Below are 71,767 nucleotides of genomic sequence, written 5' to 3'. Positions count from 1 at the left end.
AGCCGCAGGGGGGAGGGTTAGGTTTAGGGCTCCCGGGGGGGACTTAGGGTTAGGCACCCCCCCGGGGAGGGTTAGAGTTAGGCTAGGGGGAGGGAGGGTTAGGGTTAGGCACCCCCGGGGGGGACTTAGGGTTAGGTAGCAGGGAAGGGGGTGGTTAGGGTTAGGCACTTGGGGGGGAAATTAGGGTTAGGCACCCCTAAGGAGGGTTAGGGTTAGGGGGGTTAGGTTAGGTTAGTGGATACTTACCTATCCACGATCGGGATTTCCTGCGCTGTCGGGCTTCCGCTGTGTTGCACTCTGCTCCTCTCGGGCTGCCGCTGATGGGAATCGAACCGCCGGCCATGCGGCTGGCGGTATTTCATACCCATTCCTTCCTTGCCACTGCCCCCTCTCTATGCGGGCCCAGGACTGGAGTCCAGGCAGTCCACCCCTGATGGCGGCCCTGCACACAACTATAAAATACTGGGATTAGACCAGTAGATATAAATGAGCACCATACAATACTGAAGTGACTGTTAAGGCATGTAACTTGGATTATCATACAACAGTACAGACAAACATGATGGGAACGTTACTGTATATTCACCAGTGTTTAATATTTCAGAAATTATCATCTCAGCAGACAGAGCAAAAACAGCATTTCCCTCAGACCAGAACCAGTATCTCTGATACAGTCCTCCATTCTACCAGCAGAGATAGGGAAGGGTTAGTGCCTTAGCTGCTAGGAATTTGGAGTTTATAGAGAGTAGATGTTGCCCATAGTAACAAATCAGATTCTAGATTTTATCTAGAAGGTACTAGATAAATGTTAAGTAGAATCTGATTGGTTGCTATGGGCAACATCTCCACTTCTATAAACTCCACACTTTAGTAAATATACCCCTTACAATACTTACCTACTAACCCAGAAGGTCTAAGAGACTTCCAATTTTTCAAGCAGTTCTCCGGAAGAGTGTGCGGATCTCCCACATCCTGCCCACTTCCTAAATGAGATAATAAAGCAGGCTTGTTGGGATGGAGCAGGGCCAGTGGCAGAACTCCTGGAGGCAGAGGAGTCACTGGTCTTTGGGCACCAGCTGTCAGTGGGGCACCAGGCAGCACATAGATAAATCCATCTATAACTGCTGCCAGCAGTCATAGATGCCTCTATTTGTGTGGTCCATAGACCTGTTGTGTCCTGTTCAGGACCGTGCAATAAAGTTTTTTTTTGTTTATTGCAAGTTGCAATAAACAAAAAAAACTTTATTAAACCAATTGCCAGTGGTGTCTTCAGATATGCATCATGGATTCCCAGCAGTAAGAGTGGAGCCACGGCTTGTAGAGGAGAATGAAGACACAGGCAGCCGAAGACCCAGGAGAAGGTAAGTGGAGAGAGCTGGAGGGATGTTGGGGCTGGCTGAAGAGACAGTGGAGTCTGGCTAGAGACACAGAGAAAGGAGGGCTGGTAGGTGACACAACAGGGGCTTGCAGATGACACAATGGAAGCTGGAGAGACAATGGTGACTGGAGAAACAGAGAGAGGGGGTTGTCAGTGGGGGCTGGCTGGAGAAACAAGGGGGCTGGCAATGGGGGCTGGCAGGAGAGACAGTGGGGCTGGCATTGAGCTAGAGACAAACAGGGTGGGGCTGGAGCAACCTGAAACCTATGATAGGGGGCACCACCATCTATTTTGCCTCCAGGCTCCTGGCATGAATTTATGCCACTGAGCAAGCCCAGTAGGATGTTATTCTATAATAATTGCATCACTTTAGCCCTGTGCTCTCCCCACTGACCTGGAATTCACAAACAATATCAATCTGGGGATGGCGACTAATGACTTGAAGAGCTGGACCCTGCCCCGGAGTGGTCACTTGCATCTCCTCTCTGTGCTTCTCTCAGAAATGCAAAACTTGGACTTACTTTCATCTAACCACTTATCTGATTATTATTTTTTATAAAAGTGAAACCAAAAATAATCTGTCAAATGTAATTAAATATTTTAGTGAAAACCAAATATGCCCGAAGATGTAATATTACCACCCAATCCCTCGTGGCAATAGATCCATGCAGTGGATTTACTCCCCCTTCCCCAACCCCAGTGGTAACAGATCCTTCAGTGGCATTACATCCCCCACCTCACAGGTCTTAATTGAAGAATAGCCCCAGCGGCAGTAAAATACCCATGTCTATAGATCTCCGGACTGCCTCAAATAACAATAAACCCTTTAGTCACATAATTCTTTCCCCCCATGGCCACAGATCTCCAATGATTATCATTAACCCCGTCCCCCACATGCAGAGTGAAGTCTAATTATCAGTGCCCACCCTGATCTCTGCACTAGGGGCACACTCAGCATTCTGGGGCACAATTACACAGTGATGTCTGTGGTCAGAGATTGCTACATCACTGCCAGGGGGTGGGGGAGGAAATCCAGTCTGCACATGACTAATGACTAGGGGATAGTGGAGGAAGGCATGGTGGGATGTGTTAGCTAAAGCTCACCTGACACACCTGCGTTTCTCCAACCACCCCCCCGTCACCACCCCCAAACGCTCACTTCCTGTCAATCACTCTGAGATTGCTCTGTGTGGTCTCCATGATCACTGTGTGATTGCAGTGAGGTATTCACGCAGTACGCAATAATCGGACGTCTGCGTAACCAATTGCAATAGTGATCATTGCAGAATCAGAACCTCAGTACCCTGGATGTTGCAGCCTGAATGACGGGTTGCGGCCGCTTGGGGGTAGTGCTGGAACAGCTACAGGTAGTGTTGGAGAATATGGGGTCACGTCACCCTGTTTTTTGGGGCGTGCTAAAGCCAGTGGCTGTGAGATTAGTGTACAGAGAGGCAGCAGCTGTGAGATTAGTGTACAGAGAGGCAGCGGCTGTGAGATTAGTGTACATAGAGGCAGCGGCTGTGAGATTAGTGTACAGAGAGGCAGCAGCTGTGAGATTAGTGTACAGAGAGGCAGCATCTGTGAGATTAGTGTACATAGAGGCAGCGGCTGTGAGATTAGTGTACAGAGAGGCAGCGGCTGTGAGATTAGTGTACAGAGAGGCAGCATCTGTGAGATTAGTGTACAGAGAGGCAGCGGCTGTGAGATTAGTGTACATAGAGGCAGCGGCTGTGAGATTAGTGTACAGAGAGGCAGCAGCTGTGAGATTATCGTACATAGAGGCAGCGGCTGTGAGATTATCATACATAGAGGCAGCGGCTGTGAGATTACTATACAAAGAGGCAGCGGCTGTGAGATTACCATACAGAGAGGCAGCGGCAGTGAGATTACCATATAGAGAGGCAGTGGCTGTGAGATTAGTGTACAGAGAGGCAGCGGCTGTGAGATTAGTGTACAGAGAGGCAGCGGCTGTGAGATTAGTACAGAGAGGCAGCGGCTGTGAGATTAGTACAGAGAGGCAGCGGCTGTGAGATTAGTGTACAGAGAGGCAGCGGCTGTGAGATTAGTGTACAGAGAGGCAGCGGCTGTTTGAGTAGAGTACAGAGAGGCAGCGGCTGTTTGAGTAGAGTACAGAGAGGCAGCGGCTGTTTGAGTAGAGTACAGAGAGGCAGCGGCTGTGAGATTAGCGTACAGAGAGGCAGCGGCTGCGAGATTAGTGTACAGAGAGGCAGCGGCTGTGAGATTAGTGTACAGAGAGGCAGCGGCTGTGTGAGTAGAGTACAGAGGGGCAGCGGCTGTGAGATTAGTATACATAGAGGCAGCCGCTGTGAGATTAGTGTACAGAGAGGCAGCGGCTGTGAGATTAGTGTACAGAGAGGCAGCGGCTGTGAGATTATCATACATAGAGGCAGCGGCTGTGAGATTAGCACAGAGAGGCAGCGGCTGTGAGATTAGTACAGAGATGCAGCGGCTGTTAGGATTAGTGTACAGAGAGGCAGGTGTAGCTATTATTCAATAGAAGATGCCATGTGAGGTGAGGCTGGCAGTGTTATCTATAATCATAGAAAAATGGTAGTTGCTCAGATTAGCTTAATTGCATAACACAGGTGCTTGTAAAGGGCGGGGTTTACTCTGAACACAGAAAAAAAAGAGAGATTTGCACCCCAGCACACTGCAGCAAAAACAATACTTAAATCCTACATAATAATAGAGATTTAGAGGTATTGGTTACACATATTTGCAAATATATGAATAAGCGCCAGGCCAATCATCAAGGCTCCTCTATACTGGTGTCCCTAATATTAAGGGGCTCACGTCCGAGAAGCAAGCCACCCCAAAAAAATTCCAACCAAGGGCCATCCCCAGGGCATCACACGATAAAGGGAAAAAGGTGATAGTGAAGTATGTAGAAAAGATGTGTAAGTATAAATCAATAAGTGTTAATGAAATGATAAAGAATTAAAATGACATATATAATGTACAAACAAATAGAGAAGTGATAAAAGTATTCTATGTGAATTAAGTGGTGATGCCATGAGAAAGGCCCAGTCAGAACCCCCCCAGGGGCCCCACTCCCAAACGCACACCCCAAAATAATTATTGCTACATAATGGTAGCACCCACTCTGGGTCATATAATTACAATTGATGTACTGCATGATAACAGTACATATGTAAGCTGAGAGCTAACTTACCTTGGAGGTACCCCAAAAAACCTCCACATGGCACTATAAGCATCAGCACCTCCTCCTAATGCTGACTGCCTTCATGCCTCTCCAAACTGCAAGCAAAAAATATGGTAGTTGCTCAGATCAGCTTAATTGCATAACACAGGTGCTTGTAAAGGGCGAGGTTTACTCTGAACACAGAAAAAAAAGAGAGATTTGCCCCCCAGCACACTGCAGCAAAAACAATACTTAAATCCTACATAATAATAGAGATTTAGAGGTATTGGTTACACATATTTGCAAATATATGAATAAGTGCCAGGCCAATCGTCAAGGCTCCTCTATACTGGCGTCCCTAATATTAAGGGGCTCACGTCCGAGAAGCAAGCCACCCCAAAAAAATTCCAACCAAGGGCCATCTCCAGGGCATCACACGAAAAAGGTGATAGTGAAGTATGTAGAAAAGATGTTTCTCGGACGTGAGCCCCTTAATATTAGAGACGCCAGTATAGAGGAGCCTTGACGATTGGCCTGGCGCTTATTCATATATTTGCAAATATGTGTAACCAATACCTCTAAATCTCTATTATTATGTAGGATTTAAGTATTGTTTTTGCTGCAGTGTGCTGGAGGGCAAATCTCTCTTTTTTTTCTGTTATCTATAATCAATCCTGATTTCCAGCTGGAAATCTCATAGGTCATAGTGTTTTGGGTGGCAGTTGGTGTTTCTAACCTATTTGTATTTTGGACTGTGCTGCAGCCACAAACCTAGAGCGGCCACTTATCATATCACTCTGAGGGGGTCATTCAGACTCGCTTGTGAACGGTAGTACGCTCTCAAGCGGGTCGATGTCCCCCACTGCGCATGCGCACGACGGAGGGAGCTCCGTTGTGCGCATGCGCGAGACCCGGAGAGCGACGGGCTCTCCATCGCTCCGGGTCTTGCACCAAGGGGGGCGTGCTGTCGATGTTGATTGGCAGCACTCCCCCTTTGGTGGGTGTGCCGGGGACGTGCCTGCCAGATGGAGGTGTTCCCATGGGAACGCCTACCGTCTCAAGCCGGCCCCACTGAAATCACTAGTGATGTCAGTGGGAGTGATTTTGGCTCTGATAGAGCCAAAATCACTTCAAGGCTTGCGGCAGCGAGACCCTACCGCAGGGTCTCCGTCGCAAGCCCGATGGTCGCGATGGTCTTGACCATCGTGACCATCATCATGGACGCTCGCTATAGCTGTGGGTGGTAACCCACAGCTATGCGAGCGTCCATGAGGACGCTCCAAAAAAAGGTAGGAGGGCCCTGATTGAGAGCGAGTGCTCTGGTCAGAGCGTTCAGCTCTGAATCAGGCCCTGAGTCTTTGGGTGTCTGTATATTGTCACACCACCTCTACATATGGTTAGAGACCACTCACACCCCCCCCTCATGTATGGCTCATTTCCATGCACACTGACTAGCCCAGCTGATGAGTCACAAGGATGGGGACAATCTTACAGTCCAAACCAGGAATGAGATGTCCTGTCACTTGGGATTCCTGTCTCAAAATTAGTTACAAATTCCAGGATTTTAGGCTATTGATTATATAAGTAATATGGTAAAACAGCCCAAATGACTACTTTTGAAACCCGAAGTTAGTTAGATAGACTTGTGTAATGCAAAATGCAATATTATAAATAGTTTTGATTTTTTTTTCATTTGCTTAAAGTATAACATATGGAAAACAGGGTATCCAGGGTTTCACCTCTAAATCAGCTTTGCATTGTGGCCCTCATTCAGAGCCGTACGCTCTGAGCAGAGTGCACGCTCTGAATGAGGGCCGGGCTCCATTTTCATGGAGCGTCCTCCTGGACGCTCGTATAGCTGTGGGTTACCACCCACAGGCTATACGAGCGTGCATTGTGATGGCCGCGATGGTCGAGACCATCGCGACCATCGAAATTGCGAGCCGGAGCCTGCGGTTGAGGTTTTCAACCGCAAGCTCCGGAGTGATTTTGGCTCTATCAGAGCCAAAATCACTCCCACTGACATCACTAGTGATGTCAGTGGGCCGGCTTCTGACGGGAGGTGTTCCCGTGGGAACGCCCCGTCAGGGAGGCACGCCCCCGGCTCGCCCACCAAAGGGGGCGTGCTGTCAATCAACATTGACAGCACGCCCCCTTTGATCGGACACAACGAGCGAAGGAAAGTCGTGCGCATGCTCAGTCCATAACATCGACCCACTTGCGAGGGGACAGCCGCTCGCGAGTGGGTCTGAATCAGGCCCTGTATTCCTTATATACCCAGCCACAGAGAAAACACATTCAGGCTCTACGCTAGTGGGTGGAATAGACAGAAGGTTTCAAATGGTGTCCTCATTGACCTCCACCCTCAAAAACTGTCATTTCTTTATTGTTGCTAGTATAATGAGTTTTTGGCTGTGCTGTTTCATTACATTTTTGATTTCAAGATCCAACATTCTCTTTAACGTACAGCAACTCTAAGTCTGAGGGCCTGACCCTGGTTAGGGTCAGCGTGTGGGGAGGGGACGGTTAGGTTCAGGCACTAAGAGGGGAGGTTAGGGTCAGGGTGTGGAGAGGGGAAGGTTAGGTTCAGGCACTAAGAGGGGAGGTTAGGGTCAGGGTGTGGGGAGGGGAAGGTTATGTTCAGGCACTAGGAGGAGAGGTTAGGGTCAGGGTGTGGGGAGGGGAAGGTTATGTTCAGGCACTGGGAGAGGAGGTTAGGGTGTGGGATGGGGAAGGTTAGGTTCAGGCACTAGGGGGGAGCTTAGGTTTAGGGTGCGGGAAGGGGAAAGTTAGGTTCAGGCACTAGAAGGGGAGGTTAGTGTTAGGGTGTGGGGAGGAGAAGGTTAGGTTTAGGCACTAGGGTGGAGGTTAGTGTTATGGTGTGGGGAGGGGAAGGTTACCTTCAGGCACTAGGAGGAGAGGGTAGGGTTAGGGTGTGGGGAGGGGAAGGTTAGATTCAGGCACTAGTGGGGAGCTTAGGGCCAGGGTGTGGGGAGGGGAAGGTTAGGTTCAGGCACTAGGGGGGAGGTTAGTGTTAGGGTGTGCAGAGGGGAAAGATAGGTTCAGGCACTGGGGGGGGGTTAGTGTTAGGGTGTAGGGAGGGGAAAGTTAGGTTCAGGCACTAGGGGGGAGGTTAGTGTTAGGATGTTCGGAGGGGAAAGTTAGGTTCAGGCACTAAGGGGGAGGTAAGGGTCAGGGTGTGGGGAGGGGAAGGTTAGGTTCAGGCACTAGGGGGGAGGTTAGGGTGTGGGGAAGGGAAGGTTAGGTTCAGGCACTAGGGGGGAGCTTAGATTTAGGGTGTGGGGAGGGGAAAGTTATGTTCAGGCACTATTAGGAGAGGTTAGGGTCAGGGTGTGGGGAGGAGAAAGTTAGGTTCAGGCACTAGGAGGAGAGGTTAGGGTTAGGGTGTGAGGAGGGGAAGGTTAGGTTCAGGTACTAGGGGGAGGTTTGTTTTAGGGTGTGGGGAGGGGAAGGTTATGTTCAGGCACTAGGAGGAGAGGTTAGGTTTAGGGTGTGGGGAGGGGAAGGTTAGGTTCAGGCAATAGGGAGGAGGTTAGGGTCAGGGTGTGGGGAGGGGAAGGTTAGGTTCAGGCACTAGGGGGAGGTTAGGTTCAGGCACTAGGGGGGAGGTTAGTGTTAGGGTGTAGGGAGTGGAAATTTAGGTTCAGGCACTAAGGGGGAGGTTAGGGTGTGGGGACGGCAAGGTTAGGTTCAGGCACTAGGTGGGAGGTTAGTGTCAGGGTTTGGGGAGGGAAAGATTAGTTTCAGGCACTAGGGGGAGGAGGTTAGAGTTAGGGTGTAGGGAGTGGAAAGTTAGGTTCAGGCACTAGGAGGAGAGGTTAGGGTCAGGGTGTGGGGAGGAGAAGGTTAGGTTCAGGCACTAGGGGGAGGTTAGGGTGTGGGGAGGGGAAAGTTAGGTTCAGGCACTGGGGGGAGGTTAGGATCAGGGTGTGGGGAGGGGAAGGTTAGGTTCAGGCACTAGAGGGAGGAGGTTAGTGTTAGGGTGTAGGGAATGGAAAGTTAGGTTCAGGCACTAGGGGGGAGGTTAGGGTTAGTGTGTGGGGACAGGAAGGTTAGGTTCAGGCTTTAGGGTGGGAGGTTAGTGTTAGGGTGTAGGAAGTGGAAAGTTTAGTTCAGGAACTAGGGGGAGGTTAGGGTTAGGGTGTGGGGATGGGAAAGTTATGTTGAGGAAATAGGAGGAGAGGTTAGGGTCAGGGTATGGGGAGGAGAAGGTTAGTTTCAGGCACTAGGGGGGAGGTTAGGGTCAGGGTGTGGGGAGGGGAAGGTTAGGTTGAGGCACTAGGAGGGGTAGGTTAGGTTCAGGCACAAGGAGGAGGTTAGGGTCTGGGTGTGGGGAGGGGAAGGTAAGGTTCAGGCACTAGGGGGGAGGTTAGGGTCAGGGTGTGGGCAGGGGTAGGTTAAGTTCAGGCATTAGGGCGGAGCTTAGGTTGAGGGTGTGGGGAGGGGAAAGTTATGTTCAGGCACTAAGAGTGGAGGTTAGGGATAGGGTGTGGGGAGAGGAAGGTTAGATTCAGGCACTAGGGGGGAGGTTAGGGTCAGGGTGTGGGGAGGGGAAGGTCAGGTTCAGGCACTAGGGAGGGAGGTTATTGTTAGGGTGTAAGGTGGGGAAAGTTAGGTTCGGCACTAGTGGGGAGGTTAGTGTTAGTGTGTACGGAGGGGAAAGTTAGGTTCAGGCACTAGTGGGGAGGTTAGGGTCAGGGTGAGGGGAGGGGAAGGTTAGGTTCAGGCACTAGGGGGAGGTTAGTTTTAGGGCATAGGGAGTGGAAAGTTAGGTTCAGGCACTAGGGGGGAGGTTAGGGTTAGGGTGTGGGGAGGGTAAGGTTAGGTTCAGGCACTAGGGGAAGGTTATTGTCAGGGTGTGGGGAGGGGAAGGTTAGGTTCAGGCACTAGTGGGAGGGTTAAGGTCAGGGGGTGGGGAGGGGAAGGTTAGGTTCAGGCACTAGGGCGGAGCTTAGGTTTAGGGTGTGGGGAGGGAAAAGTTAGGTTAAGGCACTAGGAGGGATGTTAGGGTCATGGTGTGGGGAGGGGAGGGAAGGTTATGTTCAGGCACTAGGAGGAGAGGTTAGGGTCAGGGTGTGGGGAGGGGAAAGTTAGATTCAGGCACTAGTGGGCAGGTTAGGGTCAGGGTGTGGGGAGGGGAAGGTTAGGTTCAGGCACTAGGGCGGAGCTTAGGTTTAGGGTGCGGGGAGGGGATAGTTTGGTTCAGGCACTAAGAGTAGAGGTTAGGGTCAGGGTGTGGGGAGAAGGTTAGGTTCAGGCACTAGGGTGAGAGGTTAGGGTTAGGGTGTGGGTAGGGGAAGGTTAGGTTCAGGCACTAGGAGGAGAGGTTAGGGTCAGGGTGTGGGGAGGAGAAGGTTAGGTTCAGGCACTAGGGGGAGGTTAGGGTGTGGGGAGGGGAAAGTTAGGTTCAGGTACTAGGGGGGAGGTTAGGATCAGGGTGTGGGGAGGGGAAGGTTAGGTTCAGGCACTAGAGGGAGGAGGTTAGTGTTAGGGTGTAGGGAATGGAAAGTTAGGTTCAGGCACTAGGGGGGAGGTTAGGGTTAGTGTGTGGGGACAGGAAGGTTAGGTTCAGGCTTTAGGGTGGGAGGTTAGTGTTAGGGTGTAGGAAGTGGAAAGTTTAGTTCAGGAACTAGGGTGGAGGTTAGGGTTAGGGTGTGGGGATGGGAAAGTTATATTGAGGCACTAGGAGGAGAGGTTAGGGTCAGGGTATGGGGAGGAGAAGGTTAGTTTCAGGCACTAGGGGGGAGGTTAGGGTCAGGGTGAGGGGAGGGGAAGGTTAGGTTGAGGCACTAGGAGGGGTAGGTTAGGTTCAGGCACTAGGAGGAGGTTAGGGTCTGGGTGTGGGGAGGGGAAGGTTAGTTTCAGGCACTAGGGGGGAGGTTAGGGTCAGGGTGTGGGCAGGGGTAGGTTAGGTTCAGACATTAGGGCAGAGCTTAGGTTTATGGTGTGGGGAGGGGAAAGTTATGTTCAGGCACTAAGAGTGGAGGTTAGGGATAGGGTGTGGGGAGGGGAAGGTTAGGTTTAGGCACTAGGGGGGAGGTAAGGGTCAGGGTGTGGGGAGGGGAAGGTCAGGTTCAGGCACTAGGGGGGGAGGTTATTGTTAGGGTGTAAGGAGTGGAAAGTTTGGTTCGGCACTAGTGGGGAGGTTAGTGTTAGTGTGTACGGAGGGGAACGTTAGGTTCAGGCACTAGTGGGGAGGTTAGGGTCAGGGTGAGGGGAGGGGAAAGTTAGGTTCAGGCACTAGGGGGAGGTTAGTTTTAGGGCATAGGGAGTGGAAAGTTAGGTTCAGGCACTAGGGGGGAGGTTAGGGTTAGGGTGTGGGGAGGGTAAGGTTAGGTTCAGGCACTAGGGGGAGGTTATTGTCAGGGTGTGGGGAGGGGAAGGTTAGGTTCAGGCACTAGGGGGAAGGTTAAGGTCAGGGTGTGGGGAGGGGAAGGTTAGGTTCAGGCACTAGGGCGGAGCTTAGGTTTAGGGTGTGGGGAGGGGAAAGTTAGGTTCAGGCACTTGGAGGGATGTTGGGGTCATGGTGTGGGGAGGGGAGGAGAAGGTTATGTTTAGGCACCAGGAGGAGAGGTTAGGGTCAGGGTGTGGGGAGGGGAAAGTTAGATTCAGGCACTAGTGGGCAGGTTAGGGTCAGGGTGTACGGTGGGGAAGGTTAGGTTCAGGCACTAGGGCGGAGCTTAGGTTTAGGGTGCGGGGAGGGGAAAGTTTGGTTCAGGCACTAAGAGTGGAGGATAGGGTCAGGGTGTGGGGAGGAGAAGGTTAGGTTCAGGCACTAGGTTGAGAGGTTAGGGTTAGGGTGTGGGGAGGGAAGGTTAGGTTCAGGCACTAGGGGGGAAGTTATGGTCAGGGTGTGGGGAGGGGAAGGTCAGGTTCAGGCACAAGGGGGGGAGGTTATTGTTAATGTGTAGGGAGGGGAAAGTTAGGTTCAGGCACTAGGGGTGAGGTTAGTGTTAGGGGGTGCTGAGCGGAAAGTTAGATTCAGGCACTAGTAGGGAGGTTAGGTTCAGGGTGTGGGGAGGGGAAAGTTAGGTTCAGGCACTAGGGTGGAGGTTAAGGTCAGGGTGTGGGGAGGAGAAGGTTAGGTTCAGGCTTTAGGGTGGGAGGTTAGTGTTAGGGTGTAGGAAGTGGAAAGTTTAGTTCAGGAACTAGGGTGGAGGTTAGGGTTAGGGTGTGGGGATGGGAAAGTTATATTGAGGCACTAGGAGGAGAGGTTAGGGTCAGGGTATGGGGAGGAGAAGGTTAGTTTCAGGCACTAGGGGGGAGGTTAGGGTCAGGGTGAGGGGAGGGGAAGGTTAGGTTGAGGCACTAGGAGGGGTAGGTTAGGTTCAGGCACTAGGAGGAGGTTAGGGTCTGGGTGTGGGGAGGGGAAGGTTAGTTTCAGGCACTAGGGGGGAGGTTAGGGTCAGGGTGTGGGCAGGGGTAGGTTAGGTTCAGACATTAGGGCAGAGCTTAGGTTTATGGTGTGGGGAGGGGAAAGTTATGTTCAGGCACTAAGAGTGGAGGTTAGGGATAGGGTGTGGGGAGGGGAAGGTTAGGTTTAGGCACTAGGGGGGAGGTAAGGGTCAGGGTGTGGGGAGGGGAAGGTCAGGTTCAGGCACTAGGGGGGGAGGTTATTGTTAGGGTGTAAGGAGTGGAAAGTTTGGTTCGGCACTAGTGGGGAGGTTAGTGTTAGTGTGTACGGAGGGGAACGTTAGGTTCAGGCACTAGTGGGGAGGTTAGGGTCAGGGTGAGGGGAGGGGAAAGTTAGGTTCAGGCACTAGGGGGAGGTTAGTTTTAGGGCATAGGGAGTGGAAAGTTAGGTTCAGGCACTAGGGGGGAGGTTAGGGTTAGGGTGTGGGGAGGGTAAGGTTAGGTTCAGGCACTAGGGGGAGGTTATTGTCAGGGTGTGGGGAGGGGAAGGTTAGGTTCAGGCACTAGGGGGAAGGTTAAGGTCAGGGTGTGGGGAGGGGAAGGTTAGGTTCAGGCACTAGGGCGGAGCTTAGGTTTAGGGTGTGGGGAGGGGAAAGTTAGGTTCAGGCACTAGGAGGGATGTTGGGGTCATGGTGTGGGGAGGGGAGGAGAAGGTTATGTTTAGGCACCAGGAGGAGAGGTTAGGGTCAGGGTGTGGGGAGGGGAAAGTTAGATTCAGGCACTAGTGGGCAGGTTAGGGTCAGGGTGTACGGTGGGGAAGGTTAGGTTCAGGCACTAGGGCGGAGCTTAGGTTTAGGGTGCGGGGAGGGGAAAGTTTGGTTCAGGCACTAAGAGTGGAGGATAGGGTCAGGGTGTGGGGAGGAGAAGGTTAGGTTCAGGCACTAGGTTGAGAGGTTAGGGTTAGGGTGTGGGGAGGGAAGGTTAGGTTCAGGCACTAGGGGGGAAGTTATGGTCAGGGTGTGGGGAGGGGAAGGTCAGGTTCAGGCACAAGGGGGGGAGGTTATTGTTAATGTGTAGGGAGGGGAAAGTTAGGTTCAGGCACTAGGGGTGAGGTTAGTGTTAGGGGGTGCTGAGCGGAAAGTTAGATTCAGGCACTAGTAGGGAGGTTAGGTTCAGGGTGTGGGGAGGGGAAAGTTAGGTTCAGGCACTAGGGTGGAGGTTAAGGTCAGGGTGTGGGGAGGAGAAGGTTAGGTTCAGGCACTAGCGGGGAGGTTAGGGTCATGGTGTGGGGAGGGGAGGGGAAAGTTTTGTTCAGGCACTAGGAGGAGAGGTTAGGGTCAGGGTATGGGGAGGAGAAGGTTAGGTTCAGGCACTAGGAGTGGAGGTTAGGGTCAGGGTGTGGGGAGGGGAAGGTCAGGTTAAGGCACAAGGGGGGAGGTTATTGTTAATGTGTAGGGAGGGGAAAGTTAGGTCCAGGCACTAGGGGTGAGGTTAGTGTTAGGGGGTACTGAGCGGAAAGTTAGATTCAGGGAGGTTAGGTTCAGGGTGTGGGGAGGGGAATGTTAGGTTCAGGCACTAGGGTGGAGGTTAAGGTCAGGGTGTGGGGAGGAGAAGGTTAGGTTCAGGCACTAGCGGGAAGGTTAGGGTCATGGTGTGGGGAGGGGAGGGGAAGGTTTTGTTCAGGCACTAGGAGGAGAGGTTAGGGTCAGGGTATGGGGAGGAGAAAGTTAGGTTCAGGCACTAGGAGTGGAGGTTAGGGTCAGGGTGTGGGGAGGAGAAGGTTAGGTTCAGGCACTAGGGGGGAGGTTAGTGTTCGGGTGTGGGGAGGGGAAGGTTAGGTTGAGGCACTAGGAGGGGAAGGTTAGTTTCAGGCATGAGGAGGAGGTTATGGTGTGGGGAGCGGAAGGTAAGGTTCAGGCACTAGTAGGGAGGTTAGTGTTGGAGTGCGGGGAGGGAAATTTAGGTTCATGTACTAGGGGGGAAGTTAGGGTGTTGGGAGGGGAAGGTTAGGCTCAGGCATTAGGGAGGAGGTTTGGTTTAGGGTGCAGGGAGCGGAAAGTTTGGTTCTTGCTTTAGTATTGGAGGTTATGGAGAGGGGAATGTTAGGTTCAGGCACTAGGGGGGAGGTTAGGGTCAGGGTGTGGGTGGGGAAGGTTAGGTTTAGGCACTAGGGGGGAGGTTAGTGTTCAGGGAGGGGAAGTTATGTTCATGCACTAGGGGGGTGGTTAGCATTAGGGTGTTTGGGAGGGGAAAGTTCGGTTGAGGCTCTAGCGGGGAGGTTAGTGTTTGGGGAGGGGGAGGTTAGGTTCAGGCACTAGTGGGGAGCTTAGGGTGCATGGAGGTGAAAGTTAGGTTCAGGCACTGGGGGGGAGGTCAGGGTTAGGGAGCAGGGAGGGGAAAGTTTGGTTTAGGCACTAGGGGGAGGTTAGGGTTAGGGAGCAGGGAGGGGAAGCTTAGGTTCAGGCACTAGGAGGAGAGGTTAGGGTAAGGGTGTGGGGAGGGGAAGGTTAGGTTCAGGCAATAGGAGGGGAGGTTAGGTTCAGGGTGTGGGGAGGAGAAGGTTAAGTTCCGGCACTAGGAGGGGAGGTTACTGTTAGGGTGTGGGGAGGGGAAGGTTAGGTTCAGGCACTAGGAGGAGGTTAGGGTGTGGGGAGTGGAAGGTTAGGTTCATGCACTAGGTGGGAGGATAGGGTTAGGATGTGGGAAGGGGAAGGTTGGGTTCAGGCACTAGGGTGGAGCTTAGATTTATGGTGCGGGGATGGGAAAGTTAGGTTCAGGCACTAGGAGGTGAAGGTTATGTTCAGGCACTAGGGGAAGGTTATTGTGCAGAGAGGTGAAGATTAGGTTCAGGCATTAGTGGGCAAGCTAGGATCAGGGTTTGGATGGGGTGGGTGAGGTTTAGGCACTAGTGGGGAAGTTAGAATGTGGGTAGGGGGAGGTTAGGTTCAGCACTTGGGGGGAGGTTAGGGTCAGGGTTTGGGGAGCAGAAGGTTAGGTTAGGTTAAGGCACTAGGGGGGAGGTTAGGGTACAGGGAGAGGAAGATTAGGTTTAGGCACTAGGGGGAAAGTTAGGGTCAGGGTGTGGGGAGGGGAAGATTAGGTGTAGTCACTAGGGAGGGGAGGTTAGGGTGTGGGTTGGGTAAGGTTATGATCAGGTTCCAGAGGGAGGGAGAGATTAGGGTGTGGGGAGGGGATGTTAGGTTCAGGCACTAGGGGTGAGGTTAGGGTTCTGGCACTAGGGGGGACATTAAGGTTAGGCACCAAAAATGAAGGGTCTACTGACCACCCTTACACATGCCCCCTGGCCAACAGGACCTGTGACCAGATGACAGATGATGGATGGTCAGTGTGTATGAACAACCATCCATCAGGTGCAGATATATGTCAGGTGTGTACCCAGCATTACACAGGTTTTGTGGTTGATTAATACCAGGTGAAATGCAGGCTTATATTCAGCCAGACACAGAACCTGTGTAATGCATGAGTGATTTTGTTTAAAGCATACTTGCCTACTTTTGAAAAAGCCTTTCAGGGAGACTGTGAAAGCAGCACGCGGTAAAGTGGATGTGTACTGATACATCTGAGAGACAGGTCAATACTGGCTTACATGCCAATGTAAATGAGCCCCAAAGCAATTCATAATATCTACTTGTTGATGAAAAACACACTGATTTCCAGAAAATGCATGTAGCCATAGGGATCATTGGCACTCATTCAGAGCCACTCGCTAGCGGCAGTACGCTCGTTCCGAGCGATGTTCGCACATCTGCGCATGCGTACGGTTTTTAGTACGCATGCGCGAACCAGTCAGTGCGGCCGAAAATCGTTGGTACGCAATATAGCGAGGGCCTGCTATTTTGAGTGACAGAATGAGGCGTATGTGGGTGGTAACAGGGGAAGGTGCTTGAAAACGGGGAGTGGAGATCCGAACGCAGGCGTGCTTAAAGGTCAAAATGGGCGTTTTAAGGGAGTGCATAATTAATACAGCAGCGTCATTGACCACGTCACTTGGTTTTTTTTAACTCAGAACTGCTCGCAAAATAGCGGTTGAAAACACCAACCACAGAATAGCGAGCAGTTCATACGCTGTACGATGTACTCGATTAATCTAATAAATAGCGGACATGACGTATGGTGCGTGCGGCCAGGGGGCGTTTTTATCAAATAAACGAGCGTATGTTTTGCTCGCTTGTTCAGACTTAGAGGTGGGAACAGACTGCAATTTGCGAACGGATCATTTGAATAGCCACCCCTTGTTTTTGAACGAACGACCACAAATAGCGAACGGCTCTGAATCAGGCCCATTGTGCCTTATACCCAATGCAAGGAAACTATACTAATGATCCCATTTGAATTTATATATCTCTGGGATTTTTTATATATAACAGCTTCATAATGGGAGTAATGTGCAATCAGGGAGTTTTCTACTATTTCGGGGAGTCTCCCTGACAATCGGGGAGAGTAGGCAAGTATTGTTTAGAGGGATAGTATGGTGAGCCCATGTGCGCACAGCATCTATGCTCGCTCTGCATACACACTGCTCTGCATAGCAGAGCAGTGGTGTATGCTTCCTCCAACTTCCCCCTCACCGAGGGACACTGCAGCCTGCAGGCAAGACAGCGGGACAGTCCCAGAAAAACAGGACTGTCCCGCTAAATGCGGACAGTTGGGAGGTATGGTTATATACTACACCACTGTCTAGACTAGAACTATGGCTTCTCTGTGTTGGGTGAAGGTATGTTTTTCCACAGTTCCAAGCAGAACCTATTGGGTGCAGCAGTGCATCTTCATGCCTTTAGGCCTAGAGTGACATAGGGGAGTGCACTAGTCCCTTACTTTGCCAGGGATGCTGAGATCCCTAGATCCTCCCATGGTAACTATTATTTACCTTATACAGCTTTTACATATTTTTGTAGAATTACTTTGTCGCGGGAGATCTTGAACACAAGATCATTTTTCTGAACCTTTTTGATAAGTTCATTTATGTTTTGCTCATCAGATTGTCACATACTGGGGAACTTGGTGTTGTGAACCCGAGCTGGGTTGTAGAACAGAGACACCTGAACCTGAGAGTAGTTGGAATTTGGATGGTTTAATGTAATTTCTTCTCATAGAGATATGATAGGGACTGCGCTATGAAATGTAACTTATAGTCCTCTGTGCAGAGATAACACAACTGGAAGATACTGAATAAACTGTGAAACAAAGTCACTGAAAACTCACTGAACTTGGAAGATGAACTGTAATGAAGAACTGTAGACTTGAAGTAGTATAACTTGGAAAATAGAATTAAAATATTGAAATATGAGTCCGGGTTGGGGTTTGCTGGTTGAAGTTGAGAACTTGAATATGACTGAAGAATGCCGGGTTAGAGTATGCTGGATTGGAGTGGTGCACTTGAGTATAACTCCGAACTGGAGTATGCTGGATTGGAGTGGTGCACTTGAGTATGACTCCGGGCTGGAGTATGCTGGATTGGAGTGGTGCACTTGAGTATGGCTCCGGGTTGGAGTACGCTGGTCAGGGGTGGTGAACTTTAGTATGACTCCTGGCTGGAGTATGCTGGACTTGAGCACTGTAGTAATACAGGAACATGGGTTTCACCCGAGGGCTGCTGGAACAGGCTTAGGCACTGTAGCAAACAGGAACATGGGTTTCACACAAGGGGCACAGCAACAAGCATCATGCTGCGGCAATGGACATTGTTGTACTGGCAACTAGCCTGTGTCTCTGGAGGGCCTTTAATACTGTCAGGCAACTGTGGATTGGCTAGAGCCAGCAGAGAGCGTTGTTGACTGGATGCGCATACACCACCTGACCTGACCCAAGATGGCCGCGCCCATGATCTGGAGGACCTGCATGCTGGTGCGCTATGCATGCATGGAACTGCGGCAGTGAGACTAACGTCACAGTGGGGATGCTGCAGACAGTCCTCAGGTGGAGGCCCCACACAGGAGACCACAGGACGTAGCGGCTGGCAGTTCGGCAGGCCATGATGACACAGGCGTATGGGTAGGTGCAGGGGTCTGAGATGGAGGTCTCTAGCACAGTTTGTGACACAGATAGGTGAAGTATATTATTTTCATTTGAGGCTGGAACATACCCGCCAACAGCCTGGGAGAAGGCAGCCAGGATGGCACTGCAGGGGGCATGGCGAATGTGAATGGCGTGATTGGGGCCAGAGGAGAGGGGTTCACTGTGTGATCATGTCATAGCAGCCCTGCCCCCACTACGCAGTACTGATATTAGTGGCATTGTGCAGCATGGGGTGGGGCTATTGGCTCCCTCTGGACTACCCACATGTGTTCTATAAGTGTGAGGCTGCATGGGGGAATTGGAGAGCAGTAGGGGGCTGCAAGAGGGTGGAGGCCGGGAGACTTGCCCACTCTTCCAGGCGGCCGGGAGTACCACCTGATTTTCAGTCTTCTAGTTACTAGCAAATATTTTTCCATGACCTGAAATAAGTTATTATAAGGGCACATTCATGTTCATATTAAGGCTGAATCTAAAAAAACGGAATTCTCCCATAAAGAACTCCTAAGAGGGGGGGCAGGGTGTTTAAGGGGCTACACCTCAAAAGCTATTGGATGTACAGATCTGAAATTTGGCACGGCCGGTTAGACCTGTCGCTCGGTGCTGCATGCCAAATTTCAGAGCAAAAACATAAAAAATTAGGATTTGGGAGTAATCTCCAACTGTCATTTTTTTCTGACATTCTCAATTAGGACCACTTTTCTGCTGTTCTCTATGGGGTTTTTTTTGGGAAGGCATAACTCAGGGTAGGGGCGAATGTAGACTTGGGGTTTGTTTTATTAGGTATCTATTGCACCAGGGTACGTGCTTTTGGGGTTTAGATAATTGACAATTTTCAGTTTTTGAACTATTTCCTCACGAATCCGCCATTGTAGAGATAGGAAGTTTCAACTTGTTGCGCAGCCTCAGTAGGAGCCTTCAGCAGGTGGGCGGTAGCGGCGGTGGGCTCGGGGAAAGAAAGCGGCTGCTAGCAGTTGGAATCCAGGGAAGAAGGGGGGGTAGCGGGTGTTAGCTGCGGCTGGGACCCAGGGATGGTAGCAGGCGTGAGCGGCAGTGGTGTGGCAGCAGTGCGGATGGCTGGACCCAGGGGAGTTAGCAGCATACAGATATAGGCTCATATCTGAGAGATCCACGATACCTGCTTCTGTGTGTAAATAAACAAACACAGACGCAGGGACGGGATCAGTGAGACCCGTCGGTGCTGCTGTGTTTAAAAAAAAAAAAAAAGAAAACCTGTGTAGTAAAAAAAAAAAAATGACATGCATGTTGTTCCACAGCAAAAGACTATATTTTAACCCTTTACTTGCACCACACTTTACATAATCAACTCAGCACCCACCGACCAGGGGTGCAGGGGATTTCCCCTGGCTTGAGAGAGGGACTCCTTTACTGGGGGGGTCCCCAGCTCACCAGGGATCCCCGGGCTGAGCTTACTAGCTGTCAGGGTTGATGTTTCGGCTGGGGGGCACGGTAAAATGGCTCCCCTGGCTGTTGCATTAGTCCCCAGTTAAAAAAAGTCTGGTGCTGGTTCTGGTAAATACAGAGGGACCCTACACATTGTTTTCCCCTGTATTTCCAGAACTGGGACCGGTTCAGAGCCCAGTGCTGGTTGCGCGGAATATGGGGACCCCTACATTATTTGCCTCCCATAGTTTGGCAACAAGGACTGGTTCTAAAAGCCTGGTGCTGGTTGTGCTTCATACAAGGGACCCCTACGTTGTTTGTGCCCTGCAGGTGGCCTGGTTAGTTGCATAGACTGCATGTGTGTATTCCAATGAACACACAATTCTGTAAATTTTCAGCTCCACCATTTTGTGAGTGACAGCAATCTCAATCTGTGAGAGTGCCGAATCTGCAGTTAACCACAGGGTGTGATGGCATTCCATTATTATTATTATTATTATTATTATTATTATTATCCTTTATTTATATGGCACCACAAAGGTTCCGCAGTGCCTTACACAGTACATAACTGTTTTTCTTGTGTGCTCATTTAATAGTAATACAAAACAATGTAGGACAAGGACATGGTTTATAAACATAGCTGCATAACACAAGCAGCAGGACATGAGCAACCAGGTGTTAGGTGTCATTGTGGGGAGTTAGGAGTAAATTATACTATAAGTAGGGGGAGGAGAAGCACGTGAGGGATGAGGGCCCTGCTCGTGAGAGCTTACATTCTAAAGGGGAAGGGCAGACAGACAGGGGTGACACAGATGGGGTAGATAATGAGGAAGGAGCTTGGAGCAGTGGGTTAGGATATGTGCTGCGGTATGTGTGTGTTTAAGATAACCTGATGTTATGTCAAGATTAAGTTCTTCATTCATCTGTCTCTATGACAGAAAATAGATTTTGTTTATGTGTTATTTACATGAGAGATGTACAAAATAAAGTTGTAGCACTTTAATTATTGTGTGTTACATTTTAGCATCTACATACATCCTGATAAAAAATGGATATATTATGGGACTGTCCCGCTATCCTAATACAGTAGTGACTACTTTAATCCCAGCTGCTGGATGCTATGCCATGCTCCAGTGAGTGGGTGCATCTCACATGCTAGGCCCACCCACAAATGGGTGCAGCCATGCCCAACATGCTGTGGTCCCACAGGATGTTGCAGTACCCGGGCCCAGAATTTCTTTTGGTAGCACTGGAGGCAGAACCAGGTGGGCATAGTGGTGGGGTAGCAAGGCCATGGAGGGAGGGAGGTGGTTGAGAATGGAGGAACAGTAATGGCAGGGGGAAAGAAGCAGAGAGTTGGAAAGCAGACTGATGAGAGAAAAAAGGGGGAACAGCAAGTGGAGGAGACAAGAGGGGGAGGATAGGGATAGATAAAGTAGAGGATTATGTGGGCACTGATTAAGGGGGGTGTTTGAAGTAAGAGTGTTCATGCTATGGACGAGGTAATAAGTGAAATGAAAACTGGAGTGGAGGCTGTGTGATAGGGACAGTGTGATATAGAGACAGTGTGATATGGAGACAGTGTAATATAGAGACAGTGTGATATGGAGACAGTGTGATATAGAGACAGTGTGATATGGAGACAGTGTGATAGGGACAGTGTGATATAGAGACAGTGTGATATAGAGACAGTGTGATAGGGACAGTGTGATTTAGAGACAGTGTGATATACAGTAGAGACAGTGTGATATAGAGACAGTGTGATATAGAGACAGTGTGATAGAGACAGTGTGATATAGAGACAGTGTGATATAGAGACAGTGTGATAGAGACAGTGTGATAGGGACAGTGTGATATAGAGACAGTGTGATGTGGAGGCTGTGTGATAGAGACAGTGTGATATAGAGACAGTGTGATAGAGACAGTGTGATAGAGACAGTGTGATATAGAGACAGTGTGATAGAGACAGTGTGATAGGGACAGTGTGATATAGAGACAGTGTGATAGGGACAGTGTGATAGAGACAGTGTGATGTGGAGGCTGTGTGATAGAGACAGTGTGATAGAGACAGTGTGATATAGAGACAGTGTGATATAGAGAAGTGTGATATAGGGACAGTGTGATAGAGACAGTGTGATGTAGAGATAGTGTGATATAGAGACAGTGTGATAGGGACAGTGTGATATAGAGACAGTGTGATATAGAGACAGTGTGATATAGAGACAGTGTGATAGGGACAGTGTGATATAGAGACAGTGTGATAGGGACAGTGTGATAGAGACAGTGTGATGTGGAGGCTGTGTGATAGAGACAGTGTGATATAGAGACAGTGTGATAGAGACAGTGTGATGTAGAGACTGTGTGATATAGAGACAGTGTGATGTGGAGGCTGTATGATGTAGAGACAGTGTGATGTGGAGGCTGTGTGATGTAGAGACAGTGTGATAGGGACAGTGTGATAGAGACAGTGTGATGTGGAGGCTGTGTGATATAGAGACAGTGTGATGTGGAGGCTGTGTGATGTAGAGACAGTGTGATGTGGAGGCTGTGTGATGTAGAGACAGTGTGATAGGGACAGTGTGATAGAGACAGTGTGATGTGGAGGCTGTGTGATATAGAGACAGTGTGATGTGGAGGCTGTGTGATGTAGAGACAGTGTGATGTGGAGGCTGTGTGATATAGAGACAGTGTGATAGGGACAGTGTGATAGGGACAGTGTGATAGAGACAGTGTGATGTGGAGGCTGTGTGATATAGAGACAGTGTGATGTGGAGGCTGTGTGATGTAGAGACAGTGTGATGTGGAGGCTGTGTGATGTAGAGACAGTGTGATAGGGACAGTGTGATAGAGACAGTGTGATAGGGACAGTGTGATGTGGAGGCTGTGTGATATAGAGACAGTGTGATGTAGAGGCTGTGTGATATAGAGACAGTGTGATGTGGAGGCTGTGTGATGTAGAGACAGTGTGATGTGGAGGCTGTGTGATGTAGAGACAGTGTGATAGGGACAGTGTGATAGAGACAGTGTGATGTGGAGGCTGTGTGATATAGAGACAGTGTGATGTGGAGGCTGTGTGATGTGGAGGCTGTGTGATGTGGAGGCTGTGTGATATAGAGACAGTGTGATGTAGAGACAGTGTGATATAGAGACAGTGTGATGTAGAGACAGTGTGATATAGAGACAGTGTGATGTAGAGACAGTGTGATGTAGAGACAGTGTGATATAGAGACAGTGTGATAGAGACAGTGTGATGTGGAGGCTGTGTGATATACAGTAGAGACAGTGTGATATAGAGACAGTGTGATATAGAGACAGTGTGATAGAGACAGTGTGATATAGGGACAGTGTGATATAGAAACAATGTGATATAGAGACAGTGTGATATAGAGACAGTGTGATAGAGACAGTGTGATATAGGGACAGTGTGATATAGAAACAGTGTGGATTAAAGTTGTTAAATGTTCAAAAATAGAGATAAAAGAACAGTGCTGCTAATGTATGAGCGCAGCTCGGAAAGTGATATATAAAGAAGTAGGTGAGTAGTGGGTGCAGGAATCAGTTATTAAACAAAGGATTAAAGAGGATAGATGTGACGCAATGGGAAAAGGCAATACAAACAAGAATTTATGTAGTATGAGGGCAAAATTACAATGTACCAAGCCGATCCAGTCCGAAGTGTTATATCCAAGCAGTGAGTGTAGTAGGGAGTTTCCTGGATAATCATAAAGCAGATGTTGATTTTGGTAATTCACATAAATAAGTTGCTTGTTGACGGTCAGAAAGTGTTCTGGTTTCAGTTTGTTTTCCCTCCCTCAGTTTTCCTCCAGTTTAACTCCGGCGTAACTCTGACTTAGTTATCAAATTGTAATTACACTTATAATCTCACACTTTTCATCTAACACAGCCTACGTCTATGCAGCCTTAGTGAGCACCATATCTGTATTGCACAGCCTTAATGATTGGAATTTAATTTATATTATAAGTTTGAGTGGCACAAATTCAGTAGGTTTTGTGAAATTTCAGATCATGTCTGAGAAGCCTTAATGGGACATGTGAAACTGTAACGTTTTTTGTCTACGGAATATATATATATTCATGTTATACAGATAGGATGCAGTAGCCGAGACTGAGAGAACAGTCAGTGTACGAATATACATCACACACAGCGTTGGTGGTATAGTGGTGATCAGTGTATGAGCTGACATCACACACAGGGTTGGTGGTATAGTGGTGATCAGTGTATGAGCTGACATCACACACAGGGTTGGTGGTATAGTGGTGATCAGTGTATGAGCTGACATCACACACAGCGTTGGTGGTATAGTGGTGATCAGTGTATGAGCTGACATCACACACAGCGTTGGTGGTATAGTGGTGATCAGTGTATGAGCTGACATCACACACAGCGTTGGTGATATAGTGGTGAGCAGTGTATGAGCTGACATCACACACAGCGTTGGTGGTATAGTGGTGATCAGTGTATGAGCTGACATCACACAGTGTTGGTGGTATAGTGGTGATCAGTGTATGAGCTGACATCACACACAGCGTTGGTGGTATAGTGGTGATCAGTGTATGAGCTGACATCACACACAGCGTTGGTGGTATAGTGGTGATCAGTGTATGAGCTGACATCACACACAGCGTTGGTGGTATAGTGGTGATCAGTGTATGAGCTGACATCACACACAGCGTTGGTGGTATAGTGGTGATCAGTGTATGAGCTGACATCACACACAGCGTTGGTGATATAGTGGTGAGCAGTGTATGAGCTGACCACACACAGCGTTGGTGGTATAGTGGTGATCAGTGTATGAGCTGACATCACACAGTGTTGGTGGTATAGTGGTGATCAGTGTATGAGCTGACATCACACACAGCGTTGGTGGTATAGTGGTGATCAGTGTATGAGCTGACATCACACACAGCGTTGGTGGTATAGTGGTGATCAGTGTATGAGCTGACATCACACACAGCGTTGGTGGTATAGTGGTGAGCATAGCTGCCTTCCAAGCAGTTGACCCGGGTTCGATTCCCGGCCAACGCAAATTCTTTTAATTTTTATTTTTGTCAAATAAGACAATAAGACATCATGTATCAGGAGAGGGAAAGCCGGATGTTATTACTGACTACTGCAGTAATTATACTCACCTTATATAATAATGCTGGTGAGAGCTAATGACAGTCACCTGAGTCTCAGGCACAGCACTAAATATACTGACTGCTCTGTGTAATAGATCAGCCAGAGCGGAGGGGGAGGGGGACAATGCAGCAATTACTGCTCTGTGTAATTCATATGTAGCCTGGTAACCCTTTACCTGCCTGCTGGTCACAGCCGCTCTCATCTCTCCCAGCAGCCAGACCAGGGAGCTGAGCTATAGAAGCATCTCCCGTGATTACATGTAATGTGGCAAACCGTAATTACCCTAATAGAGGCTCAGCAACAAGCAGCGTGACTTGCATGCAACACACAAGACAGAGTTCCCATGTTATCAGGGTGTAAAAGGAAAAACCGATAGAACCATCTATAATTGTTGGTGTTTAATATCTCAGAAATTAGCATCTCAGCAAATAGACGAAAACAAAAACATCTCCTTCGAGCCGGAATTGAACCAGCGACCTAAGGATTCCTGTGATATATCCCACTACAGTCCTCCGCTCTACCAGCTGAGCTATCGAAGGGTTGGTCACCCAACTGTTCCACAGGGATAAACGTCATTCTATGTCAGGTGATGAAATCACCATATCATTACTTTTACCTGTACTTTCTGCTCGTATTTAGAATTATAAGAAATTGCTGATATACAATATACAGTGTATATATGTGTATTATAAATATATATGGAAACTGAGTGAATTGCACAGTCATATAAACTGTGACAATAGTTTGAAATAAGGTGGAAAATCGGTATTATTAACCATTGTCTAAGTCCAGGGTTAGACCCAGGAGAGACCCCTTTTCCAGTGTGGCGCCATTCCAGGTTATGCCACCATTCATCCTGCACACGGTTGCCATGGAACACTTCTCCCGGTGCTTGGAGATGACATCATCTCTAAATGCTAAGAAACCAGAACTCCCCATGCTGTAAATGGGACACGGATTCCCCGTTTACACTGCAGGTTGCACAGGTCGGTCCTGTGTTACACCCTATGAGATACCTGGGTGGGATTGCCGTGTAACTTGTCCTGGTAAATCCAACCCTTACCCTTTTACACTTAGCAACAAACCAGGCTACCCTGCAATAACCCGGATTTTAGCTGTGGTGTAAAAGAGGTATAAGTCTATAGTCCCATGTAGCAGCTAGGACTACAGAATGGGAAATAAAAGGGTCTCTTAGTAAATTCTCCACCTCGCGAAAATGTAGTTATGAATAGAAAGTTGATTATTCAGTCCCAGCTGTACACTGTCATGTGGAAAGTATACAAACATCCCTACACTCCCGAAAGAAGCGCGAGGTTCACTATTTTCTGGGAAGCCCCCCGCACCCCCGGAAGTGTAGGCAGATCTCCCACATCCTTCCCACTTCCTAGTGAATCTGGCAGGATGGGGAGATTTAATGGAGAATTCACAGGCCCGCGAGGAGGGGGCAGGGCTTAACAATGCAAATTGTGTCATTTAGTCCAGTCCCCTCCTTGTGGAACCGCGAATCGCGGATTTTTCCAGGAAAGGGTGGGGCCTAATTACGCCAATAGTCTGCCCACCCCCCCAAACCGGCCTGAAGCTGCAGCAACTCTCCAGGCTGCTCCCAGAAAGGATTTATACAAAGTCAGTAAGTATGAAAGTAAATCACCAGCATAAGGGCGACCATCCCATAATCCAGACTGTGTATCAAATCATTGCTGGAAACGGACTATGAGGTTTCAGGAGCTCTGTAACTTCTGCAGCCGGAGCATGTGGTTTATCAATAAACTACTGCTGGTAGAGCCTGTGGATCAGGGGTATTGAAAGGGGGCAGTGGGTACTCTCTACCTGGGTTGTTGCAGGGGATTGGGTCCTACAGCCCCCTCTCCATCTCCTGTGACAGGATGCAGTACTTCAGACAGGTAGAGAGAGGACTGACTGCTGATGCTGCAGCAGCCTCTCTCCCCAGCCCAGCTCACATGATGCTGAAGCAGCCACTCTCCCCAGCCCAGCTCACATGCAGCTGCAGCAGCCTCTCTCCCCAGCCCAGCTCACATGATGCTGCAACAGCCTCCCCAGCCCAGCTCACATGCAGCTGCAGCAGCCACTCTCCCCAGCCCAGCTCACATGCAGCTGCAGCAGCCACTCTCCCCAGCCTAGCTCACATGCAGCTGCAGCAGCCTCTCTCCCCAGCCCAGCTCACATGCAGCTGCAGCAGCGTCTCTCACCAGCCCAGCTCACGTGCAGCTGCAGCAGCGACTCTCTCAGCTCACATGCAGCTGCAGCAGCCAATCTCCCCAGCCTAGCTCACATGAAGCTGCAGCAGCCACTCTCCGCAGCCTAGCTCACATGCAGCTGCAGCAGCCTCTCTCCCCAGCCCAGCTCACATGCAGCTGCAGCAGCCTCTCTCCCCAGCCCAGCTTACATGCAGCTGCAGCAGCCTCTCCCCCCAGCCCAGCTCCCAGGATGCTGCAGCAGCCTCTTTTCCCAGCTCACATGATGCTGCAGAAGCCTCTCTCCCAGCCCAGCTCACATGATGCTGAAGCAGCCTCTCTCCACAGCCCAGCTCACATGATGCTGCAGCAGCCTCTCTCCACAGCCCAGCTCACATGATGCTGCAACAGCCTCTCTCCCCAACTCTCATGATGCTATAGCAGCCTCTATCCCCAGCCCAGCTCACAGGATGCTGCAGCAGCCTCTTTGCCCAGCTCACATGATGCTGCAGCAGCCTCTCTTCGAAGCCCAGCTCACATGAAGCTGCAGCAGCCTCTTTCCCCAGCTCACATGCAGCTGCAGCAGCTTCTCTCCCCAGCCCAGCTGACATGATGCTGCAGCAGCCTCTCTCCCCAGACCAGCTCACATGCAGCTGCAGCAGCCTCTCTCCCTTGCCCAGCTCACATGCACCTACAGCAGCTTCTCACCCCAGCCCAGCTCACATGACGCTGCAGCAGCCACTCTCTACAGCCCAGCTCACATGATGCTGCAACAGCCTCTCTCCCCAACTCTCATGATGCTATAGCAGCCTCTATCCCCAGCCCAGCTCACAGGATGCTGCAGCAGCCTCTTTGCCCAGCTCACTTGATGCTGTAGCAGCCTCTCTCCCCAGGCCAGCTCACATGCAGCTGCAGCAGCCTCTTTCCCCAGCTCACATGCAGCTGCAGCAGCTTCTCTCCCCAGCCCAGCTGACATGATGCTGCAGCAGCCTCTCTCCCCAGACCAGCTCACATGCAGCTGCAGCAGGCTCTCTCCCTTGCCCAGCTCACATGCACCTGCAGCATCTTCTCTCCCCAGCCCAGCTCACATGACGCTGCAGCAGCCACTCTCCACAGCCCAGCTCACATGACTCTGCAGCAGCCTCTCTCCCCAGCCCAGCTGACATGATGCCGCAGCAGCCTCTCTCTCCAGCCCAGCTCACATGATGCCACAGCAGCCTCTCTCCCTAGCCCAGCTCACATGATGCTGCAGCAGCCTCTCTCTCCAGCCCAGCTCACATGATGCTGCAGCAGCCTCTTTCCCCAGCTTACATGATGCTGCAGCAGCCTCTTTCCCCAGCTCACATGCAGCTGCAACAGCCACTCTCCGCAGCCCAGCTCACATAATGCTGTAGTAGCCTCTCTCCCCAGCCAAGCTCACATGATGCTGCAGCAGCCTCTCTGCCCAGCCCAGCTCACATGATGCTGCAGCAGCCTCTCTCCCCAGCCCAGCTCACATGATGCTGCAGCAGCCTCTCTCCCCAGCCCAGCTCACATGATGCTGCAGCAGCCTCTCTCCCCAGCCCAGCTCACATGATGCTGCAGCAGCCTCTTTGCCCAGCTCACATGATGCTGCAGCAGCGTCTCTCCGAAGCCCAGCTCAAATGATGCTGTAGCTGCCTCTCCCCCCCAGCCAGCTCACATGATGCTGCAGCAGCCTCTCTATCCAGCCCACCTCACGTGATGCTACAGCAGCCTCTCTCCTCAGCCCAACTCACATGATGCTGCAGCAGCCACTCTCCCCAACTCACATGATGCTGTAGCAGCCTCTCTCCCCAGCCAAGCTCACATGTTGCTGCAGCTGCCTCTCTCCCCAGCCCAGCTCATATGATGCTGCAGCAGCCTCTCTCCCCAGCCCAGCTCATATGATGCTGCAGCAGCCTCTTTGCCCAGCTCACATGATGCTGCAGCAGTGTCTCTCCGAAGCCCAACTCAAATGATGCTGTAGCTGCCTCTCCCCCCCAGCCAGCTCACATGATGTTGCAGCAGCCTCTCTACCCAGCCCACCTCACGTGATGCTACAGCAGCCTCTCTCCCCAGCCCAGCTCACATGATGCTGCAGCAGCCTCTCTCCCCAGCCCAGCTCACATGATGCTGCAGCAGCCACTCTCCCCAACTCACATGTTGCTGTAGCAGTCTCTCTCCCCATCCCAGCTCACATGATGCTGCAGCTGCCTCTTTCCCCAGCTCACATGCAGTTGCAGCAGCCTCTCTCCAAAGCCCAGCTCACATGCAGCTGCAGCAGCCACTCTCCCCAGCCCAGCTCACACAATGCTGCAGAAGCCTCTCTCCCCAGCCCAGCTCACATGATGCTGCAGCAGCCTCTTTCCCCAGCTTCCATGCAGCTGCAGCAGACTCTCTCCCCAGCCCAGCTCACATGATGCTGCAGCAGCCTCTCTCCACAGCCCAGCTCACATGATGCTGCAACAGCCTCCCCAGCCGAGCTCACATGCAGCTGCAGCAGCATCTATTCCCAGCCCAGCTCATATGCAGCTGCAGCAGCCTCTCTCCCCAGCCCAGCTCACATGATGCTGTAGCAGCCTCTCTCCCCAGCCAAGCTCACATGTTGCTGCAGCTGCCTCTCTCCCCAGCCCAGCTCATATGATGCTGCAGCAGCCTCTCTCCCCAGCCCAGCTCATATGATGCTGCAGCAGCCTCTTTGCCCAGCTCACATGATGCTGCAGCAGTGTCTCTCCGAAGCCCAACTCAAATGATGCTGTAGCTGCCTCTCCCCCCCAGCCAGCTCACATGATGTTGCAGCAGCCTCTCTACCCAGCCCACCTCACGTGATGCTACAGCAGCCTCTCTCCCCAGCCCAGCTCACATGATGCTGCAGCAGCCTCTCTCCCCAGCCCAGCTCACATGATGCTGCAGCAGCCACTCTCCCCAACTCACATGTTGCTGTAGCAGTCTCTCTCCCCATCCCAGCTCACATGATGCTGCAGCTGCCTCTTTCCCCAGCTCACATGCAGTTGCAGCAGCCTCTCTCCAAAGCCCAGCTCACATGCAGCTGCAGCAGCCACTCTCCCCAGCCCAGCTCACACAATGCTGCAGAAGCCTCTCTCCCCAGCCCAGCTCACATGATGCTGCAGCAGCCTCTTTCCCCAGCTTCCATGCAGCTGCAGCAGACTCTCTCCCCAGCCCAGCTCACATGATGCTGCAGCAGCCTCTCTCCACAGCCCAGCTCACATGATGCTGCAACAGCCTCCCCAGCCGAGCTCACATGCAGCTGCAGCAGCATCTATTCCCAGCCCAGCTCATATGCAGCTGCAGCAGCCTCTCTCCCCAGCCCAGCTCACATGCAGCTGCAGCAGCATCTCTCCCCAGCTCACAGGATGCTGCAGCAGCCTCTTTTCCCAGCTCACATGATGCTGCAGCAGCCTCTCTCCCAAGCCCAGCTCACATGATGCCGTAGCAGCCTCTCCCCCCCTGCCAGCTCACATAATGCTGCAGCAGCCTCTCTACCCAGCCCAGCTCACATGATGCTGCAGCAGCCTCTCTCCCCAGCCAGCTCACATGCACCTGCAGCAGCTTCTCTCCCCAGCCCAGCTGACATGATGCCGCAGCAGCCTCTCTCTCCAGCCCAGCTCACATGATGCCGCAGCAGCCTCTCACCCCAGCCCAGCTCACATGATGCTGCAGCAGCCTCTCTTCCCAGCCCAGCTCACATGCAGCTGCAGCAGCCTCTCTCCCTAGCCCAGCTCACATGATTCTGCAGCAGCCTCTCTCCCCAGCCCAGCTGACATGATGCTGCAGCAGCCTCTCTCTCCAGCCCATCTCACATAATGCTGTAGTAGCCTCTCTCCCCAGCACAGCTCACATGATGCTGCAGCAGCCTCTTTCCAGAGCTCACGTGCAGCGGCAGCAGCCTCTCTCCCCAGCCCAGCTCACATGATGCTGCAGCAGCCTCTCTCCACAGCCGAGCTCACACGATGCTGCAGCAGCCTCTCTCCCCAGCCCAGCTCACATTATGCTGCAGCAGCCACTCTCCCCAGCCCAGCTCACATGATGCTGCAGCAGCCTCTCTCCGCAGCCCAGCTCACATGATGCTGCAGCAGCCACTCTCCCCAACTCACATGATGCTGCAGCAGCCTCTTTCCCCAGCTCACATGCAGTTGCAGCAGCCTCTCTCCCAAGCCCAGCTCACATGCAGCTGCAGCAGCCACTCTCCCCAGCCCAGCTCACACAATGCTGCAGAAGCCTCTCTCCCCAGCCCAGCTCACATGATGCTGCAGCAGGTTCTTTCCCCAGCTCACATGCAGCTGCAGCAGACTCTCTCCCCAGCCCAGCTCACATGATGCTGCAGCAGCCTCTCTCCACAGCCCAGCTCACACAATGCTGCAGAAGCCTCTCTCCCCAGCCCAGCTCACATGATGCTGCAGCAGGTTCTTTCCCCAGCTCACATGCAGCTGCAGCAGACTCTCTCCCCAGCCCAGCTCACATGATGCTGCAGCAGCCTCTCTCCACAGCCCAGCTCACATGATGCTGCAACAGCCTCCCCAGCCGAGCTCACATGCAGCTGCAGCAGCATCTATTCCAAGCCCAGCTCATATGCAGCTGCAGCAGCCTCTCTCCCCAGCCCAGCTCACATGCAGCTGCAGCAGCGTCTCTCCCCAGCTCACAGGATGCTGCAGCAGCCTCTTTTCCCAGCTCACATGATGCTGCAGCAGCCTCTCTCCCAAGCCCAGCTCACATGATGCTGTAGCAGCCTCTCCCCCCCTGCCAGCTCACATAATGCTGCAGCAGCCTCTCTACCCAGCCCAGCTCACATGATGCTGCAGCAGCCTCTCTCCCCAGCCCAGCTCACATTATGCTGCAGCAGCCACACTCCCCAACTCACATGATGCTGTAGCAGCCTCTCTCCCCAGCCCAGCTCACATGATGCTGCAGCAGCCTCTTTCCCCAGCTCACATGCAGTTGCAGAAGCCTCTCTCCCCAGCCCAGCTCACATGATGCTGCAGCAGCCTCTCTCCACAGTCCAGCTCACTTGATGCTGCAACAGCCTCTCTCCCCAACTCTCATGATGCTGTAGCAGCCTCTCTCCCCAGCCCAGCTCACAGGATGCTGCAGCAGCCTCTTTGCCCAGCTCACATGATGCTGCAACAGCCTCTCTCCAAAGCCCAGCTCACATGATGCTGTAGCAGCCTCTCTCCCCAGCCCAGCTCACATGCAGCTGCTGCAGCCTCTTTCCCCAGCTCACATGCACCTGCAGCAGCTTCTCTCCCCAGCCCAGCTCACATGATGCTGCAGCAGCCTCTCTTCCCAGCCCAGCTCACATGCAGCTGCAGCAGCCTCTCTCCCCAGCCCAGCTCACATGATGCTGCAGCAGCCACTCTCCCCAGCCCAGGTCACATGATGCCGCAGCAGCCTCTCTCCCCAGCCCAGCTCACATGCAGCTGCAGCAGCCTCTCTCCCTAGCCCAGCTCACATGCACCTGCAGCAGCTTCTCTCCCCAGCCCAGCTGACATGATGCCGCAGCAGCCTCTCTCTCCAGCCCAGCTCACATGATGCCGCAGCAGCATCTCTCCCCATCGCAGCTCACATGATGCTGCAGCAGCCTCTCTTCCCAGCCCAGCTCACATGCAGCTGCAGCAGCCTCTGTCCCTAGCCCAGCTCACATGATTCTGCAGCAGCCTCTCTCCCCAGCCCAGCTGACATGATGCTGCAGCAGCCTCTCTCTCTAGCCCATCTCACATAATGCTGTAGTAGCCTCTCTCCCCAGCCCAGCTCACATGATGCTGCAGCAGCCTCTTTCCAGAGCTCACATGCAGCGGCAGCTGCCTCTCTCCCCAGCCCAGCTCACATGATGCTGCAGCAGCCTCTCTCCACAACCGAGCTCACACGATGCTGCAGCAGCCTCTCTCCCCAGCCCAGCTCACATGCAGCTGCAGCAGCCTCTCTCTCCAGCCCAGCTCACATGATGCCGCAGCAGCCTCTCTCCCCAGCCCAGCTCACATGATGCTGCAGCAGCCTCTCTTCCCAGCCCTGCTCACATGCAGCTGCAGCAGCCTCTCTCCCTAGCCCAGCTCACATGATTCTGTAACAGCCTCTCTCCCCAGCCCAGCTGACATGATGCTGCAGCAGCCTCTCTCTCCAGCCCATCTCACATAATGCTGTAGTAGCCTCTCTCCCCAGCCCAGCTCACATGATGCTGCAGAAGCCTCTTTCCCCAGCTCACATGCAGTTGCAGAAGCCTCTCTCCCCAGCCCAGCTCACATGAAGCTGCAGCAGCCTCTCTCCCCAGCCCAGCTCACATGATGCTGCAACAGCCTCTCTCCCCAACTCTCATGATGCTGTAGCAGCCTCTCTCCCCAGCCCAGCTCATAGGATGCTGCAGCAGCCTCTTTGCCCAGCTCACATGATGCTGCAGCAGCCTCTCTCCAAAGCCCAGCTCACATGATGCTGTAGCAGACTCTCTCTCCCCAGCCCAGCTCACATGCAGCTGCAGCAGCCTCTTTCCCCAGCTCACATGCAGCTGCAGCAGCCACTCTCCCCAGCCCAGCTCACACAATGCTGCAGAAGCCTCTCTCCCCAGCCCAGCTCACATGATGCTGCAGCAGCCTCTTTCCCCAGCTCACATGCAGCTGCAGCAGACTCTCTCCCCAGCCCAGCTCACATGATGCTGCAGCAGCCTCTCTCCACAGCCCAGCTCACATGATGCTGCAACAGCCTCCCCAGCCGAGCTCACATGCAGCTGCAGCAGCATCTATTCCCAGCCCAGCTCATATGCAGCTGCAGCAGCCTCTCTCCCCAGCCCAGCTCACATGCAGCTGCAGCAGCGTCTCTCCCCAGCTCACAGGATGCTGCAGCAGCCTCTTTTCCCAGCTCACATGATGCTGCAGCAGCCTCTCTCCCAAGCCCAGCTCACATGATGCTGTAGCAGCCTCTCCCCCCCTGCCAGCTCACATAATGCTGCAGCAGCCTCTCTACCCAGCCCAGCTCACATGATGCTGCAGCAGCCTCTCTCCCCAGCCCAGCTCACATGCACCTGCAGCAGCTTCTCTCCCCAGCCCAGCTGACATGATGCCGCAGCAGCCTCTCTCTCCAGCCCAGCTCACATGATGCCGCAGCAGCCTCTCACCCCAGCCCAGCTCACATGATGCTGCAGCAGCCTCTCTTCCCAGCCCAGCTCACATGCAGCTGCAGCAGCCTCTCTCCCTAGCCCAGCTCACATGATTCTGCAGCAGCCTCTCTCCACAGCCGAGCTCACATGATGCTGCAGCAGCCTCTCTCCACAGCCGAGCTCACACGATGCTGCAGCAGCCTCTCTCCCCAGCCCAGCTCACATTATGCTGCAGCAGCCTCTCTCCCCAGCCCAGCTTACATGATGCTGCAGCAGCCTCTCTCCCCAGCCCAGCTCACATGATGCTGCAGCAGCCACTCTCCCCAACTCACATGATGCTGCAGCAGCCTCTTTCCCCAGCTCACATGCAGTTGCAGCAGCCTCTCTCCCAAGCGCAGCTCACATGCAGCTGCAGCAGCCACTCTCCCCAGCCCAGCTCACACAATGCTGCAGAAGCCTCTCTCCCCAGCGAAGCTCACATGATGCTGCAGCAGCCTCTTTCCCCAGCTCACATGCAGCTGCAGCAGACTCTCTCCCCAGCCCAGCTCACATGATGCTGCAGCAGCCTCTCTCCACAGCCCAGCTCACATGATGCTGCAACAGCCTCCCCAGCCGAGCTCACATGCAGCTGCAGCAGCATCTATTCCAAGCCCAGCTCATATGCAGCTGCAGCAGCCTCTCTCCCCAGCCCAGCTCACATGCAGCTGCAGCAGTGTCTCTCCCCAGCTCACATAATGCTGCAGCAGCCTCTTTTCCCAGCTCACATGATGCTGCAGCAGCCTCTCTCCCAAGCCCAGCTCACATGATGCTGTAGCAGCCTCTCCCCCCCTGCCAGCTCACATAATGCTGCAGCAGCCTCTCTACCCAGCCCAGCTCACATGATGGTGCAGCAGCCTCTCTCCCCAGCCCAGCTCACATTATGCTGCAGTAGCCACTCTCCCCAACTCACATGATGCTGTAGCAGCCTCTCTCCCCAGCCCAGCTCACATGATGCTGCAGCAGCCTCTTTCCCCAGCTCACATGCAGTTGCAGAAGACTCTCTCCCCAGCCCAGCTCACATGATGCTGCAGCAGCCTCTCCACAGCCCAGCTCACTTGATGCTGCAACAGCCTCTCTCCCCAACTCTCATGATGCTGTAGCAGCCTCTCTCCCCAGCCCAGCTCACAGGATGCTGCAGCAGCCTCTTTGCCCAGCTCACATGATGCTGCAACAGCCTCTCTCCAAAGCCCAGCTCACATGATGCTGTAGCAGCCTCTCTCCCCAGCCCAGCTCACATGCAGCTGCTGCAGCCTCTTTCCCCAGCTCACATGCACCTGCAGCAGCTTCTCTCCCCAGCCCAGCTCACATGATGCTGCAGCAGCCTCTCTTCCCAGCCCAGCTCACATGCAGCTGCAGCAGCCTCTCTCCCCAGCCCAGCTCACATGATGCTGCAGCAGCCACTCTCCCCAGCCCAGGTCACATGATGCCGCAGCAGCCTCTCTCCCCAGCCCAGCTCACATGCAGCTGCAGCAGCCTCTCTCCCTAGCCCAGCTCACATGCACCTGCAGCAGCTTCTCTCCCCAGCCCAGCTGACATGATGCCGCAACAGCCTCTCTCTCCAGCCCAGCTCACATGATGCCGCAGCATCCTCTCTCCAAATCGCAGCTCACATGATGCTGCAGCAGCCTCTCTTCCCAGCCCAGCTCACATGCAGCTGCAGCAGCCTCTCTCCCTAGCCCAGCTCACATGATTCTGCAACAGCCTCTCTCCCCAGCCCAGCTGACATGATGCTGCAGCAGCCTCTCTCTCATGCCCATCTGACATAATGCTGTAGTAGCCTCTCTCCCCAGCCCAGCTCACATGATGCTGCAGCAGCCTCTTTCCCCAGCTCACATGCAGTTGCAGAAGCCTCTCTCCCCAGCCCAGCTCACATGATGCTGCAGCAGCCTCTCTCCCCAGCCCAGCTCACATGATGCTGCAACAGCCTCTCTCCCCAACTCTCATGATGCTGTAGCAGCCTCTCTCCCCAGCCCAGCTCACAGGATGCTGCAGCAGCCTCTTTGCCCAGCTCACATGATGCTGCAGCAGCCTCTCTCCAAAGCCCAGCTCACATGATGCTGTAGCAGACTCTCTCTCCCCAGCCCAGCTCACATGCAGCTGCAGCAGCCTCTTTCCCCAGCTCACATGCACCAGCAGCAGCTTCTCTCCCCAGCCCAGCTCACATGATGCTGCAGCAGCCTCTCTTCCCAGCCCAGCTCACATGCAGCTGCAGCAGCCTCTCTCCCCAGCCCAGCTCACAGGATGCTGCAGCAGCCTCTTTGCCCAGCTCACATGATGCTGCAGCAGCCTCTCTCCGAAAACCCAGCTCAAATGATGCTGTAGCAGCCTTTCCCCCCCCAGCCAGCTCACAGGATGCTGCAGTAGCCTCTCTACCCAGCCCAGCTCACATGATGCTGCAGCAGCCTCTCTCCCCAGCCCAGCTCACATGATGCTGCAGCAGCCTCTCCCCCAGCCCAGCTCACATGATGCTGCAGCAGCCACTCTCCCCAACTCACATGTTGCTGTAGCAGCCTCTCTCCCCATCCCAGCTCACATGATGCTGCAGCAGCCTCTTTCCCCAGCTCACATGCAGTTGCAGCAGCCTCTCTCCGCAGCCCAGCTCACATGATGCTGCAGCAGCCTCTCTCCACAGCCCAGCTCACATGATGCTGCAACTGCCTCTCTCCCCAGCCCAGCTCACATGCAGCTGCAGCAGCCTCTCTCCCCAGCCCAGCTCATATGCAGCTGCAGCAGCCTCTCTCCCCAGCCCAGCTCAAAAAATGCTTCAGAAGCACTCTCCCCAGCCCAGCTCACATGATTCTGCAGCAGCCTCTCTCCCCAGCTCAGATGACATGATTCTGCAGCAGCCTCTCTCCCCAGCCCAGCTCACATGAAGCTGCAACAGCCTCTCTCCCCAGCCCAGCTCACATGATGCTGCAGCAGCCTCTCTTTTCAGCCCAGCTCACACGATGCTGTAGCAGCCTCTCTCTCCAGCCCAGCTCACATGATGCTGCAGCAGCCTCTTTCCCCAGCTCACATGCAGCTGCAGCAGCCTCTCTCCCCAGCCCAGCTCACATGATGCTGCAGCAGCCTCTCTCCACAGCCCAGCTCACACGATGCTGTAGCAGCCTCTCTCCCCAGCCCAGCTCACATGCTGATTCAGCAGCCTCTCTCCCCAGCCCAGCTCACATGCAGCTGCAGCAGCGTCTCTCCCCAGCCCAGCTCACATGATGCTGAAGCAGCTAATCTCCCCAGCCCAGCTCACATGATTCTGCAGCAGCCTCTCTCCCCAGCCCAACTCACATGATGCTGCAGCAGCCTCTCTCCCCAGCCCAGCTCACATGATGCTGCAGCAGCCTCTCTCCCCAGCCCAGCTCACTTGAAGCTGCAGCACCCTCTTTACCCAGCTCACATGATGCTGCAGCAGCTACTCTCCCCAGCCCAGCTCAAATGATGCTGCAGCAGCCTCTCTCCCCAGCCCAGCTCACATGATGCTGCAGCAGCCTCTTTCCCCAGCCCAGCTCACATGATTCTGCAGCAGCCTCTCTCCCCAGCCCAGCTCACATGATGCTGCAGCAGCCTCTTTCCCCAGCTCACATGCAGCTGCAGCAGCCTCTCTCCGCAGCCCAGCTCAAATAATGCTGCAGCAGCCTCTCTCCCCAGCCCAGCTCACATGATTCTGCAGCAGCCTCTCTCCCCAGCCCAGATGACACGATTCTGCAGCAGCCACTCTCCCCAGCACAGATCACATGATTCTGCAGCAGGCTCTCTCCTCAGCCCAGCTCACCTGATGCTGCAGCATCCTCACTCCGCAGCCCAGCTCACATGATGCTGCAGCAGCCACTCTCCCCAGCCCAGCTCACATGCAGCTGCTGCAGCCTCTCTCCCCAGCCCAGCTCACATGCAGCTGCAGCAGCGTCTCTTCCCAGCCCAGCTCAGATAAAGCTGCAGCAGCCTCTCCCCAGCCCAGCTCACATGCAGCTGCAGCAGCTTCTCCTCCCTGCCCAGTTCACATGATGCTGCAGTAGCCTCTCTCCCCAGCTCAGCTCACATGATGCTGCAGCAGCCTCTCTCCCCAGCCCAGCTCACATGCAGCTGCAGCAGCCACTCTCCCCAGCCCAGCTCACATGATGCTGCAGCAGCCTCTCTCCCCAGCCCAGCTCACATGCAGCTGCAGCAGCCTCTCTCCCCAGCCCAGCTCACATGTGGGGAGAGAAGCTGCTCCCCTATGTGACGTTATTAGGAGGCGTACCCACCTCCAAATAACATCAGGCTGGGGGGAGACTCACTAGCTGGGCTTCCCCCAGCCCCTCTCCCGTCACTGAATGGATGTCGCGCGTATGCGCGCAGCATCCATTCAGAGTCTCCGGGGTCCCACCTCCCAATTTGGCCACTTCAGCCCACGGGTGGAAAAGCGGGACAGTACTGTCCCACTGAAATCAGGATGTTTAGTTGGGGTGCACCCTCTATGGGTGGCGCCCCTGTGCGACCGCACAGGTCAAACACCCCTAGAGCCGGCCCTGCACATAACACACTTGAATATTTATTACACTGTTCTTTAAACTTCAGGACTTTGATCTACCACTTCAGTAAGACACATGTCACTTGGATTCTCTTGAACATCCACTTTTTGGAAATTGAAAATATGAGGAACAATTTCAACATGTTCCACTAGCACAGGTTGAAGTTCCTCTCTACAGAGGTCTTTATTTTCAGATTCAGTTTAGCAGGTTTACTTGCTCTAAAGCTGGATACACATGTAAAGATTTTCTGTCCAACCATCCAACTAGGTGATTGGTTGGAATGAAAATCTGGTAACGTATGGGAGTAACTGATGATCAGTAATTTGCTCCTAAATCCCAGATGAAAATGGTCGGTCAGACAAGTTTGTTAAATGTTTGATCTAAACAATTTGTTCAAACAACAGTTTTTGTCCATTTTCTGGCGTTTGGGAGCAAATTGCTGATTGTCATTTACTCCCGTACCTTAGCAGATCTTCATTCCAACCAATCATCTAGTTGGCTGGTTGGACAGATAATCTTTGTGTGTGTACCCAGCATAAGCTTTGTACTGTGAGACAACATCACTTGCTTACAGGCAAATTTGGCTGCATTGTGAGTACCATCCTGGTTGCATGAAGGCATTGTTTCATATACATGAGAATTACTCTTCACAAGACAGTAACCAATAACGGCCTGTAAGGTTCTGCTTTCTACTGTAAAAGTGCATTGGGCACATTCACAGCACTCTGATCATATAGTGACTTCAGAGTATCATATTTGGAAGCCATCAACATATCTGTAGAATTTTGGACATACTGTACCTTTGCCTCACGGGTCATGTGATCACCATCTGTATAAGTCAGTTCTTTATCATCAACTTCAGACACAGCTTTGCAATTTGGACCTATGCCCCTTTGGGAGGACTTCATACCCTCAACTATCACTGTAAGCTGAAAGTCACTGTAAGGTATCTCATCCACTTTTACATGAAAGTCTGTAAGGGAATGTCCCAACTTTGATAAGTCAGTCTCTTCTTGTACACTGGTACATTTTATGAGAACATCCTCTTCTGCTTTACCCACTTCCTTAGTTACACACAGCTGCTCTTCCAGTTCGCCAATTTTCACCATGGCATCTTCCAGTTTGCTCCCTGACTGCAGAAGATTGCTCTCCACAACTTCAAATTCAGCAAGTCTCAATTTTTGCACAGCTATTTGAGACTCATGTTTTAATTCACATTGCAACTCCAGTTCTCTGGTATTACTTTCCATTTGGAGATTTTTCAGCTGCTTCTGGGTATTTAACAGACACTATTCAAGGTTCTCACTCTGTTTATGCAACTTCAAAGCCCTGCCATGGGCAAGGTTAAGCTCTCTCTCCGAAGCTTCACTGTGCTCTACTGTATCATGCAGCCTTTCCTACAGAAATACACTTTCTCTTAGCACAGTTCTTTCACTTGTAACAACACTTGACTTTCAATTGTATTTACAGCACAATATAACACAGCATAACATGCTTTCATTTCTATCAAACTACAATGTCCAGCAATCAACAAAGCACTTGCTCTTTTCTTTGCAAAAGAAATGTCCAGACCACATAAGTAGACTCACCTTGTCTTTAATAAGCAGACCACAGGCTCTGAGCATTTTAGCAGAATACAGCCCAAATTTTACTTGCATTTAACTCTTTCTATATTGTGGCAGTATGAAGGCAAAAGCACTCCCATTGACATCACTAGTGATGTCAGTGGGGCCGGCCCCAGATGGTAGGCGTTCCCAAGGAAACGCCTCCATCTGGGCAGCCACGCCCCCGGCATGCCTACCAAAGGGGGCGTGCTGTCACTCACCATCGACAGCATGCCCCCTTTGGTACGAGACCCATAGCGATGGCTTGGCTGTCGCTATTCGGGTCTCGCGCATGCGCATGAAGGAGCCCCCTCCGTCATGCGCATGCGCACTGGGCTAACATCGACCCGCTTGCGAGTGCTCAGCAGTCGCGAGCGGGTCTGAATTAGGCCCTCTGTCCCGCTCGACCCCTCACAGTTCCCTGTAGGGAGACAACAATAACGCCCTGCAGGGACCTATCCTGCCCTAACAGTGTGTCACATTAATACACATCTACATTAATAATGGCTCTAACAAACTATGTGTGTGGTGTAACACAATCTTACGAAATTCATCAAATGTCAACAGTGTAATATAAATTAATCCTGTATGGCCCAATAATACATTCAGCATAACAGGGACAGTTACACCATACAAGAGCAACCACAGATGAACGACTTAGACACTGTCCCTCTAATGCTGCCTAACCAGCTCCTCTTCTAGCTGATGGAGAAAACACGTCAGTAGGAGAACCTGTTATCTAGGCTCACTAGCACAGCACAAAACATTCAGCTAAGCCTCTAACCCTAACCAAGCCTTTAGAATCTGAGAATAGCCTGGGCCAAATGCTTAGGCTATTATTAGGGGCCAGCAGCTTTGCACCTGCCTATTATTCAGTAGCCTGGACTGGACTTTATTTCTGAGGACTCAAACCTGTGAACTGGGCCTAATACCCAGCACACCACCAACCCTGAGGCCCTTCTTTATGTGGGTGATGTGGAAAATGTGTTAGTGAGTAATGACTACACCTGTGCACCTGCTGGGTGACCAGGGAAATGTCAGTGAGTAATGACTACACCTGTGCTCCTGCTGGGTGACCTGGGAAATGTGTCAGTGAGTAATTATTACACCTGTGCACCTGCTGGGTGACCTGGGAAATGTCAGTGAGTAATGAATACACCTGTGCTCCTGCTGGGTGACCTGGGAATTGTGTCAGTGAGTAATTATTACACCTGTGCACCTGCTGTGTGACCTGGGAAATGTCAGTGAGTAATGATTACACCTGTGCACCTGCTGGGTGACCTGGGAAATGTGTCAGTGAGTAATGACTACACCTGTGCACCTGCTGGGTGACTTGGGAAATGTGTCAGTGAGTAATGACTACACCTGTGCACCTGCTGGGTGACCTGGGAAATGTGTCAGTGAGTAATGACTACACCTGTGCTCCTGCTGGGTGACCTGGGAAATGTGTCAGTGAGTAATGACTACACCTGTGCACCTGCTGGGTGACCTGGGAAATGTGTTAGTGAGTAATGAATACACCTGTGCACCTGCTGGGTGACCTGGGAAATGTCAGTGAGTAATGAGTACACCTGTGCACATGCTGGGTGACCTGGGAAATGTCAGTGAGTAATGAATACATCTGTGCACCTGTTGGGTGACCTGGGAAATGTGTCAGTGAGTAATGAATACACCTGTGCTCCTGCTGGGTGACCTGGGAAATGTGTCAGTGAGTAATGAATACACCTGTGCACCTGTTGGGTGACCTGGGAAATGTGTCAGTGAGTAATGAATACACCTGTGCTCCTGCTGGGTGACCTGGGAAATGTGTCAGTGAGTAATGAATACACCTGTGCACCTGCTGGGTGACCTGGGAAATGTGTCAGTGAGTAATGACTACACCTGTGCACCTGCTGGGTGACTTGGGAAATGTGTCAGTGAGTAATGACTACACCTGTGCACCTGCTGGGTGACCTGGGAAATGTGTCAGTGAGTAATGACTACACCTGTGCTCCTGCTGGGTGACCTGGGAAATGTGTCAGTGAGTAATGACTACACCTGTGCACCTGCTGGGTGACCTGGGAAATGTGTTAGTGAGTAATGAATACACCTGTGCACCTGCTGGGTGACCTGGGAAATGTCAGTGAGTAATGAGTACACCTGTGCACATGCTGGGTGACCTGGGAAATGTCAGTGAGTAATGAATACATCTGTGCACCTGTTGGGTGACCTGGGAAATGTGTCAGTGAGTAATGAATACACCTGTGCTCCTGCTGGGTGACCTGGGAAATGTGTCAGTGAGTAATGAGTACACCTGTGCACATGCTGGGTGACCTGGGAAATGTGTCAGTGAGTAATGAATACACCTGTGCTCCTGCTGGGTGACCTGGGAAATGTGTCAGTGAGTAATGAATACACCTGTGCACCTGCTGGGTGACCTGGGAAATGTGTCAGTGAGTAATGACTACACCTGTGCACCTGCTGGGTGACCTGGGAAATGTGTCAGTGAGTAATGACTACACCTGTGCTCCTGCTGGGTGACCTGGGAAATGTGTCAGTGAGTAATGACTACACCTGTGCACCTGCTGGGAGACCTGGGAAATGTGTCAGTGAGTAATGAATACATCTGTGCACCTGCTGGGTGACCTGGGGAATGTGTCAGTGAGTAATGATTACACCTGTGCACCTGTTGGGTGACCTGGGAAATGTGTCAGTGAGCAATGACTACACCTGTGCTCCTGCTGGGTGACCTGGGAAATGTGTCAGTGAGTAATGAATACACCTGTGCACCTGTTGGGTGACCTGGGAAATGTGTCAGTGAGTAATGAATACACCTGTGCTCCTGCTGGGTGACCTGGGAAATGTGTCAGTGAGTAATGAGTACACCTGTGCACATGCTGGGTGACCTGGGAAATGTGTCAGTGAGTAATGAATACACCTGTGCTCCTGCTGGGTGACCTGGGAAATGTGTCAGTGAGTAATGAATACACCTGTGCACCTGCTGGGTGACCTGGGAAATGTGTCAGTGAGTAATGACTACACCTGTGCACCTGCTGGGTGACCTGGGAAATGTGTCAGTGAGTAATGACTACACCTGTGCTCCTGCTGGGTGACCTGGGAAATGTGTCAGTGAGTAATGACTACACCTGTGCACCTGCTGGGAGACCTGGGAAATGTGTCAGTGAGTAATGAATACATCTGTGCACCTGCTGGGTGACCTGGGGAATGTGTCAGTGAGTAATGAATACATCTGTGCACCTGCTGGGTGACCTGGGAAATGTGTCAGTGAGCAATGACTACACCTGTGCTCCTGCTGGGTGACCTGGGAAATGTGTCAGTGAGTAATGAATACACCTGTGCACCTGCTGGGAGACCTGGGAAATGTGTCAGTGAGTAATGAATACACCTGTGCTCCTGCCAGTAGACCTGAAAAATGTGAACCATGTGGGGTCTTGAGGACCAAGTATGAGAATCACTGCTCTAGATTGTAAGCTTGTGAGCAGGGCCCTCTATGTCTATTATTACCCAATTTTGTTATATTAATGTTGTTTCCAGTTATAAAGCACAATGGAATATGCTGGTGCTGTATAAGAAACTGTTGATAAATAATAATACATCAATTATAAATGTCCTTCCTATATAAATGAGGAGGCTCTTCCCCATCACTGCTTTGAGACAACACAGCACCTGTCCTTACATGAGATGCATCTCTGCTGCTGTCATCAGAACTGGTTGGGTGCACAGCGCTACCTTCAATGCCTGAAAAGCCTTTTCTGCCTCCGGATTCTTCTAAACCATAACTGACTGTTTACCATTGGTAAGATCTGTGACAGGGACAGCAATGGAGGCAAAATTGGGGACAATCTTCTATAATACCCCGTGACTCCTAAGAAAGCCTTCATCTGCTTTTTATTTAGGGGTTGGGGCCAATTTTGTATTCCCTCAATGTTATTAAGTTAGTGCATAGGTTCCCAAACTCGGTCCTCAAGGCAGCATAACAGTCCTGGTTTTAAGGATATCCATGCTTGACCACAGTTGACTTAATTAGTACCTCAGTCAATTAGATTCTAACCCCATGTGCTCAACTATGGATATCTCTAAATCCTGAGCTGCTGGTTAGCCTTGAGGACATGATTGGGAACCTCTGAGTTAGGGCTTTATCAAAACTTTTCTAACTAGCACTGGAGCAGAATTCTGTGAAGCAATACTGGAGCAGGTTTTCTGGATAGCACTGCAGCAGAAAGCTGTTTTCTGGATAGCATTGATTCAGAATGTTGTAGAGCAATACTGGAGCATGTTTTCTGGATAGCATTGACTCAGAATGTTGTAGAGCAATACTGGAGCTGGGAAAGGCAAAGTCAGACTCTTTGAAATGTCCATGTGATTTTTTTTTTTCAAAACTCCTTTCTCCTCTGCACCCTTAGTAGTGATACCATCGATGGTCAATAGTTTTACACCATTAGAAAACCATCTATAGAAGTTTGCTGCACATAGACAGACCCTTAACATCAGTCTGGCACCATTGGATTGCCACCTTTGATTGTTTGGCATTGGTGGCTCATTGTTGGTGGCAGAAACACTTGCCAGTGGTCATAGACTATTTCTAGTTCCAACATCACCAATGGTCAATTACATCCCTTGTTCATAGTCCTTGTTCTGTTTACAGGTGCTGGTGTAGTGCAATACAGTGTCACATAGACAGTGTGCTTATAGTGACTGATCCCCACTCCTTCAACCACATGTTTCCCCTCCGACTGTCACCAGTACTACTAAGTGCTCAGCTAGGCAGCCAGGCTCCACTGGGCGACAGTCTCTCTCCAGAGCTAGTCTACGGTCTAAGATGTAGCAGGAGGAAGTGGCGTGCTTTACATACTGGGTATGCATTTCACCCTTCATCTCCTGCTGGCTGGAGTCCATACTACCTCTCACATTGTTACTGCGGGAGTCCTTATAGTGATGATCAGTGTATGAGATGACATCACACACAGCGTTGGTGGTATAGTGGTGATCAGTGTATGAGCTGACATCACACACAGCGTTGGTGGTATAGTGGTGATCAGTGTATGAGCTGACATCATACACAGCATTGGTGGTAGAGTGGTGAGCAGTGTATGAGCTGACATCACACTCAGCATTGGTGGTGTAGTGGTGATCAGTGTATGAGCTGACATCACACACAGTGTTGGTGGTATAGTGGTGATCAGTGTATGAGCTGACATCACACACAGCGTTGGTGGTATAGTGGAGAGCAGTGAATGAGCTGACATCACACACAGCGTTGGTGGTATAGTGGTGATCAGTGTATGAGCTGACATCACACACAGCGTTGGTGGTATAGTGGTGATCAGTGTATGAGCTGACATCACACACAGCATTGGTGGTATAGTGGTGAGCAGTGTATGAGCTGACATCACACACAGCGTTGGTGGTATAGTGGTGATCAGTGTATGAGCTGATAGCTCACACAGCGTTGGTGGTATAGTAGTGATCAGTGTATGAGCTGACATCACACACAGCGTTGGTGGTATAGTAGTGATCAGTGTATGAGCTGACATCACACACAGTGTTGGTGGTATAGTGGTAATCAGTGTATGAGCTGACATCACACACAGCGTTGGTGGTATAGTGATCAGTGTTTGTGCTGACATCACACACAGCGTTGGTGGTATAGTGGTGATCAGTGTATGAGCTGACATCACACACAGCGTTGGTGGTATAGTGGTGAGCAGTGAATGAGCTGACATCACACACAGCGTTGGTGGTATACTGGTGATCAGTGTATGAGCTGACATCACACACAGCGTTGGTGGTATAGTGGTGAGCAGTGAATGAGCTGACATCACACACAGCGTTGGTGGTATAGTGATCAGTGTTTGAGCTGACATCACACACAGCGTTGTTGGTATAGTGGTGAGCAGTGAATGAGCTGACATCACACACAGCGTTGGTGGTATAGTGGTGACCGGTGTATGAGCTGACATCACACACAGCGTTGGTGGTATAGTGGTGATCAGTGTATGAGCTGACATCACACACAGCGTTGGTGGTGTAGTGGTGATCAGTGTATGAGCTGACATCACACACAGCGTTGGTGGTATAGTGGTGATCAGTGTATGAGCTGACATCACACACAGCGTTGGTGGTATAGTGGTGATCAGTGTATGAGCTGACATCACACACAGCATTGGTGGTATAGTGGTGATCAGTGTATGAGCTGACATCACACACAGCGTTGTTGGTATAGTGGTGATCAGTGTATGAGCTGACATCACACACAGCGTTGGTGGTATAGTGGTGATCAGTGTATGAGCTGACATCACACACAGCGTTGGTGGTATAGTGGTGATCAGTGTATGAGCTGACATCACACACAGCGTTGGTGGTATAGTGGTGATCAGTGTATGAGCTGACATCACACACAGCGTTGGTGGTATAGTGGTGATCAGTGTATGAGCTGACATCACACACAGCGTTGGTGGTATAGTGGTGATCAGTGTATGAGCTGACATCACACACAGCGTTGTTGGTATAGTGGTGATCAGTGTTTGAGCTGACATCACACACAGCGTTGGTGGTATAGTGGTGATCAGTGTTTGAGCTGACATCACACACAGCGTTGGTGGTATAGTGGTGATCAGTGTATGAGCTGCCATCACACACAGCGTTGGTGGTATAGTGGTGATCAGTGTATGAGCTGACATCACACACAGCGTTGGTGGTATAGTGGTGATCAGTGTATGAGCTGACATCACACACAGCGTTGGTGGTATAGTGGTGATCAGTGTATGAGCTGACATCACACACAGCGTTGGTGGTATAGTGGTGATCAGTGTATGAGCTGACATCACACACAGCGTTGGTGGTATAGTGGTGATCAGTGTATGAGCTGACATCACACACAGCGTTGGTGGTATAGTGGTGATCAGTGTATGAGCTGACATCACACACAGCGTTGGTGGTATAGTGGTGATCAGTGTATGAGCTGACATCACACACAGCGTTGTTGGTATAGTGGTGATCAGTGTTTGAGCTGACATCACACACAGCGTTGGTGGTATAGTGGTGATCAGTGTATGAGCTGACATCACACACAGCGTTGGTGGTATAGTGGTGAGCATAGCTGCCTTCCAAGCAGTTGACCCGGGTTCGATTCCCGGCCAACGCAGGTTCTTTTAGTTTTTTTATTTTTGTCATATAAAACAAGGGCATCTGGAGGGAAAGTACTGACTGCTAAAGTAATTGTACTCACCTTATATAATGCTGGTGAGAGCTAATGACAGTCACCTAATTATACTGACTGCTCTGTGTAATAGATCAGCCAGAGGGGAGGGGTAGGGGGACAATTTAACAATTACTGCTCTGTATAATAGATCAACCAGTGGCGAGGGGGAGGGGGACAATGCTCTCTAAAATAAACTGTTAATAAATAATTAATAATAAATAAACAATATATTTCCGTCCTAAATAAATGAGGAGGCTCTTCCCCATCACTGCTGTGAGACAACACAGCGCCTGTCCTTACATGCTTCTCATCATCTTTCCCCCTAATAGAGTCTCCACTCCATCCAATGTCGCTATCACCGTTGACAACACAATCATCTCCCCCGTCCACCAACTTCGCTGCTTGGGTATCACCCATGACCCACACTCTCCTTAACACCCCACATTCAATCTCTGGCTCAATCCTGTTTGGTTCCAGCTACGCAACATCACTCGTATTAGGCCTTTCATCTCCCAGAATGCTACCAAACTGATTATTCATTGACTAATCATTTCTCTGCTTGACTACTGCAACTTCCTCCTTACTGGCCTCCCACGTTACCATTTTGCTCCCCTCCAGTTTGTTCTCAATGCTGCAGGTAGACTTATCTTCCTCTCCTGCCATTCCACTTCAGCTGCTCCCCTCTGCCAAAACCTGCACTGGCTCCCTTTCCCCTACAGAATCCTCTTCAAAGTCCTCTCCTTCACATACAAGGCCCTCTCTAACTCTACTGCTACCTACATCTCCAACCTCATCTCCTTACATACTCCCTCCCGTTCACTCTGGTGTGCCAATGACTGTTACCTCTCCTCCACCCTGGTTACTTCATTTCATGCTCGTGCAGAACCCCTTCACTGGAATAAGCTCCCTTGCTCGATTAGGCTCTCCCCAACCTTGCAGAGCTTCAAACGTGCACTAAAAACCCACCTGTTCATCAAAGCATACCCTTGCACCACATAACCGTCACCAGGTCTCTGTCCCTATTGCCTCAGCCTTCTCTACCTTGCTTAGTTCCTGCACTCAGGCCCCCCTCTACACACTCATGCCTCATGTCATCTGTCCGTCTCCCCTCTCCCCTAGATTGTAAGCTCCTAGGAGCAGGATCCTCCTCCCCACTGTCTCACAGCCTTCTTCTCTAGCACTTCTATGACAGCCTTCACCTTCCCAGCTGTATTGTGTATGGAGAATTGTGTTGCTAAATGTAACTTGTGCTCTGTTTATAAGTTGGTTACTGTACTGTAATGTAATGTTCTGTGTACCCTTTACTGTATGTACAGTGCTGCAGATCACTTGTGGCACCCTATAAATAAAAAGAAATAATAATAATCTCATGTCTCCCAGCAGACAGACCAGGAAGCTGAGCTATAGAGGCCGTCTCCTGTCCTTACATATAATACATCTCGTCTCCCAGCAGACAGACCAGGGAGCTGAGCTATAGAAGCGATCTCCTGTCCTTACATATAATACATCTCATGTCTAACAGCAGACAGACCAGGGAGCTGAGCTATAGAAGCCATCTCCGGTCCTTACATGTGATGCATCTCATGTCTTCCAGCAGACAGACCAGGGAGCTGAGCTACAGAAGCCATCTCCTGTCCTTACATATAATACATCTCATGTCTAACAGCAGACAGACCAGGGAGCTGAGCTATAGAAGCCATCTCCTGTCCTTACATATAACACATCTCATGTCTAACAGCATACAGACCAGGGAGCTGAGCTATAGAAGCGGTCTCGGTCCTTACATGTAATACATCTCATGTCTAACAGCAGACAGACCAGGGAGCAGAGCTATAGAGGCCGTCTCCTGTCCTTACATGTGAGGCATCATATGTCTCCCATCAGACAGACCAGGGAGCTGAGCTACAGAGGCCGTCTCCTGTCCATACATGTAATACATCTCATGTCTAACAGCAGACAGACCAGGGAGCTGAGCTATAGAGGCCATCTCCTGTCCTTACATGTGATGCATCTCAACTCTAACAGCAGACAGACCAGGGAGCTGAGCTATAGAGGCCATCTCCTGTCCTTACATGTGATGCATCTCATGTCTCCCAGCAGACAGACCAGGGAGCTGAGCTATAGAATCCATCTCCTGTCCCTACATGTGATGCATCTCATGTCTCCCATCAGACAGACCAGGGAGCTGAGCTATAGAGGCCATCTCCTGTCCTTACATGTGAGGCATCTCATGTCTCTCAGCATACAGACCAGGGAGCTGAGCTATAGAAGCCATCTCCTGTCCTTACATATAATACATCTCATGTCTAACAGCAGACAGACCAGGGAGCTGAGCTATAGAAGCCATCTACTGTCCTTACATGTGATGCATCTCATGTCTCTCAGCATACAGACCAGGGAGCTGAGCTATAGAGGCCGTCTCCTGTCCTTACATGTGATGCATCTCATGTCTAACAGCAGACAGACCAGGGAGCTGTGCTATAGAGGCCGTCTCCTGTCCTTACATGTAATACATCTCATGTCTCCCAGCAGACAGACCAGGGAGCTGAGCTATAGAAGCCATCTCCTGTCCTTACATGTGATGCATCTCATGTCTCCCAGCAGACAGACCAGGGAGCTGAGCTATAGAGGCCGTCTCCTGTCCTTACATGTGATGCATCTCATGTCTAACAGCAGACAGACCAGGGAGCTGAGCTGTAGAGGCCGTCTCCTGTCCTTACATGTGATGCATCTCATGTCTAACAGCAGACAGACCAGGAAGCTGAGCTATAGAAGCCGTCTCCTGTCCTTACATGTGATGCATCTCATGTCTCCCAGCAGACAGACCATGGAGCTGAGCTAAAGAGGCCGTCTCCTGTCCTTACATGTGATGCATCTCATGTCTAACAGCAGACAGACCAGGGAGCTGAGCTATAGAGGCCATCTCCTGTCCTTACATGTGATGCATCTCATGTCTCCCAGCAGACAGACCAGGGAGCTGAGCTATAGAATCCATCTCCTGTCCCTACATGTGATGCATCTCATGTCTCCCATCAGACAGACCAGGGAGCTGAGCTATAGAGGCCGTCTCCTGTCCTTACATGTGAGGCATCTCATGTCTCTCAGCATACAGACCAGGGAGCTGAGCTATAGAAGCCATCTCCTGTCCTTACATATAATACATCTCATGTCTAACAGCAGACAGACCAGGGAGCTGAGCTATAGAAGCCGTCTACTGTCCTTACATGTGATGCATCTCATGTCTCTCAGCATACAGACCAGGGAGCTGAGCTATAGAGGCCGTCTCCTGTCCTTACATGTGATGCATCTCATGTCTAACAGCAGACAGACCAGGGAGCTGAGCTATAGAGGCCGTCTCTTGTCCTTACATGTGATCTATCTCATGTCTAACAGCAGACAGACCAGGGAGCTGAGCTATAGAGGCCGTCTCCTGTCCTTACATGTAATACATCTCATGTCTAACAGCAGACAGACCAGGAAGCTGAGCTACAGAGGCCGTCTCCTGTACTTACATGTGATGCATCTCATGTCTCTCAGCATACAGACCAGGGAGCTGAGCTATAGAAGCCGTCTCCTGTCCTTACATATAATACATCTCATGACTAACAGCAGACAGACCAGGGAGCTGAGCTATAGAAGCCATCTCCTGTCCTTACATGTGATGCATCTCATGTCTCCCAGCAGACAGACCAGGGAGCTGAGCTATAGAGGCCATCTCCTGTCCTTACATGTGATGCATCTCATGTCTCCCAGCAGACAGACCAGGGAGCTGAGCTACAGAATCCGTCTCCTGTCCTTACATGTGATGCATCTCATGTCTCCCATCAGACAGACCAGGGAGCTGAGCTATAGAGGCCGTCTCCTGTCCTTACATGTGATTCATCTCATGTCTCTCAGCATACAGACCAGGGAGCTGAGCTATAGAAGCCATCTCCTGTCCTTACATATAATACATCTCATGTCTAACAGCAGACAGACCAGGGAGCTGAGCTATAGAAGCCGTCTCCTGTCCTTACATGTGATGCATCTCATGTCTCTCAGCATACAGACCAGGGAGCTGAGCTATAGAGGCCGTCTCCTGTCCTTACATGTAATACATCTCATGTCTAACAGCAGACAGACCAGGAAGCTGAGCTACAGAGGCCGTCTCCTGTCCTTACATGTGATGCATCTCATGTCTCTCAGCATACAGACCAGGGAGCTGAGCTATAGAAGCCTTCTCCTGTCCTTACATATAATACATCTCATGTCTAACAGCAGACAGACCAGGGAGCTGAGCTATAGAAGCCATCTCCTGTCCTTACATGTGATGCATCTCATGTCTAACAGCATACAGACCATGGAGCTGAGCTATAGAGACCGTCTCCTGTCCTTACATGTGATGCATCTCATGTCTAACAGCAGACAGACCAGGAAGCTGAGCTATAGAGGCCATCTCCTGTCCTTACATGTGATGCATCTCATGTCTCTCAGCATACAGACCAGGGAGCTGAGCTATAGAAGCCACCTCCTGTCCTTACATATAATACATCTCATGTCTAACAGCAGACAGACCAGGGAGCTGAGCTATAGAAGCCATCTCCTGTCCTTAAATGTGATGCATCTCATGTCTCTCAGCATACAGACCAGGGAGCTGAGCTATAGAGGCCGTCTCCTGTCCTTACATGTGATGCATCTCATGTCTAACAGCTGACAGACCAGGGAGCTGAGCTATAGAGGCCGTCTCCTGTCCTTACATGTAATACATCTCATGTCTAACAGCAGACAGACCAGGAAGCTGAGCTTTAGAAGCCATCTCCTGTCCTTACATGTGATGCATCTCATGTCTAACAGCAGACAGACCAGGGAGCTGAGCTATAGTAGCCGTCTCCTGTCCTTACATGTGATGCATCTCATGCCTAACAGCAGACAGACCAGGGAGCTGAGCTATAGAAGCCATCTCCTGTCCTTACATGTGATGCATCTCATGTCTCCCAGCAGACAGACCAGGGAGCTGAGCTATAGAGGCCGTCTCCCGTCCTTACATGTGATGCATCTCATGTCTCCCAGCAGACAGACCAGGGAGCTGAGCTATAGAACCATCTCCAAAATTAGCACTTAGGGCTGTATTCAATTAGCTTCGATAATATTGGCCGATTTTGATGATTTTTCACCAAAAACAGGCAAAAACTGGTAGGTGCGATAATTTAACAGGCAAAAATGTCAGGATATGTAGGAAAATGCATCTGTACCCCCAAAAAATGGCTAACATACTTTGTAAATGTATTATTGACCGTCTTAACAGTATTTAGGGTAATTGAATTGCATCAGTTGGCTGTAATTTGCGTATTTGAATTTTTGTTTATAAAATAATAGCCTTTTTTGCCCCAGGAAATTACTGTTCTATGTAAATTGGGGGTACGTTATAATGGGTACATGTATATTTTCGTGTAGTAAAAGCGCAGTTTTAAAAACACTTGCTGCAGCCACGTGAGACATTTAAAGCATGTGACCCATCCATACAGCCCCCCGAAATACCAGACCCAATACTTTAAACCCAATTTCATCGATTTTTTTTTTTTTTCACCCAATACTTGACCGGTCATTTTTGTGGCCAAATTACTCAAATTACAATAAACTTTTGGGTTAATTTATAATTAAGGGGGTGTCCAAACGGTTCTGGAAGAAATCCCTACATTTTTAGGATAAATTAGGGATTTTGCATTTTTTTTCACCTGGTCTGAGATGGTGAAAACTTTTTGCCTGTTTCACACTATCTGATAATGGCACGTGCAATAATTTACCGCAAAATTGCGGATGCGATAACTATATTATCGCGGGTGAAATAATTTACCACGATATCACCACTTATAGCACATAATTGAATACGGTCCTTAGTCTGTATCTGTCCTGTGATTACATGTAATGTGGTAAACCGTAATTACCCTAAAAGATGCACAGCAACATGCAGCGTAGTTTACATGCAACTGAACAGAAACAAAGGCCCTCATTCAGAGCCGCACGCTATTTGCGGTCGTTCGTTTAAAATCAAGGGGTGGCTATTTAAATGATCCGTACGCACATTGCAGTGTGTTCACACCTCTAAGTCTGAACGAACGAGCAAAACATACGCTCGTTTATTTGTTAAAAACGCCCCCTGGCCGCTCGCATCCTACGTCATGTCCGCTATTTATTAGATTAATCGAGTACATCGACCAGCGTATGAACTGCTCGCTATTTTTGTGGTTGGTGTTTGCTACCACAAATTTGCGTGCAGTTCTGGCTATAAAATAACCCAGTAACGTGGTCAATGACGCTGCTGTTTTAAATATACACACCCATAAAACGCCCGTTTTGACCTTTAAGCACGCCTGCGTTCGGATCTCCACTCCCCATTTTCAAGCACCTTCCCCTGTTACCACCCACATACGCCTCATTCTGTCACTCAAAATAGCAGGCACTCGCTATATAGCGTACAAAGGATTTTCGGCCGCACTGACTGGTTCGCGCATGCGTACTAAAAAGCGTACGTATGCGCAGATGTGCAAACATCGCTCGGAACGAGCGTACTGCCGCTAACGAGCGGCTCTGAATGAGGGCCAAAGTTCCCAAGTTATCTTGGTGTAAAAGGGAAATCAGGATGAACCATATGTATTTGTTGTTGTTTAATATCTGAGAAATTAGCATCTCAGCAAATAGACGAAACAAAAACATCTCCTTCGAGCCGGAATTGAACCAGCGACCTAAGGATTCCTGTGATATATCCCACTACAGTCCTCCGCTTTACCAGCTGAGCTATCGAAGGTATAGTGCCTCCAGGCTGGTGCACAGGTATACAGGCCATCCTGCAAATGTCCTTAAATAATGTATTTTTATTTAGAAGGGTTTGAAAATGTCAAAAGTTGAAATGTATAATAAACTCATATCAAGCAACTAATGTAAAATTTATTTGATTGACAAAATTTTTTTACAAATTCATTCAAAGACTTCAGTAAAGACATTATTTTGAGTCCATCCATTTGTGGCAGGTAATCCAGGTGCATTTTTGCGAGTGATCTTTACTGTAACAGAATCCTTTAACGTAGAGCATACCATGTGAGAAGACTGGCTCTGGTAAGTATATTCTGACTTTGTCAAATGTCTATGCTTGACTCTAATGGTGCATACACACGGTCAGATTTTTCCTTCAGATATGAACGATAACGATTTAAAAATCGTTCAGTCGTTCATATCTGAAGGAAAATCGTTCATATCTGACATGCCTGAACGATGGACGATCAACGATGCGCGTTCCCGTTTGTCAGATAAAGATATCTGACATCTGATGGGTTTGCAGTCAGACTTGGACGATTCCATTCATTTTAATGCAGTCAAAAATCGTTCAATCGTTCAAATCGTTCAAAACTTTGGTAAAATCGTTCAAATCGTTTAATCGTTCAATCGTTCATCTGACAAATCTGACAAATCTGACCGTGTGTACGCTCCATAAAGCTGCATACACACACAACGATTTTGTTACCAACGATTTTATGAACGATTTTTATGAACTATTATCTGTCAGATTATCTGTCAGATATTTTAAAGTGTAATGAACGATTTTTTTGAACTACAAACGATTTTTGCATATTCCCTTTCAGTTGACAAGTCTGACGGAACTACAAACAACAAATGAGAACGCGCATGAACGATAATCATTCATCGTTTGACTCAGAAAGTGAACGATTTTTTAAAACGATTATCGTTAAACAATAATCGTTCAAAAAATCGTTGTGTGTGTATGCAGCTTAATTCCTTGTCATCACAAAGGACAATATGATCGGAAATTGAATATGTTTGATCATAAAAGGGAAAGTGCTGTCGCTTGGAGTCAGTGGAATGCGTGGCAAGGTGTGTAACGACCACTCATGTTCTCCACAGAAATTGTATTTTGGAAGAGCGACTTTACGATCATACATGTGCCATTGACTATGGGCCTGATTCAGACCCACTCGTGAGCGGCTGTCCGCTCGCAAGTGGGTCGATGTTATGCACTGAGCATGCGCACGACGGAGGGAGCTCCGTCGTGCGCATGCGCCAGACGCGACGAGCGAAGGAAAGTCCTTCGCTCGTTGTGTCCGATCAAAGGGGGCGTGCTGTCAATGTTGATTGACAGCACGCCCCCTTTGGTGGGCGTGCCGGGGGCGTGCCTCCCTGACGGGGGCGTTCCCACGGGAACGCCTCCCGTCAGAAGCCGGCCCACTGACATCACTAGTGATGTCAGTGGGAGTGATTTTGGCTCTGATAGAGCCAAAATCACTCCGGAGCTTGCGGTTGAAAACCTCAACCGCAGGCTCCGGCTCGCAATTTCGATGGTCGCGATGGTCTCGACCATCGCGGCCATCAAAAAGCACGCTCGTATAGCCTGTGGGTGGTGACCCACAGATATACCAGCGTCCAGGAGGACGCTCCATGAAAATGGAGCCCGGCCCTCATTCAGAGCGTGCGCTCTGCTCAGAGCGTACGGCTCTGAATGAGGGCCCATACCTTTCCTTGTGTCCAGGTTCCTGATGAGCACCACGACTGCACCCTTTTACAGGCATAGAATGTGAGGCGGACGTCCACTCATCTTGATCGTGTGCAAAAATTCAACTGGATAGCGCACTCTTTCCCTCTCATCTTCAGTCACAACTGTGTCCAGACTGTGGAAAATGCGCTCTTCACCTGGAAGTCATACAATGATCTTGTTGATCTCATAACAATGGGAATTCTTTGGGTAAAGGATTGCTCTATCTATCAGTTCATATTCAGACAGGGTTTGAATGTTAGTGCCATATATTGCTCAATAATGTCATCCTTGCATAACATCTCATTTGATATTTGCAGAAAGGTGAATCTGGAACATGGGCACGGCCAGAACCAACCACTTATAGAAATTCAGTGAATGTGACCTCATTGCGGTTGGTACGCATGTTCTGTGTCATAAGATACTTTTTGAAGTATGGCTATAGTGGGCACGATTTCAGACAGTTCTCGATAATGGTTCCGCGTGCTGAGTGAGGGATTATGGGTAGAACTTGTTGAAAATCTCCAAGTATCAAGAACTTGTGACCAAATGATTGTTCATTAATTTTGATGTCAAATAAATGATCCAGGCAGGTCATGGCATTAGTAATGATCATGGAAGCTTCATCAAAATTGTAGACCCTTGTCAATATCAGTTTTTTCCAGCTTTTGAACTCAGCTTGATAGAACTGAATTTTTGAAGAATGTTTGTAGTTCCTCCTGGGCGAAACATTGCTGCAATGCCTGTCCATGCTACAATGGAACATTTCATGCATTTGCCACAAAAAAGAAATGAAAAAGGCAATCGTACTTGTTCCTTGGTTGGTGATGCATGTCACCAGACGATCAAAGATCACTTTCTGTTCGGATTATGTTTGGGAATCATATTGTCAGCAATTGCATGTTCAGTGGCTTGGCTTCTAGTGAGACTTGTGGCAGACCTAAATCTTAGAGGCTCAACGAACGTGTCAATAGTATTGTAGCAATTTCAAAAAGTACCTTGTTGTGACTAATCTCTAGTGTGAGAGTCCTAGGGAACCTTCCTATATTCCGGGTAACCCCCGCAGTCCCGTTAGAGTAGGCATTTCTCCCACATTCCCGCCCACTTCCTATTGTATTCTTCATGAATCACAGCATGTGGCCCCGCCAGTGAGGGGGTGGGGCTTAATGATGCAGATCATCAGGTCACCCCCCCCCATCGCCACCCTCCTGCTTCTCCCGGGAAGAGAAAAAAAAGTAGGCAAGTATGGCCGATAGTCTCGCAGATCTTATATTTTGACTTAGGATGCAGCACTTGGAACTGGAGGTACCTACTTACTCCAGGCACCTCCTGCTGCATTTGTATAGGAGTTGTACAGTATAGTGATTCCCTGTACATCCCTGTAGCTGTGTAATACCGTACATCTCTAATTCAGGCCCAAATATAATAATAACACTGGGCCTGATTCAGCAAGGATCACATAGGGGGTGCACACAGGCAGCTTTGCAATGCGATCTTTGCTACTATGCAAATGCAGCAGGAGGTGTATGACACCCTCTACTGCATTTGTGACCCCAGAACTGCGACCGAGGTCGCAGGCTAGGATCACCATCATGACCATTTGTCGTCGATGGTCATGAAGATGGATGGCAATGGGCCTCTGGCCAGCTGAGTAAGCCTCAGATTACTCAGGCTGGCTGGCTTGTGAGCCCAGGACAATGCATTGATCAACGCAAATTCTGGGCTGGCCACTCCCGGAAAATGGCGCAGACACACCCCAGATTCCGGGAACACCAGCCGATACCGCCTCTTAAATGCCTCTGCCTGTCAATCAGGCAGAGGCATTCAAGGGTCTGTGTGCAACTACTATTCTGCACACTCACATAATTATTATTATTATCCTTTATATGGTGCCACAAGGGTTCCGCAGAGCATTACACAGTACATAATCAAATGAGCACACAAGAAAAACAGTTATTAACAGTACAGACAATGCAGGATGGGTCCAGCGCACATTCAGATTCCTGATAATTGGGAATCTGCGATCACCAGTGCACTTGGGTGCTTACAGTGCATACTACTTGCTGTACATATCTTTATCATTACTATAAAGCTTATTTATTAATAAAATATTTATCCCTGGCCCAAAATAAGTTGAAGTTAATACTATATTTTCTGTGTACACTTTGGGTGAGGTAGGAGTTAGGACCACACAACACTAACAGATTAGTGTATGAGATGACATCACACACAGCATTGGTGGTATAGTGGTGATCAGTGTATGAGTTGACATCACACAGAGCGTTGGTGGTATAGTGGTGATCAGTGTATGAGCTGACATCACACACAGCGTTGGTGGTATAGTGGTTATCAGTGTATGAGCTGACATCACGCACAGCGTTGGTGGTATAGTGGTGATCAGTGTATGAGCTGACATCACACAGAGCATTGGTGGTATAGTGGTGATCAGTGTATGAGCTGACATCACGCACAGCATTGGTGGTATAGTGGAGATCAGTGTATGAGCTGACATCACGCACAGTGTTGGTGGTATAGTGGTGATCAGTGTATGAGCTGACATCACATACAGCATTGGTGGTATAGTGGTGATCAGTGTATGAGCTGACATCACGCACAGCATTGGTGGAATAGTGGTGATCAGTGTATGAGCTGACATCACATACAGCATTGGTGGTATAGTGGTGATCAGTGTATGAGCTGACATCACACACAGCGTTGGTGGTATAGTGGTGATCAGTGTATGAGTTGACATCACACAGAGCGTTGGTGGTATAGTGGTGATCAGTGTATGAGCTGACATCACATACAGCATTGGTGGTATAGTGGTGATCAGTGTATGAGCTGACATCACACACAGCGTTGGTGGTATAGTGGTGATCAGTGTATGAGCTGACATCACACACAGCGTTGGTGGTATAGTGGTGATCAGTGTATGAGCTGACATCACACAGAGCGTTGGTGGTATAGTGGTGATCAGTGTATGAGCTGACATCACGCACAGCGTTGGTGGTATAGTGGTGATCAGTGTATGAGCTGACATCACGCACAGTGTTGGTGGTATAGTGGTGATCAGTGTATGAGCTGACATCACGTACAGCATTGGTGGTATAGTGGTGATCAGTGTATGAGCTGACATCACGCACAGCATTGGTGGAATAGTGGTGATCAGTGTATGAGCTGACATCACATACAGCATTGGTGGTATAGTGGTGATCAGTGTATGAGCTGACATCACACACAGCGTTGGTGGTATAGTGGTGATCAGTGTATGAGCTGACATCACACACAGCATTGGTGGTATAGTGGTGATCAGTGTATGAGCTGACATCACGCACAGCATTGGTGGAATAGTGGTGATCAGTGTATGAGCTGACATCACATACAGCATTGGTGGTATAGTGGTGATCAGTGTATGAGCTGACATCACACACAGCGTTGGTGGTATAGTGGTGATCAGTGTATGAGCTGACATCACACACAGCATTGGTGGTATAGTGGTGATCAGTGTATGAGCTGACATCACACACAGCATTGGTGGTATAGTGGTGATCAGTGTATGAGCTGACATCACACACAGCGTTGGTGGTATAGTGGTGATCAGTGTATGAGCTGACATCACACACAGCGTTGGTGGTATAGTGGTGATCAGTGTATGAGCAGACATCACACACAGCGTTGGTGGTATAGTGGTGATCAGTGTATGAGCAGACATCACACACAGCGTTGGTGGTATAGTGGTGATCAGTGTATGAGCAGACATCACACACAGCGTTGGTGGTATAGTGGTGATCAGTGTATGAGTTGACATCACACAGAGCGTTGGTGGTATAGTGGTGATCAGTGTATGAGCTGACATCACACACAGCGTTGGTGGTATAGTGGTGATCAGTGTATGAGCTGACATCACGCACAGCGTTGGTGGTATAGTGGTGATCAGTGTATGAGCTGACATCATGCACAGCGTTGGTGGTATAGTGGTGATCAGTGTATGAGCTGACATCACACAGAGCATTGGTGGTATAGTGGTGATCAGTGTATGAGCTGACATCACGCACAGCGTTGGTGGTATAGTGGTGATCAGTGTATGAGCTGACATCACGCACAGTGTTGGTGGTATAGTGGTGATCAGTGTATGAGCTGACATCACACACAGCGTTGGTGGTATAGTGGTGATCAGTGTATGAGCTGACATCACATACAGCATTGGTGGTATAGTGGTGATCAGTGTATGAGCTGACATCACGCACAGCGTTGGTGGTATAGTGGTGATCAGTGTATGAGCTGACATCACGCACAGTGTTGGTGGTATAGTGGTGATCAGTGTATGAGCTGACATCACGCACAGCGTTGGTGGTATAGTGGTGATCAGTGTATGAGCTGACATCACGCACAGCATTGGTGGTATAGTGGTGATCAGTGTATGAGCTGACATCACGCACAGCATTGGTGGTATAGTGGTGATCAGTGTATGAGCTGACATCACATACAGCGTTGGTGGTATAGTGGTGATCAGTGTATGAGCTGACATCACACACAGCGTTGGTGGTATAGTGGTGATCAGTGTATGAGTTGACATCACACAGAGCGTTGGTGGTATAGTGGTGATCAGTGTATGAGCTGACATCACGCACATTGTTGGTGGTATAGTGGTGATCAGTGTATGAGCTGACATCACGCACAGCGTTGGTGGTATAGTGGTGATCAGTGTATGAGCTGACATCACGCACAGCATTGGTGGTATAGTGGTGATCAGTGTATGAGCTGAAATCACACAGAGCATTGGTGGTATAGTGGTGATCAGTGTATGAGCTGACATCACGCAGTGTTGGTGGTATAGTGGTGATCAGTGTATGAGCTGACATCACGCACAGTGTTGGTGGTATAGTGGTGATCAGTGTATGAGCTGACATCACACACAGCGTTGGTGGTATAGTGGTGATCAGTGTATGAGCTGACATCACATACAGCATTGGTGGTATAGTGGTGATCAGTGTATGAGCTGACATCACATACAGCATTGGTGGTATAGTGGTGATCAGTGTATGAGCTGACATCACATACAGCGTTGGTGGTATAGTGGTGATCAGTGTATGAGCTGACATCACACACAGCATTGGTGGTATAGTGGTGATCAGTGTATGAGTTGACATCACACAGAGCGTTGGTGGTATAGTGGTGATCAGTGTATGAGCTGACATCACGCACAGCGTTGGTGGTATAGTGGTGATCAGTGTATGAGCTGACATCACATACAGCATTGGTGGTATAGTGGTGATCAGTGTATGAGCTGACATCACGTACAGCATTGGTGGTATAGTGGTGATCAGTGTATGAGCTGACATCACACACAGTGTTGGTGGTATAGTGGTGATCAGTGTATGAGCTGACAGCACACACAGCGTTGGTGGTATAGTGGTGATCAGTGTATGAGCTGACATCACACACAGCGTTGGTGGTGTAGTGGTGATCAGTGTATGAATATACATCACACACAGCGTTGGTGGTATAGTGGTGATCAGTGTATGAGCTGACATCACACACAGCGTTGGTGGTATAGTGGTGATCAGTGTATGAGCTGACATCACACACAGCGTTGGTGGTACAGTGGTGATCAGTGTATGAGCTGACATCACACACAGCGTTGTTGGTATAGGTGGAGATCAGTGTATGAGCTGACATCACACACAGCGTTGGTGGTATAGTGGTGAGCATAGCTGCCTTCCAAGCAGTTGACCCGGGTTCGATTCCCGGCCAACGCAGGTTCTTTTGTTTTTTTATTTTTGTCAAATAAGAGAATAAGACATCATGTATCAGGAGAGGGAAAATCCGGATGTTATTACTGACTGCTGCAGTAATTGTACTCACCTTATATAATGCTGGTGAGAGCTAATGACAGTCACCTGAATCTCAGGCACAGCACTAAATATACTGACTGCTCTGTGTAATAGATCAGCCAGAGCGGAGGGGGAGGGGGACAATGCAGCAATTACTGCTCTGTGTCTCATTTCCATTATAACAAAACAATAAGGTGCTTAGCTCCAATGATAAGAGACAGTGGCTGCTGGCACCATGTACTGAGGTCTGATGGTTACATAGTGACAGCGGATCACAGATATCCCACCTATCTGCCATGCAGCCGGGCACCACGTGTAATTCATATTTAGCCTGGTAACCCTTTACCTGCCTGCTGGTCACAGCCGCTCTCATCTCTCCCAGCAGCCAGACCAGGGAGCTGAGCTATAGAAGCGTCTCCCGTGATTACATGTAATGTGGCAAACCGTAATTACCCTAATAGAGGCTCAGCAACATGCAGCGTGACTTATTCTGGTGTTTTACCTAAATTCCGGTTCTGGCCCAGAGATTATACAGGGTTCCAAACCAGATCAGACCCGGAAGTTAGCCGGCGCTGACCCAGGAAATTCCCGAGTCAGCGCCATTCACACCGGAGCGGGGCTGCAGTGACCCGGCTCTTCCGGCATTGAAGTGGATGCTTGGAGATTACGTCATCTCCAAGCACCACTGAAGCCGACTAATCGTCTGGGATGCAGCACGCTACAGGTCATCGTGACCCGGATTGCGCCGTTTACACTGCAGGGTTTCACGGGTCGTTCCCGTATTAAACCCTACAAGTTACATGGGCTGGATTGCTGGGTCACTCGACCTGGGAGTCCAACATTGTCCCCATTTACACCAAGGAGCTGCCCAGATTAGCCCTGCAATAACCCGGGTTTTAGCTCTGGGGTAAAAGGGGTATCACATACAACAAACCAGACACAGATTTCCCATGTTATCAGGGTGTAAAAGGGGAAACAGGATGAACCATCTATAATTGTTGGTGATTAATATCTCAGAAATTAACATCTCAGCAAATAGACGAAAACAAAAACATCTCCTTCGAGCCGGAATTGAACCAGCGACCTAAGGATTCCTGTGTTATATTCCACTACAGTCCTCCGCTCTACCAGCTGAGCTATCGAAGGGTTAGTGCCATTAAGCTGGTCCATCCATATATTGAGTTAATTTTTATTTATAAGGGATTGAAATTGTGAAAAGTTGAAATGTGTAATCAAGCAAACACCTCATTTTCTTAGGTATAAACACTTAAAAAGTTTTCCAAAAAGAAGGTTTACAATTTTTGTATCTATTCCTTGAAGTCTTGAGATTGGCCATACCAAATTTAAAGTTGGGATCTCAATGGAAACTTATGTATTACATAAAATATTATCAAAATATCATTATTAACATGTCTCCCAAGTGTCCCAATTTTGGCAGGACAGTCCCATTTTGCAGTCATAGTCCTGCATATATCCCATGGTGGTAGGGGGCCATTCTCACCTGCTGCTCTGCTTATCAGAGCAAGCAGGGAATAGATGCTATGCACATGTGCTCAGTATCTATCACTGGGAAGAGGGGCTGAGAGCATGGCCAGCAGTTCCCAGAGGGCTGTGCTTGTCCCCAGCATGTCAGAAATGGGGGACGTGGCCCATAGACATAGCTTTTCCTGCAAGCCACGACTCCTGCAGGGTAATGATTATCACTCAGTAAGGCCATTTAAATTAGGTTTGATGCCCATGATGTGACGTCCTGGACTAGTCACCACCAATGAGTACATGTTATAATAATTAGCTTGACTTCCTGTTGATGGAAAGAATGAAATTGTTGTTTCCGTCCATCATTTCTACTTCTGTAAATTATGGTTTCAGGTAATGCTCAATGTATTCCGGATTAGTTAGATGGATCATGGGATCAGCGCTCGTGGGTTCTTCACTCTAAGGTGTTGTCTGGAGCTGCTTCTAAGCTGGATTCATCCAAAATTGTGCTTGTAAAAGCAGGTATCCACTAGGCAATATTGACAGGTGATTGCACGATAACGATGTTGTAATCCTGCAATCACCCGCAAATCGGGCATGTAAATGACAAAAATGACCAGCGATGTGCGTGCCCACTGATCGTTTTTTGCCATCTATCATCGTCCGTCAGGTTCAGCATGTACGGGGATGATGGATGTGCCTGGATGGAACGAGTGAATGTTCAGTGTAGGGAAATCACATACATAGAAACGACAGCATGATTGCAATGTCGTAATCCTGCTCTCGTTTGTATGTCTATAAGTGGATACATGGCATTAGAAGCGCTAAATCTATCTAAAGCTGGGTACACACCTAAAGATTTTCTGTCCAACATCCAACTAGTTGATTGGAATGAAGATCTGGTAATGTATGGGAGCAACTGATGATCAGCAATTTGCTCCTAAATTCCAGAAAACAGATGAAAATGGCGTCAGACAAGTTTGTTAAATGTTTGATCTAAACAATTTGTTCAAACAACAGTTTTTGTCCATTTTCCAGCGTTTGGGAGCAAATTGCTGATTGTCATTTGCTTTCATCCCTTACCAGATTTTCATTCCAACCAATCAACTAGTTGACTGGTTGGACAGAAAAGTTTTAGGTGTGTGTTTTTTTTTTCCCCCCTGGAGACATGTTATCTTTACCCTTGCACAGAATATCTACTTCAAAAGGAGTCTCACGCTGGGATTTTCACACCTATACAATAGGAATGGCTTCTAACACCTTTCCACAAGCCTGCTTTGCCCTGGAATACTTTGTGTAACTAAATCATCAACTGAAAAGACAAGTTAGCTTATTAGATACTCCTTATTCAAAATATACCTTTTGTACAAGAGAGAAGCAACTGGACATAGCAATGGCCAAATTAAATTAGTCTGCTCATGAATCCCATTATAACTTCTGGATCATACACAGAGTTGAGAAAACAGAAAAATAAAAACTACTTGATCTTCTCTCATCATCACATGCAATTCATGCTCTCTCATCGATGACCCAATGTATTTTTACACCTCCAGCTTTATGCTTTCACTCCAGCGACCATGATCAGCAGTTCCTATTGATCCAGCACAGGCTTCCATTCTTAAATCCCTTGGCATTTTCAAAAAAACTCAACGGGGCAGTCGTGGGAAGCGAGGACGAAAGTCTCTTGTCCGCTGTATCCACATAAGTTCCTTGCCTTCAGGGTCACCAGTCTCATATAGGAGACAAATAGAAGTGGTACCTATCAAACGGCCCTGTGCTTGGAAGAACAGATCATTAAACTCTCGCTCTGTGACTGACATCCCCAGAGCCCCCACACTCAATATAAAGAAAACTACAGGCCCTCTGGTATGCCCAATCAGGTCTGTCCTTTGTAATGCCAGATCTATAAGAAACAAGACTGCCACAATGACCTTATTGAATCTGCAGATCTTGCCTGTATTACAGAGACTTGGCTAGATGAAAATGCAGCACCTATCTTGGAAGCTGCAGTTCCAACAAATTATTCTGTTATTCACAACCCAAGACTTAACCGCAGGGTGGGGGAGTGGCCATCTGCTTTAGAAAAGCACTTAAACTTAGGGTTCACCCAAAGGAAATGACTCACTCATTTGAGTACATTGCTGCTTGGAGTTCTACAGAATTAGGATTCAGAGTACTTCTCATTTACCGCCCCCCTGGAGATGGAAAGATATTTCTACAAGAATTTGCAGATATTGTTGCTGGACTAGTTCTGGAGCATCAAAGATGGCTGATCCTTGGGGATTTCAATGCATGGGTTGATGATGAGCTCTCACACCTTGGCCAAGATCTAATGTGAACAATGAATGCTCTGGGCCTCACACAAGTCATCCCTTCGGCTACTCATATAAGTGGTCACACTCTTGATCTTGTCTTCCAGATTGGATTAGATGTCTCTGACCTAAATATAAACCCAGTTACGTGGTCAGACCACCACTCAATTCACTTCTCAGTTGCAACCCCTCAAAATAGAACTTTACCCATGGAGTTGTCAAGGTATCATCCAAGGAGGGGCATGACTCCCCAAGCTCTTGCAGCAAACCTGGATCTTTCTGCGGTAATGGGGGCCTGTGAAGATCCTTGTTCCCTTGTCCATTACTATAACAGGGATGTGACAGCTGCAATGGATATTATTGCCCCTGTGCGTATACGACCCCTCATACCACACCGTCAAGCCCCTTGGTTTGACAATAGTGTTATTGAACTCAAGAAAAGGGGGCATAGACTTGAAATACGATGGAGGAAGACAAACCTGGTAGAGGATAAGTTAACACTAATCAAACATATAATAGAATATCAATCAACAATCACCCATAAGAAAACAGAGTTCCTTTCAAATGAGATCAAGGCAGCAAACAATAGGCCGGCTCAGCTTTTCCATACAGTGGAGATGCTTTGCAAACCAGCATGCCTACAGCATGATGAAACCCTCTCCCAGTCAAGATGCAATGAGTTTGCAAAATTCTTTGCAGATAAAGTATCCTCCATCCGGGCTGGAATCCCCACAGTGCCATCAAAGGATTGCCAAACTACCAAGCCTACCAAGGTAAGCCACCTGTCTCCCTGGAACAGCTTTGACATAATGGATGCAAAAGACATTGCTAAAATTATCAGAATGTTGCGACCCACCACCTGTGATCTGGACCCTGCCTCAACCAAGTTTCTCATAGGGTGTATGGACATTATTGGCCCTGTAATTGCAAAAATAGTTCAATGCTCTTTGCAAACAGCCATTTTTCCAGAACCACTAAAGGAAGCAATTGTTAGACCACTACTTAAAAAAACCTAATTTAGACCCCGACTGCATGACCAACTATAGACCAGTATCAAACCTTCCTTTTCTAGGAAAGGTCATTGAGAAAGTGGTGGCAATGCAACTGGAAACCCACCTGTGTACCCATGATATTTATGATCCATTCCATCTCACGGAATTAGTCTGTGTGATGTTCTGGGTTGTTTGTGGACCCGGGGTGGTAGCAGGAGTGATCACAGAAGCAGATTTAAAAATAAAACTAGAATTTTTTAATAAGTGCTTGAGTAGACAGATAATGTCAGTAAATAAAAGTCCAGGAATATATAATGTGCACAAGAGTTCTGTGGTGGGAGTAAAAGGGTTAATGTCCAAGTAGAAACAATTAAAGCTGTCCAGGTTTGCAGGTAGTGAGCTGAAAATAAACAAGCCAGGTTTGCAGGTAGTGAACTGAAGCGCAGGATGTCAGCAGGCTCAGGCACTCAGGTATGGGCAAGGGTGATGGAGGAAGCGGGGTAGTCCAGTGGGAGCTAGGAGCTGACAGGCAGACTGGCAGACAGCGAATTCACAGGAACAGGAAAGCACAGAGAACTCCCTCTCAGCTAGGCTGAGATACATGTTGCACTGGCAAAGAAGGAAGGCACTGACCCTTCCTAAATACCCCATGCCGTGCTGTTACTGGCCGGAGGGAACATGTGACTCACCAGGATTGGCCAGCTGCATCACATGGCCAGAAGGCAAGATGGTGGCGCCCATGCCAAACGGAACGGAGACACCGCCAGGCCTCACCAGCGCAGAGTGACAACAGGGCCGCACAACAACGCGCGCAGCCAAAGCCCCCCGCCAGACACCAGCTCCGCCACCAGACAGCCCGCGCCACAACGACCTCACAGGTAACACCCGCCTAGCACCATGCTGAAATACCCTGGCCGTGACAGTACCCCCCCTTTTGGGGTGGCCTCAGGACACTCACCAGGCTTCTCTGGATGGGCAGAATGGAATCTCCTGATGAGCGTGGGAGCGTGGACATCACGAGCATCGGTCCAGCAACGTTCCTCTGGACCGTAACCTTTTCAGTCCAACAAATACTGAAGATGACCTCTGCGCAGACGAGAGTCCAAGATCTGGGCGACTTCAAACTCAACTCCTCTCTCCGTCTGGACTCGAGGAGAAGCAGGTAGAGCATTATGGAACTTATTCAGGACTAGGGGCTTTAATAAGGAAACATGGAAGGAATTGGGAATTTTTAGGTATGGGGGTAACTGTAAACAGTAGGCCACTGCATTAATGACTTCTGTTATGGTGAAGGGACCGATGAAGCGGGGTGCGAATTTCATAGACGGAACTCTTAGACAAAGGTTCCGAGTAGACAACCAGACCTGGTTTCCTACTTGCATGCGCGGGACTATTCTCCGCTTCTTATCGGCCTGGGTCTTATAGCGAGAGGATGCCTTCAACAAATCAGACCGTACTTGAGTCCAGATGGAAGCAAAATTCAGCACCGTGTCCTCCACGGCTGGAACATCGAAAACAGGCAGGCTTCGGAATTCGGGAACACGAGGATGAAGGCCATATACAACCTGAAATGGCGTTTGGTTAGCTGACGAGTGGTAGGAAGCATTATGTGCAAACTCAGCCCACGGCAACAAGGCAGCCCAATTGTCCTGGGAAGATGACATAAAAATTCTTAAGAAAGTCTCTAGATCTTGATTAACTCTCTCAGTGGAGCCGTTGCTTTGTGGATGGTAGGCCGTGGAAAAGTTTAACTTCACTTGAAGAACAGAACACAAAGCCCTCCAGAATTTTGCAGTAAACTGCACACCACGGTCAGAGACAATTTCAGCAGGAAGGCCATGTAGACGAAATATGTGTTGGACAAACAACTGTGCCAGGTCAGGGGCAGAAGGTAACTTCTTCAACGGTATATAGTGGACCATCTTAGAAAATCGGTCTATTACAACCCAGATAGTGTTGAAACCTTGAGAGACTGGCAGGTCTGTGACGAAATCCATGGAGAGATGCGTCCATGGAAGTGATGGGGTAGGTAATGGAAGCAATTCCCCAGCTGGAGCTTGTCGTGATTATTTATTCTGGGCACAGGAGGAGCAGGAAGAGATAAACTCCATTACATCTGCCTTCATAGAAGGCCACCAATAGTGTCTTTTCAGGAACTCCAAGGTCTTCCGAGTGCCTGAGTGCCCTGCGACGCAAGAGGAATGTGCCCAAGTGAGAAGCTGCTTCCTTAATTCCAGGGCCACAAATGATTTTCCCGAAGGAGGCTGAAGTTGTAATGCGACGAAAACTCTTGATTCCAAGACAGGGGTATTGCTTTGATTTTCAGATTGATCATCACAGAGGAGAGATCTTGATAGGGCATCAGCCTTCTGATTAAGTGCTCCAGACCGGAAGGTCAGGTGAACTGAAACCTGGCAAAGAATATTGCCCAGAGGCCAAACGAGGACTCACACATTGGAGGTTTTTGAGAAATCTGAGATTTCTATGGTCCGTAAATACAGTAAATGGAAACTTGGCACCTTCTAGCAAATATCTCCATTCCTTCAATGCCAACTTTACAGCTAGTAGTTCTTGCTCACCTATGGCGTAGTTCCTTTCAGCAGGAGAGAATTTTTTAGAAAAGAACCCACACGGATGGACTCGGTTGTCCTCATAACGTTGAGACAAGACTGCTCCCACAGCTTCAAATGATGCGTCTACCTCCAACAAAAAAGGCCTGTCCAGATCGGGTTGTCGAAGGAATGGTGCTGAGATAAATGCCTGTTTTAGAAGATGAAAGGCAGACTCTGCCTCAGGTGACCATTGGGCAGGATTAGCACCTTTGCGGGTCAAGGCTGTAATGGGAGCCAGCAGTGTAGAAAATCCCTTAATGAAGTGTCTATAATAATTTGCGAAGCCCAACAATCTCTGGATGGCCTTCAGTGTCTGAGGTCGGGTCCAATCCAGAATTGCCTGTACCTTCTTGGGGTCCATTTCTAAACTGGAGCCAGATATTACATAGCCGAGAAAAGGTACACTGGGCACTCCAAAGACGCACTTCTCCAGTTTGCAGTAAAGGTGGTTTTCTCTCAAACGGGTCAGAACTTCTTTAACATGTTCTTGATGTTTAGCCACAGAGGGTGAAAAAATCAGTATGTCATCCAGATAGACAACAACAGAAACATATAACAGATCCCGGAAAATCTCATTAACGAAACTTTGAAAGACAGCAGGGGCATTACACAATCCAAAAGGCATTACTAAATACTCGAAATGTCCATCTCTGGTATTAAAAGCGGTCTTCCATTCATCGCCAGCTCGGATACGAATGAGGTTGTAAGCCCCTCTTAGATCTAATTTCGAAAAAATGACAGAGCCCTTGACCCTAACAAACAACTCAGTAATCAGGGGAAGAGGGTATCGATTCTTTACAGTAATGTCATTAAGGCCTCGATAATCGATACATGGTCTTAGACCACCGTCCTTCTAGCCAACGAAGAAAAACCCAGCTCCGGCAGGTGAAGTAGAGGGGCGAATGAACCCCTTTGACAGGTTGTCCCGGATGTATTCGGTCATGGCTTGAGTCTCAGGCAAGGACAGCGGATAGGTACGACAGCGAGGTGGTATCTTATCAAGTATCAATTCAATTGGACAGTCCCATTCCCTATGAGGGGGTAAGATATTTGCTTGTTGTTCAGAGAAAACGTCGGCGAACATCTGATATTCCTTGGGAATGGCAGAAGAAACTAATGGAACTGTCTTTCTCACAGGTCGAATTTTTGGAAGACAGGATTTCTGACAGTCCATACCCCATGACAGAATCTGCATAGAACTCCAATCAATCCTGGGATTATGTTGACGTAACCAGGGTAGACCAAGAACAATTTCTTGAGAGGCCTCTGATATCACCAGGAATTTTAAGGACTCAGAATGAAATGCCCCAATTCGGACCAATACTGGTTGAGTCTCTTTGGTGACTATCCCGTTAGTTAGAGGGCGTCCGTCTATAGAGGTCAGAGAGATGGCATGGTTGAGAGACAAACAAGGAATCTGAAATTTATCTATGAAACTAGACATTATGAAATTTCCGGCTGCTCCCGAGTTGAGTAGAGCAGTAGCAAAGACAGGTTTGGGTTTAAGATCCAAGGCTAGGGTAATCGTGAAATCTTTAATCTTTGGAGACGGGTTCATAACTCCTAACTTGATGTCTCCAGGGTCAGTTAGGATTTGGCATTTCCCGGTTTATGGGGGCAGGAGATCAGCAGGTGACCGGACTCTCCGCAGTACAGACAGAGGTTCTTTTGCATTCTTCTCTGACGTTCTTCTTTAGAGAGGTGTGTATGATTCACCTGCATAGGCTCCTCTTCAGTAGGGGAAGGAATGGGACGGGTAGAAATGGAGGGGGTAAATGACCTTTGCCGGTCAGTTCTGTTTTTTCAGCCTGACGTTCCCTGAAGCGTAGGTCAACTTTGATACACAATGAAATCATGTCGTTCAGATTAGTAGGAAGCTCTCGAGTGACTAGATCATCCTTTAGTCGGTCTGACAACCCATGCCAGAAGGCCGAGGTGAGGGCTTCCTCATTCCATTTGAGCTCTGATGCTAAAATTTGAAATTGCACGGCATATTGACTGACAGGACGGACCCCTTGTCTCAGTGTCATGATGTTTGATGATGCTGATACAGTACGCCCAGGTTCATCGAAAATCCTCCTGAAGGATGACACAAAGCCTGTGTAATTATCCAGCAGCGGATCTGAGCGCTCCCAGAGTGGGGAAGCCCATTCCAAGGCCTGGCCGGATAACAGAGAGACTATATAAGCCACTTTAGTTCTTGCAGTTAGAAAGTTGTCAGGCTGCAGGGTAAAATGTATGTCACACTGATTTAGGAATCCTCCGCAGAGTTTAGGGTTGCCGTCAAATTTACTTGGCAAAGGAAGATGTAAGCGGGGAGATGATCTGCCTCCTGTATTCCCAGATGCTGATGTGGATGTGGTTGCTGGTACTCCAGGGGTAGAAAAGGAAGTTTGCAAACTATCCTGTCGCTTGGACATCTCTTGCAGAAATTGAGCCATCTGATGCTGCATGTTTTCCAGATTTTCTAAACGACCAGAAATGCACCTGAACAAATCCACTCCTGACTCCTGATCCGTGGCCGGCTCCATGGGGCCAGTGCAAACTGTGATGTTCTGGGTTGTTTGTGGACCCGGGGTGGTAGCAGGAGCGATCACAGAAGCAGATTTGAAAATAAAACTAGAATTTTTTAATAAGTGCTTGAGTAGACATATAATGTGGCAGTAAATAAAAGTCCAGGAATATATAATGTGCACAAGAGTTCTGTGGTGGGAGCAAAAGGGTTAATGTACAAGTAGAAACAATTAAAGCTGTCCAGGTTTGCAGGTAGTGAGCTGAAAATAAACAAGCCAGGTTTGCAGGTAGTGAACTGAAGCGCCGGATGTCAGCAGGCTCAGGCACTCAGGTATGGGCAAGGGTGATGGAGGTAGCGGGGTAGTCCAGTG

The 71,767-nt window shown here is 49.6% G+C and overlaps 6 non-coding genes across 6 annotated transcripts; 3 read left to right on the top strand and 3 right to left on the bottom strand.

Annotated features, from left to right (window-relative positions):
* The first annotated feature begins 24,327 nt into the window (after positions 1-24,327).
* On the top strand, positions 24,328-24,399 carry TRNAG-UCC (transfer RNA glycine (anticodon UCC)). Its single transcript has one exon. It is a non-coding gene; the product is annotated as a tRNA-Gly (tRNA).
* Positions 24,400-24,944: 545 nt separating this feature from the next.
* TRNAY-GUA (transfer RNA tyrosine (anticodon GUA)) lies at positions 24,945-25,034 on the bottom strand. The gene is given in 2 exon segments: positions 24,945-24,980; positions 24,998-25,034. It is a non-coding gene; the product is annotated as a tRNA-Tyr (tRNA).
* Positions 25,035-47,006: 21,972 nt separating this feature from the next.
* Positions 47,007-47,078, top strand: TRNAG-UCC (transfer RNA glycine (anticodon UCC)). The gene has a single exon. It is a non-coding gene; the product is annotated as a tRNA-Gly (tRNA).
* A 6,751-nt stretch (positions 47,079-53,829) lies between these two features.
* Positions 53,830-53,919, bottom strand: TRNAY-GUA (transfer RNA tyrosine (anticodon GUA)). The gene is given in 2 exon segments: positions 53,830-53,865; positions 53,883-53,919. It is a non-coding gene; the product is annotated as a tRNA-Tyr (tRNA).
* A 7,424-nt stretch (positions 53,920-61,343) lies between these two features.
* TRNAG-UCC (transfer RNA glycine (anticodon UCC)) lies at positions 61,344-61,415 on the top strand. The gene has a single exon. It is a non-coding gene; the product is annotated as a tRNA-Gly (tRNA).
* A 1,131-nt stretch (positions 61,416-62,546) lies between these two features.
* Positions 62,547-62,636, bottom strand: TRNAY-GUA (transfer RNA tyrosine (anticodon GUA)). Its single transcript is given in 2 exon segments — positions 62,547-62,582; positions 62,600-62,636. It is a non-coding gene; the product is annotated as a tRNA-Tyr (tRNA).
* Positions 62,637-71,767: the final 9,131 nt, after the last annotated feature.

The sequence above is a fragment of the Taudactylus pleione genome, unplaced genomic scaffold, assembly GCF_031769625.1.
Source record: "Taudactylus pleione unplaced genomic scaffold, aTauple2 ptg000050l, whole genome shotgun sequence".
In the NCBI taxonomy this organism is placed as follows: Eukaryota; Metazoa; Chordata; class Amphibia; order Anura; family Myobatrachidae; genus Taudactylus; species Taudactylus pleione.
Note: the sequence above shows the minus strand (reverse complement) of the source record. Positions and strands in the feature narration are given on the sequence as shown.